Source organism: Bidens hawaiensis, unplaced genomic scaffold, assembly GCF_021521415.1.
Source record: "Bidens hawaiensis isolate Kalapana, Puna unplaced genomic scaffold, B.hawaiensis_p1.1 tig00012385_1, whole genome shotgun sequence".
Classification (NCBI taxonomy): Eukaryota; Viridiplantae; Streptophyta; class Magnoliopsida; order Asterales; family Asteraceae; genus Bidens; species Bidens hawaiensis.
The window spans coordinates 203,942-264,889 of NW_027492011.1; the positions used below are offsets into that span (position 1 = coordinate 203,942).

Consider the following 60,948-nt stretch of genomic DNA (forward strand, 5'->3'; position numbering starts at 1 on the left):
TTCAGGTTTGGTTTCTGTTGGTCCAGGGGCAGTCTTGGTGAGTTTGGTCTTCTCAGATCCCCGCAGGAACAGGGTTCCTGCTCTGACATGGTTGTCGCTGAGCACAGCGGCCAACTCGATGGCGTCAGAGAGGGTAACTGGGTTTCTAGCCCATACAGAATCTTGAATTTCCATGGGGAGACCCCCAAGGAATTTCTCTATGGCTCGGCGGGAAGGGGTAACAAGGTGAGGGACAAGCAGGCTTAGTTCATGGAAGCGCGTCGCGTACTCGCGCGCTTCACCACTGTACTGCTTAAGATTCCAAAATTCCTCCTCCAGGCGCTTAACTTCGTTGGGAGGGCAGAATTCTCGCGTAAGAATTTCCTTGAATTCCTCCCATGTTATGCTAGAAGCAGCCTCTGCGCCACGCGCATGAGCTACTCCATTCCACCATGTAAGCGCTCTGGATTCCAGGACACTGGAAGCATACAGGGTTCGTCTGTCTGAGGGGCATTGGGTGTGGAGGAAAGTGTTTTCTATCTTCTCAAGCCACTGGAGCATTACGGTGGCTCCTTCAAGACCTGTGAACTTTGGAGGGTTACCCGCGTTAAAGGACTTAATGTTGTAACCAGAGGTGTTGGTATTGTTTTGGCTCAAAGCTTGGGCTATTGCGGCGGCCATTTCCTGGGAACGTTGCTGTCTACGCATGCGCGAGGCTTCTCTTCTCTGAAATCGGCGAGATAGCGGAGGCATTCTATAAAAGTTTTAATTTTAGTTAATATCTTGGTTTTAGCACAAAGTGTAACCTCGAAAAGCTTGGTTTCACGGAGTTAGATACTATCAAAAGTTAAAGTAAAATAAATGACCCTAAATGCAGACTTAATAAAGGTAGCAAATTCGAATCAAGAATCGACAATTCATGTATCACCATGACTTTCCGAATTCCCAATTTAAAATATACGAGCAAACGAGTATTGGAGATTGACGATTCATGTATCACCATGACTTTTCAATCTTCAATATAAAATACACAAGAAAATGAGTATTGGAGGTTGACAATTCATGTATCACCATGACTTTTTAAGTCTCCAACCTCAGAACATAATCGTAAATGGAAATTGAAAATCAACTATTCATGTATCACCATGACCTTTCGGATTTTCAAACCCAACAAACGAATATGTAAGAAAAATCAATAAAAATCGAAATTCAACAAAAAATCGGAATATCACGAAATAAAATCATATACTGCGCAAGCGCGAGCATATTCATAAATAACGAGTAATTAACAATAAGCGCGCAAACATGAGATTTCTCTCATGTGCGAGAAGGGACTCTTAGGTATTCTAGGCCGTTACGTCTAACCACCTATCCTAAAGTCAACGAGCTCTGATACCAATCTGTAACACCCCGACCAAAGGCGGATTATACATCGGGGCGCCACATATTGTTTCATTACTCGTGACACTATTGGGTGTCAATATTTAATAAATACATTTATTCGCGCACGCGCAAGGTAAACACAAGATAACATAAATCATCATAAATCAATATATTATAAATCATAATATTCGAACAGCAATAACTTGTCTTGATACATTTTAATCTAGGTCCAAAATAAAGAAAACTTCCTATGTGCCCACAAGCTCCAAAACAGCTACTGCAAACCTGAACATGTGTTAAAATAAACGTCAAACACTTGCGTGTTGGTGAGAAATCAAGTTTAATACAATACATAGATAACAATAAATCTGCGCGCAACATGTGTATGTCTGGTTTTCAACAAGGGTGTAATCCGATCGGGACCAACTCTAAGATTCATAGACTGCCAGTGCTCACAATTGAGCTCACAAACAAGACAAACTGTGCATGTGCAAACAAAAGAGAAAATCATAAACGATAGTTCTCCCGTGTTCATCTAATGGTACCATGAGAACTGCGGAATAGACCGACAAGACGGTTAATGATCCACACATACAAATAAACAGCCAAGTCTACGTCCTCAACACATGGGATACTGCGCGACTAAAGTTCATAAACAAGTTTAAGACTCTAAGTTTGTATGAACAGATGAACATCCCAAAACATTAAAAGCAAAAAGGGATTAGGTACGAGATTACTCACTTGATAAACGATGCGGTGTAAGATAAAGCAAGAACCAACTTTAAACAAGCACAAGTTAACCTATAAATAAGATTATTGTTTTAATGATTGGTTTTAAGTCTTGATTATAAGTTAGCATAATTAATAAGTAAATTATTATATATAATATATTACCGAAAAGCAGGGCAGAAGAGAGGAGAAAACGGAGGCAAGAGAGGAGGCGGCAGGAGGACAATCGGCAGAGAGCAAAGGAAGAGAGATAATAAGTGTTTGTGTGTGTAGTGTTAAGAAAAATAAGATTATTATTTATAGAGAAACCCTAGGGAACACAATCCCTAGAAAAAGGGGAAAAGATCTCAAAAAGTAAAAGATTCCAAAAGCAAAAGATATCAAAAGATATGGCAGCTGCAGGGGGCAAGATAAAGCTGACAGGGAACAGTAAAAAAAAGGCATGGGCGGTTCAGATAAAGGTACTGGTCAAGCATGGCAAAAGCAGATCTCAAAAGATTATGTCAGTCACTTTATCTGCCAACCAATGGGGTTGGTGCGCATGCTGCGCCAAAAGTGGCTTTTCAGACATAAAGCAGATTAGGTCAACAGCTCAAAAGATAAGACAACACAAAAGCAACGGCTAGATTCAACAGAAGAAAAGACTCAAGACATAGCGCGAGAAGGCTGGAGCGCGAAGGCAAAAGTGCGCAAGCGCGAAGGCAGACAGAACCAACCTTAACGCGTCGCGGGAAGAATTACAAATCCTTAGCGCGCTGCGAGAAGAGTTCGTCTCGCGAATCGCTGTACAGGTGGTCTTCACGCAGGATTCCTTGTAAGGGAGTCTGGCGCGTGGAGCTGCGCAGACAACCTTAGGCGGGAAGGAACAAAGGACAAGCAAAGAGTTAGAAGAAAAAGAGGGAAACAAGGCGTAAGGGCGGGACGGCGTCAAGAGGGAAAAGAAGGCGGAAAGAGAGAAGGAGAGGGACGGCGGAAAGAAAGAGAGAGAAAGAGGCGGGAAGGAAAATATATTATTATTATTAAAAGTAAAATATAAGTATAAATAAATATTAAATCATAAAAGAAAGAGATCGGGTCAGAGAAACGGGTACCTGGGTCGGGTCGGATCGGGGCAGATGTCACAACAGGCGGGGTACTTTACCAAGGGAGGCTTTCCTGCGGGAACAGCTGGCCTACTGCGTGTAAGGTCTTCATCTCTCTGAGCATGGTGGGTCCTGCGGAACCAGCTGGTCCTTGCGCAGACGTACCTCTTCAAGGTGTGTCTTGCAGGTCCAACTGGGCTTTGCGGGGACCAACCTCTTCAATACCCGCTTAGAGTACACCAAAGTCACTTCCCGGGTGCTACAAATACCAAAAAAACAGTCTGGGTTTGCAAGAAAATGGCTCAAAAACTGTACAACCCGATTCCAATACTAATAAATGGGTCCAATACCCAAGAAACCCGCCTAGTACGTGAACCGAGTATTAACAATAGGGTCAGTTCGCAGGTATAATCTTTACCATTAACTAGGTCTGGGTCAGTTTTGACGGGTAAGAAGTTGTTTGATCGCCATTACTCTTCAACCGAGTATTTATGTTAGAACATCTTAAGTAAGATAATAAAGGGGTGTTATTGTTTTAAAGTTCATAACATTATAGTCATCGACGAGCATTGGTAGAATTATATCTTCACATTTTAAATTGTATGTTTGTTTGATTTTATTAGTTGTAAGTTATAACAAGTAGAGTTCTTGAGATTGTGTGTATGATTTTGAAGTTTAAGATGATAGTTAATATCTTTTTTTCGAAAATTCAAAAGAAAAAGATGGTTAAAATAATTGAGGTACGGACAGGATCAATCAATTAAAATATAAGGACAAAACACAAATAATTCATATCTTGTCAAATTTATTCTTTATTTTAACTTTTGCATTTGTTATTCAAACTTATCCATTATAATATATATATATTTTTTATAGTACCTTCAAACACTTACACACATCCTGCCTTTGCATAGATTAAAGTATTAAACTATAGCTCGTAGCCTCGTATAATAATTTGACTTTGTTATTATAAATGTTAAACAAATAAATACCCGATACCCAAGTAGGCTTATAAAATAGATTGTGATATAATCGATTGCTTTTTGGGTCGTCTCATACCTTAGGATTTGTGTTTATCCTCAAAGCTTTTAGAGACATTTTATAAACACACAAATGATTTACTTATTATCAATACAACTTAGTCTCTGTTTTTTCTTTTAACAATTTTGGTTTCCTCTCGCCTGAAGCTGTGGAGTTACTTAGCCAAGTTCCACGAATCATGTATAGTAATGTTCTGACTCCAAGATCAGCGAATGTAGTTTTTAAAAGATTAGATTTTGCAATTCAAAAATGGATAGCGGCGCAGCTTGTTAACTGTTTATCTTCTGTTTCAATATAATCACTACCTTGCTTATTTAAGTGAGATCGTATTACTAATAAAATTAATAATAAACTGTAAATAATGGTTGTGAACAACATAGAGTAAATGCAAGGGACGTATAGAACTAGCATGTTACAATTTTGCTTGTATACTATTTTAATTTAAAATCTGAAAAAGTAATGTTTAAAGTTTGAAGTTTTATTAATTACCTTTTGATTTTAATGCTTTTATTATATATTTAGAGCATCTTATATGTAAGGAGGTGACAAATATGTGACGCGCACTCGATTGATATGAACGAGAAAAAATGAGAAATGACCTATGCTCATGGACATAAGCGTCATCCGTGAAGGATTGTAATAGAGGAAGAAGATATGGAGTGGAAAGAGGGTGGGAAATCCATTAGTGTTCGTCCAGACGGGGTAAAAAACTGACGTAAATGAGAGGTTATCTTATCCTTCTTAATTTTTATTATATTATCAAATTATTATCAAAATAAATGAAGGGTGAATTTAACATGTTAAACCATAATCCATTTGTTAGAACATTGTATATGTGAAATTTATATAGACGTTAAAATCAACTGGTAAATCAAAACTTGAAAGGTAAAAATGTTATGAAAAATAATTAGAGGGTTTAAATAAAAAAGAAATAGGTATAACTTTGAGGTGAAACCAATAATAACATTTTAAATATGTAACAAGAACAAAATTTAATATTTTCTTTTTTTTTTATATAGATTTTGAAATATACTGACAGAATTTAAAGCAGATAAAGTGTGTAGACTAGATGATCAGTCCTCATATGGCTTTTTTGACCCCTATGTAAGAAAGAGGTCACATTATTGTTTGCCGCTAGCGTTTTGATACATGTTATTTTTCACATAAACATAAATAAAAATTAATAATCTAATTTTGCGATTAACTCAAAAATATATGTATTTTAATAATCAACTATTATCATAATTGCAAGCTCAAATTTTTTTTATTTTTGTAGAACGACGACTTTCTTGTATTTCTACTACCGTGCTCTTCAAATTTGGAGAGCCCGATGCAATATTCTGGCAAGATTATGTTGTCTTAACCGAATTCATGCTAATATTAGATTTATTTTTTTTTAATTTCGTTTAAACAATCATAGAGAGTTCTAGGCATTTAAAAGTTATTTTATAGATTAGCATGTATTTACTCTTCTTTACAAACACCTGAAAAAAAAATGATAGAAAATTCTAAAGTGTAAAATACAAGCAGTTGCTTAGTTGCTTATACACCAACTATTTATTCTTTGTTAGATCCCGGGTTACGTATATACACATGCCATCAAACTGCAGAAAAATAAACGGACATGAGATACATGAATTTATGTGGTTTGGACTGAGTTGATTTGCGTTCATGGGCTGCAACCACAAATTTATATTGTTGTATGCTCTTTACTCTAGTAAAAAAGATTACAACTACAAGACATGAATATGTAAACTAGTATAGGGTTTGTAGCTTTTTTTGAACGGCCAAATTCAGTAACAGTCCACCTCACTTGAGCTAAGACTGTGTTATCTTAACCGGGCTCACGCTTGGACACGAGTGTTGTTTCCTGGTCCACCTAACCACCAATTCATCAGGTAAACCCGACCCCCACGCTCACAGCGGAGAGCCGGTAAAACCGATCAAGATCAAGAATCAAACCTGGGATCTCCAGGTCTTCTATCATATCCCTGGCCATCTGAGCTAGCCCAGATGGTTGTATAGGGTTTGTAGCTTATTGAATAAGAAAACATAAATATTCATTAATAAAGAGACACATGGTCGGCCTAGTGACTCTCATAGTCATGTCTTCAGTTTTCAGCCTCAACAAACCCAACACATTTTGCCTCTTTATTTGTTACCATGCATTCTTTTACCAAGTTTGGCGTATAGGAATTAGGAACCCCAATATAAACTTCGAAGTAGTAACTTATTATGCACCAAATAATATAGAGGCCTTTTGTAATTGTAATATGGTGTGAGGTTTGTAATTGTAAGGTTTAAGTATACGGATAAGTTAGGTTCTATATAAGTATAAAAAACTCGTTGAAAAAAGAAAAAAAAAAAAAAAATCTTATCCCAATCTAGAGACTCATTATTTGCTCTATGCTTGACCCATAAGTAGTTGATAGTTTTGAACTCTTTAATAATGCGTTTAAAAGAAAGTTTTTTTTTCCTAATTGAAAACCGCCTTATTTTGGCCTTCCAAGAACACCAAAAAGCCGAATGGGAGTTGCTTATTTATTTTACATAAGTCTTTACATATGGTTTGTGTCACATAGAGGTGCACACGGTTCAGTTTGATTCAATTATTAGTCTCAACTAAATTAATCAATCATTTTTCAGTCATTGGTTTTCGGTGGTTAATAACGAAAATCATATTTTGGGCTAAAAATTTTAATTAGAATTACACGAAGTGGTGACATAAAACATGAAAACATGAAATAGAGGTATAAAAGCTAAAAGTATATGAAAAAATATGAATGATACGGAGTTCAACAAGGGTAAAAGAAACCGATAACCAATTTCGGTTAATTTGATTTGATTTCGAAGTTAACCGATGGTAAAAAAACCTGTCGCAATCTAAAGACTAATGATTTGCTCTATTCTTGACAGATAAGTAGTAGCGGATACTTTTTATCTCCTCAATAATGCATTTAAAAGAATGCATTTTCTTATTGAAATACCAATTTATTTCGAGTCCTCCAAGTACACCAAGAAGCTAAATAGGAGTTGCTTATTTATATTACATAAACATTTACACCATATGGTTTGTATCACATAGAGGTTAACAGAGTTCAGTTTGGTTCAATTACTAGTCTCAACTAAATTAACCAATCTGTTTTTGGTCTTTTAAGATATTTTATTAGTTTTCGGTTCGGTTAATAACAACAATCATACTTTGTGCTAAAATTTTATTTTAGAAATACACAAAATGGTGGTATAAAACATGAAAACTTAAACTAGACATATAAAAGCTATAAATATATAAAAATATCAATAATTCGGTTCAGTTAACTCATTTAAGTTAATTTAGTCGATTTTTGATTAACGGTTCAGTTATTACCCACCGTAACGTTATAACCCATTTTAATCCACCGTCTTCAAACTCCCCAACACAAACTCTCACCCATGGTCGATCATTCATGTCTCACACTCTTGAAACACTGCAAAACCCTCAAATCCATCAACCAACTCCACACCCACATCATCAAATCCGGCTTCGAATCCCACCAACTCATCACCGGAAACTTAATCCTCCATTGCACCACCACATTAATCCACAATGCACTACACTATGCACACTCTATTCTCATTAATCTCCCAAACCCAGATGCATTCATGTACAACACACTCATACGCGGATTCACAAGCTCAAATAACCCATATAACTCACTCACCACATTCATCAACATGCAACGTAACAATAATAATAATAATAATATTAATAATATTATAAAACCAGATAGTTTTACTTTTGCTTTTGTGATCAAAGCAGCAGCTAATTTACAGTGTTTTAAAACTGGGATTCAACTCCATTCGCTTGCAATCACACACGGGCTCAATACCCATTTGTTCGTTTCGACTACATTGATCAGTTTATACGCGGAATGTGAAGAAATTGTTTATGCACGTAAGGTGTTCGACGAAATGCCTCAACCGAATGTTGTCGCGTGGAACGCTGTGATCACCGCGTGTTTGAGATGTTTCGATTTAAAGGGTGCGGAGATTTTGTATAGTCGGATGCCGGTTAAGGATATGGTGTCGAAGAATATTATGGTTTCGGGTTATATTAAGGCGGGAGACGTTGGTAGTGCGAAAAAGATGTTTTTCGTTGAAATGTATGTGAAAGACGAGGTTTCGTGGAGCACGATGGTTGCCGGGTTTGCGCATAACGGGTATTTTAACGAGGCGTTTGATTTGTTTGTGAAAATAGAAACACTAACCAGACCCCGGACAGATTACTGGTAACCTGGGGGTTGGAGAGATGTTTCCCACGAGGGGTTAGACCCTTGGAAGATGGTTCTTCTGATAACCTGCAAAACAGACACCGTGAGCTCGTCACTGAGAAGGGGGGGGGGTTCCTCCTTGTGACCACCCTCCGGCGTGAGAATCAGACTAGATTGCTCTTTAAATATAAAAGTATATTAAGAGATTGCTAGAGCAGATATCAGGTATATTATGATGATAATGTCGTAAGATAATAAGATGATCATACCATTTGGGGTATTTATAGCCGAAGGTAGGTTTCCAAGGAGGTATGGCCGGCTGCTACAATGTTCCTGTTCATCAACAGTAGCCTACGCACGTGCCTTGCTGGTAGTTGGTGAGTAGGCAGCGGCTGATAGTGACCAAGCCTGCTGTATACTATTCCCTTTCCACCAACTGCCGGCTACGCACGTGGTATGACAGTAGTTGGTGAGTAGGCAGCGGCTAATAGTGATACAGTACAGGAGCATGCTGCTTGCCATACTGTATCGGTGAGCTGTCGTATCTCTGATCAGATCTTTCGCCCATACCTCGTCAGGTACAGTAAAAGATCCTTCAGTATACGGACTGGCTTGTTTGGGCGGGAGTATTCCCCCTCCCGCCTCTGTGCGGGATTGCTCCCGGCTTGGCTCATTCCTTCAGGTGACACTGAATGATCGAGAGCTAAGTGCCTTGTGCGTGTAGCCATGCTGCGCGGGTGGCCTTCCCTAATGGCTTGTATCCGAGGCTGCGGGGACAGGCGGAGTCCTTCACCATTGGGAGGCATTTCCTGCGGGACCAGCTTGCGTACTGCGCGTAAGGACGTCACGTCTCTGAGCATGGTTGGTTCTGCGGATCCAGTTGGTCTCTGCGCAGACTTCCCTGTTTAAGGTGAGTCTTGCGGGTCCAACTGGGCTCTGCTGGGACCTACCTCTTCAAGTCCCCCCAGTCCAATGTTCTTCTCCTGAGTGTTTAATAAAGTGAGGTGAACTTTTGGACTTGAGGAAAGGGTTTTGAAAAGGGTTTTGTAAGGTTTTCCATGGGGATTCTTTCCGCGGAAGTCCTTGTCACTTGCAGAAATGCCCGAGTTTCCTGCTTGGTCTTTGGGTATGATGCGTGTAGGTCTGTAACCTCCTCGCAAGTCAGGAGCATTGAGTCCCAGTTGTATGGATTTTCCATGAGGTTTTGGTAGTTTTGAACATAGTGATCAATTATGTTAAGACCACCAATTCCATCCTGGAGCTTCAAACAACGTAGTTCTCGACGTTCCCGCTATGCGGGGATGTTATTTCCGTTTCCGCAAGCATTGCCCAGAAGATCCTTCTTGGTTTCAATTCCCAGCGGAGCGCTAGGTATGTGAAGGGTTTTGCCTTAACACTGTACCTGCGCTCGTCTTACGGTTACTTTACTTCCAAGGTATTCCTGGCGTCAATTCCCTGCGGGTGCTAGGTATGTGAAGGGTTTTGCCTTAACACTGTACCCGCAGCCGTCTTATAGTTACTTGGTTGCCGAGGTACTTGGCTTCAATTCCCTGCGGGTGCTAGGTAGTGAAGGGTTTTGCCTTAACACTGTACCCGCATCCATCTTTCGGTTACTTGTTCACCAAGGTTTACTTGGCGTCAATTCCCTGCGGGTGCTAGGTATGTGAAGGGTTTTGCCTTTACACTGTACCCGCATCCGTCTTACGGTTACTTATTTGCCAAGGTTCTTGACTTCAATTCCCTGCGGGTGCTAGGTATGTGAAGGGTTCTGCCTTTACACTGTACCCGCATCCGTCTTACGGTTACTTGTTTGCCAAGGGGTAAGGGGTATTTTCCCGCTTAATTTTTAATATTTTCAAATTTTTGAATTTTGAAATTCGAAGAGTTGGTGAAAAGATAAGAACAGTCCAAACCTCTGAAACGTCGTGCGACGGTTTCTTCTGACTGTGTCAGGACGTGCAGGAAGTTATGGTGACGTGACAGAACATGGTCATTCCAGTCGCTTTTTCAGGCGCGTGGGCGCGATTTTTCGGGCGCGTGGCCGCGAAATTACTGGCATACGTCCTTTCAACAGCTGTTGCCAGCTTGGTTTTTGCCACGTGTCATAGTTTCATTGCACATTCGATTTCTCTCTCCTCCGCATTAATTTCACCGCATTAATTGCGATTACTATATAAAGGGGGAGAGGGTTACTTGCAATTCACACTTTTCACTCTTCTCTTCATCTTTAAGGCGATTTCCGGCGAATACTCCTTTATTCAATCGAGCATTCTCTCGAAATCGTTCTCTTCTCTCTGCAAGATGTCTTCTCGTGATGCTGAAGCTATTGCTGACGACAGGGGTACTGCTGGCGAGTGCCAGTGTGCTCTGCCCGGCGATCAGTACCGGTATGTTGTCAGGAAGTTCATGCTCGATCATCTCGAGCCTGAGTTTCCTGAATCCCACCAGACCGTGTATGATGCCCCCAGAGGCAAGATCGGGGTTTATGCTGCATTTTTTGTCTATGGGAATCTTAGATTCCCGTTGACAAAATTTGTTTACCGTGTCCTTGAGAGGCACGGTGTTCATTTGACCGAGCTGCACCCCATGGCGATCGCCAAGATTCGCCATTTTGAGTGGGTGTGCCGGATTTTGGGCATCGAGCCCCATGTGGACCGCCTGATGACCTTCTATACCTGGAGGTGCATCCAGGGGTGGTACACCTTGACGACCCGTATTAAGGGTCTGAAGATTTGCGACACCGAGCGCAGTCTTCGCGCGTGGAAGCAGGAATTCTTCTACATTTCTGCCCGCGCCATCCCCCTTGCCATGAAGTTTAAAAATGGCCAAGCGATACCGAGCCTTCACGCCCCCAACTACCAGGAGGCGGAATGGTTTTCGAAGATATCCCGGATCCAATCTCCGGTTTACCGGTTTGCGGAGTCCGGGATGGTCATGTTAGGGATGAGCCGGGTGTGGAAGGATGCGTCCCAGGTTCCCATCCTTCTCGAATACGGTTTGAACTCTATTCCCTATGGTATGTCTTGTCTTTCTTTTTGATACAAGTTTGTCTTCTAATTGTTTCTTTTCTTTCAGAGGGAAATAATTTGGAGTCGCTTCTGTTCCCGCGGGAAACCGACGGTCCCGCGCGGATGGGTACTCGTGCTCTGGACGAGGGCGAGTTGCCCATCCTGGAGCAAACGGCGGATCGTTTTGTGGAGGTCTATCCGCTGGGCCACGAGATCCTGAGCCACCGTCGGCCAGGTAAGGCGATATTCTTTCCTCAATCTCTCAATGCTGTACCCGCTGTTGGAATTCTTGACCTGTCTTCTTCTGAGGAATCCTCAGATGCTCCTCCATTGGTGCGGAAGAAGAAAGCTGCTGCCGGCGGGAAAGGGAAGGAGAAGGCCTCCACGGCTGGTCCGGTGGTTCTATCTGACTCGGAGTCAGATAGTGAAGAGGTGGCGGGGAAGCCCGGTGGTGAGAAGACCACTGTTCCGGAGGCTACGACCGTTACCTCCGGAGAACCAACGAAGACGACGGTGACCGGTACCAAGAGGCCGGCTCCATCGGGTTCCTCCCCGCCCGTCCGTACGTTCAGCGTCAAGAAAACCCGTAAGTACAATCATAATGTCTTTGCAGATTTATTACTTCTTAAATTTAACACTTTCTTCTTTGTGCAGGCGTGGATGTTGACGCATTCCGGGGTGAAGCGCAGGGGAGTACCTCCCCGCCAATGACGGTAGGCTCGGTCAGCCTTCCTGAGGCGTCGACCCAGGCGCATGCGCCTGCATCCGCTGGTCCAGTTGCTCGTTCCTTTGAGCCAACTGTTCCGGTCGAGATGACGTCACCGCCGGCCGTGAGTGCGATTTTTACAGCATCCTTCACGGAGCCGGCGGTTACTGCTGCTGCTGAGGAGGCGGCGACCGCGGCGGCGACCACAACGGCGACCACGGCGGCTGCCACCATGCCCGCGCCACCGGCACCTACGGCCGGTCCATCAGGTACGCGCAGGGCTTCCCGCCGATCTTTGCCCCCTTCCCGTCTGCCTGACCTGTTGGATGGATTTCCTTTAGGTTCAGGTGATGGGTTTGGCGGCTATCGGCCTGTCATTGACCCTACAGGTGCGTAGGGTTCCTTTCTTTTTCCCTTATGTTTTTTATCATCTTTTCCTTACTGCCTTTGTTTCTTTTGCAGTGTCGGATTCCAATGAAGTGTATGTTCCGCGATGGAACATACGCCGAGGAACAACCCTTCGTACCCCTGTGGAGTGCGTGGACTGGGCTCGCCACGCTGCTCCTCATGGTGCGTTGGGGGAAGCCATGGCTAGCTACCAGGAGGGTAGGCTACCCAATGAGCTTCGGGTTCTCCAAGCCCGGATGCAGCCGCGCGTCGAGCTGCTTTGTCGTGAAAACGACAAGTTGAAAGCAGCTCGGGCCAAGGACGTATCTGAGGCGCGTGCTCTTCGGGAGGAGAACCAACAGCTGGCGGCAGCTGCCGCCGACAAGGAGAAGGCCTTCAAGGCCCTCGAGGTTGAAGTTCAGGCGCGACTCGAGGCCCGCTCCAAGGCTGCCCAAGCTGTGAATGAACAGCTTCGGCTGGCCAGGGAGACTGCGCGAAACGCAACCGAGAGGGCTGCCAAGGCTGAAGCCGCTGCTGAGCCTTTGCGTGTGGAGAATGAGGAGCTCAAGGCCAAATTAGAGGCTCTCCAACGCGCTCATGATGCCTTGGCAATGGAAGATGCCAAGAAACTCCAGGAAATCTTGGACCAAAGAGGGGTGCTTGACCACACCGAGCGGAAGCTTAAGGGCGTCGAAGAGGCTGCCGCAAAGGAAGTTTTACTTGCCAACCTTAACAAGAGCGAAGCCGAACGCGCCCATAACGAAGCTCAAGCTGCCCTCCAATGGCTTCTTCGAGAAGCGTTGCCTCAGGTATGTTTAGCTTTATCTTCTCGCTTTTCTTTTGTAAGAAAAGGTTCTAATACTTGTATTTTTTCTTTGTAGGTTGTGCGTCGGGTCTTTTCAGAGACCTCTTACGATGATGCTATGACCGCAGCCCTCAACGCTTCTCATGAGGATGGGGAAAAGGCCGGCTTCCTGCTTGGTCTAGGGTTTGTTGAGAAAGGCGTCCCGCCTTCCAACTTCCCTTTGTTCGATGTGGATACCGAAGCCATTTATAACCAAGCATTGAACCAATACGCCGCCTTCCCGCATCCAGTGGTGGAAAAGGTGGACGAAGTAGCTGCTGCTGATGATGGGTTAGCTGTCCTCAAAGCGTTCCTCGAACCACCCCGTTCTTCTGACGGAACGGGTCCAAGTGGAAGCGGCCCTGAAGCTTGATCCTGAAGATCCCTTCCCATTGCTAAGACTTGTATAGTTTTATTCTTTTAGGCGGGTAGTTACCCGGCCATTCTTGTAATATATTCTTGAAATATTAATCTTTTTGCGTATAAGATTGTTATTTCCTTCTTTGGGTTCCTTGCTTTATAAACTTATGACTTGCATACTTAGTTTAAATTAGCAATTTTCCAAGTGTTTAGAATAAGAACCTTTGAACGTGGTTGATAATGGGTTAAAGTTTCGCTTCCTCCTTCGTGATTGTGCGGGTATAACCGTCACTTGCACTTGGTAGGATGGCTAAACTTTAACTTTTATCTGACCTGCGTGTAGGTTTTCCTTTTCGAAATTTCTAAGGCATTAAGATAAGTTAACCTTTGAACGTGGTTGATTATAGGAAGTCTTGCTTCCTCTTTCGTGATTGTGCGGGTAGAACCGTCACTTGCACTTAGTAGGATGGCAAAACTTTACCCTTATCTGACCTGCGTGTAGGTTTTTCTCACCTTTTGAGGATAAGTTAACCTTTGAACGTGGTTGATAACAGGAAGTCTTGCTTCCTCTTTCGTGATTGTGCGGGTAGAACCGTCACTTGCACTTAGTAGGATGGCAAAACTTTACCCATATCTGACCTGCGTGTAGGTTTTCCTCATCCTATGAGGATAAGTTAACCTTTGAACGTGGTTGATAATAGGTGTGAAGTTTTGCTTCCTCTTTCGTGATTGTGCGGGTAGAACCGTCACTTGCACTTAGTAGGATGGCAAAACTTTACCCTTATCTGACCTGCGTGTAGGTTTTCCTTATCCTTTTTAAGAATTTTGTTTTGAACCGTTCGACGCGCAGTTGTCGATAGGTTAGTGTTCGGTTCCCTTTCATGATTCATGCGGATAGACTGGCACTTTCATTTAATAGGATAATTGAACTCTTCCCCTTCAACCGGCCTGCGTGAAGGTTTGTCAAGTTATTGGGTTCGTGCGGGTAGGACCGCCTTCCCACGCAACGACTTCACGTAATGTGAACGCCGTCGCCAGTGTTGCATAGTTTAACCGTTCAACGCGCGGTTGTTGATAGGTTATTATTCAGTTTCCTTTAATGATTCATGCGGATAGACCGGCACTTTCATTTTTTTGGGTGCTGAACTTTTTCCCAAACTGACCTGCGTGAAGGTTTGTCACGTTATTGGGTTCGTGCGGGTAGGACCGCCTTCCCATGCAATGACTTCACGTAATTATGCGGTGAAAACCGGCATATTAGTGTTCAGAAAGGTATGAATGTAAAATCATCAGCTTCGATGTTCTTAAAGAGAATCATTTCCATTAGAAGTGGCTCTTGGCCTTTTCTTTACAAGTTGGAATTGATTTACATGCAGACTGTGTAAATGAGCTCCCTTCCATGTTGGGATGGGAGTGCCATCGAGCCGATACGCACCTGGTTCGGGATCTCGTTCTTTACGCAGCATGTAGTCTCGATTTTGAAGCTGGAATTGATTCGTGTCTTCCCCAGCTGAGGTTCTATACGCACCCGCCTGCTCAGCCTTTATTGTGCCACGAGGTGCGCGAGCGTCCCATCTCTGACAAATGCTTCGACCATGTCCTTTACGTCTATGCATTCTTCAGTGTTGTGGCCTTTTGTCTTGTGGAAGTCACAGTATTTGCTCCGATCAGCATCGTGACGATGTCGGATTATTGGAGGCTTTGGCCATGGGAGCTCTTCAGTGGCGAATATCTCAGTGACGCTTTTGGTGAGTGGCGTCCATCTGGAGTTCCGGTGCGACCGTACATTATCCCTTCCGCCCACTCGATGTTGCAAGCCGGATGAGGTGTCAAAGTTTACCCTTGACTGCCAAATGCCTAGCTTTCGCTTTTTATTTAGTCTGGCGGTGAGGACGTTGTCTTCTCTCGTCTTCTGAGTGTAGAGGTTTGTGCTCTGTGGGAGATCTCTACCCAGTTGCTTCTCTGTTTCCGCATAGCGTTTTGCTGCTGTCATGATGCCATCCCATGTGGATGGCATGCCATCTTTACCCGTTAGGGTGCGGATGAGCTCTGGGTCATGTGCGCCCTGGATGAAGGCAGCGCGAACAAGATCTTCGCTGATATTGCCCAAACTTAGCTTCTTTGAGTTGAAGCGAGTGATGAAGTTTGGCAGAGATTCATCTTCCTCTCGTATGCATTTGAGGATTGTCCATTGCTCCTCGGTATACTTCCGTTGCTGGCTGAAGTGTTGGCTAAACTTCTGTTGGAAGTCTGCCCAGTCGTAGATGTGGTTGACCGGTAGACGATCAAACCAAGCTCTAGCAGCCCCAACAAGCGTCATTTGGAACATGTAGCACCACGTGGGTTCCGTCCAATTGCTGACGGTTGCCCCTGCTATGAACCTGTTCAAATGATCGTCTGGATCAGATAAACCGTCATATGTGCCTATGTTAGGCATTTGTTTGGCACTCTTTGGGGCGATTGCTTCCGAAATGTCCCTTGCAAACTTGGACATTCCTGCATTTGCAACGTTTGGTCTGAACGTTTTGGAGAAGTCTCGTGGACTTCCACCTGTGCTTTTTGGTTTGAAGGCTTGTCCAAAATGCCTTTTCGGTTGGGATTCCGTTTCCTTACGCTTCCCTTTTGCCCTATGGCGAGGGTTCGCGTCGGAGTCGGATTCCTCCGAGTCATCCTCCCAGTACTCGAATTCGTCGGCCTGTTGCACGGAACGCAAGCGTTCGTCCAACTCAGCCTGGAATTCCTGTTGTCGTGCCTCCGCCCATGCCTTAACTTCATCGAGAGTCTGGCGGGGGAGTCTTCGTTTCTCAAACTGGGTATCGGTGGATCCCAGTAGGCGGTCATTTACTGCACTTGCCCCAGCTTTGGTAAGTGGGGTAGTGTTCGTAAAATTTACTTCACTTGCCCCGGCTTCGGTAGCCGGGGTAGTGTTCGTAAAAACTGTGTTGCCGGTATTCCCCCTAGTAGCTGGGGTTGTGGGTACCGGAATTTCTCTAACCATCTTTGTAGAAGTTTGAAAAAACTGGAGAAAATTGTAGTTCTAGCTTTATGCACGGATGGCGCCAATGAAGAAACACTAACCAGACCCCGGACAGATTACTGGTAACCTGGGGGTTGGAGAGATGTTTCCCACGAGGGGTTAGACCCTTGGAAGATGGTTCTTCTGATAACCTGCAAAACAGACACCGTGAGCTCGTCACTGAGAAGGGGGGGGTTCCTCCTTGTGACCACCCTCCGGCGTGAGAATCAGACTAGATTGCTCTTTAAATATAAAAGTATATTAAGAGATTGCTAGAGCAGATATCAGGTATATTATGATGATAATGTCGTAAGATAATAAGATGATCATACCATTTAGGGTATTTATAGCCGAAGGTAGGTTTCCAAGGAGGTATGGCCGGCTGCTACAGTGTTCCTGTTCATCAACAGTAGCCTACGCACGTGCCTTGCTGGTAGTTGGTGAGTAGGCAGCGGCTGATAGTGACCAGGCCTGCTGTATACTATTCCCTTTCCACCAACTGCCGGCTACGCACGTGGTATGACAGTAGTTGGTGAGTAGGCAGCGGCTAATAGTGATACAGTACAGGAGCATGCTGCTCGCCATACTGTATCGGTGAGCTGTCGTATCTCTGATCAGATCTTTCGCCCATACCTCGTCAGGTACAGTAAAAGATCCTTCAGTATACGGACTGGCTTGTTTGGGCGGGAGTATTCCCCCTCCCGCCTCTGTGCGGGATTGCTCCCGGCTTGGCTCATTCCTTCAGGTGACACTGAATGATCGAGAGCTAAGTGCCTTGTGCGTGTAGCCATGCTGCGCGGGTGGCCTTCCCTAATGGCTTGTATCCGAGGCTGCGGGGACAGGCGGAGTCCTTCACCATTGGGAGGCATTTCCTGCGGGACCAGCTTGCGTACTGCGCGTAAGGACGTCACGTCTCTGAGCATGGTTGGTTCTGCAGATCCAGTTGGTCTCTGCGCAGACTTCCCTGTTTAAGGTGAGTCTTGCGGGTCCAACTGGGCTCTGCTGGGACCTACCTCTTCAAAAGGGTGCGGAGATTTTGTATAGTCGGATGCCGGTTAAGGATATGGTGTCGAAGAATATTATGGTTTCGGGTTATATTAAGGCGGGAGACGTTGGTAGTGCGAAAAAGATGTTTTTCGTTGAAATGTATGTGAAAGACGAGGTTTCGTGGAGCACGATGGTTGCCGGGTTTGCGCATAACGGGTATTTTAACGAGGCGTTTGATTTGTTTGTGAAAATAGAGAACTCGGGTTGAGACCGAATGAAGTGAGCTTAACCGGGATTCTTTCAGTTTGTGCGCAAGCCGGCGCGTTTGAGTTTGGGAAAATGTTGCATGGGTATGTTGAGAAATCCGGGTTTGGGACGATAACCACAATAAACAACGCGTTATTGGATACGTACGCGAAGTGTGGGCATGTTGAGATGGCTCGTTTGGTGTTTAACCGAATGCCTGGGAGAAAAACGATAGTTTCGTGGACGACGATGGTGGCGGGATTGGCTATGCAAGGGTACAGCGAAGAAGCGTTAACGATATTTAATCAAATGGAGGAATCGGGTATTAAACCAGACGGGGTTACGTTTATTTCCGTTCTATACGCGTGTAGTCATGCGGGTTTAATCGAAGACGGGTATAAGTACTTTTCAATTATTAAAACGCGTTATAACATCGAACCGACATTCGAACACTACGGTTGTATGGTTGACTTATACGGTCGGGCCGGTGAGCTTGAAAAGGCTTGGGATTTCATAACCCGAATGCCGGTTAAACCGAACGCGATTATTTGGCGGACACTTTTAGGCGCGTGTAGTATTCATGGTAATGTGAACTTAGCCGAGCTTGCGTTAAAAAAGCTAGCCGAACTTGACCCGAACGACTCGGGCGACCATGTTTTGTTATCAAACATATACGCGGTCGCAGGAAAATGGAAAAACGTGGCGATCGTGAGAAAGTCAATGAATAGTCAACGGCTCGTGAAAAGCCCCGGGTGGAGTATGATTGAGGTTGATAAAGTCATGTTGCGGGTGATGAACGAAACGAGGTTGTAAACGAGGCGTATGCATATCTTAAAACGATAATGTTACGGTTAAGAGTTGAAGGCGGGTATGCCCAGGAGGTAGTTGGTAGTGTATTGCATGATATAGAAGATGAGGAGAAAGAAAACGCGGTTGTTACACATAGTGAAAAACTTGCTCTTGCGTTCGGGTTGGGAAAGTGGTTAGGATTGTTAAGAATTTGCGGGTTTGTAAGGACTGTCATACGGTTATGAAACTCGTGTCGAAAATATTTAGGGTCGAGATTGTGTTGAGAGATAGGAGTCGGTTTCACTCGTTTAGTGACGGTTCTTGTTCTTGTAGAGATTATTGGTAAAACTCGGGTTTGACAATATTATTTCATGCATCCCAAGATGTATAGACAGACACGTAAACACGAACACGAACACGACAGGAAATCCGAAAATTAACTTAACCTGAAATTTGTATATACTTATCAAGCATAAAAAGTGTTATAAGAATTGAAAGGATTACTAAATATGGTTTAAAAGTGGCATTTATTATTAAAAATCCCAACTAACATGTGAAAGTTTTGAATTATTAAAATCCAGTGACTCATTCACAATAGAGGAAACGAGAGATCAATAACACCAAAACCAGTTTACCCATCGAATCGAACTCTACTAACTGAATTCATGTCGATTCGTAATCCCAATGCTCGGGTTTTGCCAACCGTTATCAGTGCCAGAGTGGTATTTTTTTAATTATTCTAATAGGCTTTTTTGTTATCAACATATATTTTTGTTTCACGAAATTCTTTTTAGGTTTAGTTCTGGCACCGTAACCACTCTAACCGATGCTAACCCACGACGCAACAAACAGGTTTTACCAATTTAATTTGTTTTAAATACGTTAACTTGCCGATTTATTTTTGTCTGAACAATGTTAATTTCCCGAAATTATAATTCAGAATTAGTCCCGGTACCGTAAGTCCGTAACGCAGTCAACCAACACCAACCATATACGCGTCAACTCGCTGTCTCAACGCTTGTGTTTTACCGACTGAATAAACTTCTTTTTTTTCCAGCACGTACTTCCTTTTTCTTCATAAGCTATACCATCGCCACCGCTAATCATTTTAAATGACCTTTTCTTAGTATCAGTACCGTAAGTTCCATAACAAACCTAACCGATACCAGATTATTATTAAATACATCAACACCACTAAAACCACTTCACTCATCATCAATCACTATGAGTTTATTACTCATTGACACTCAAATCCCACTGTCACACCATTAAATCCGGCAACAATTACACAATATTCACATGTAATCAGCTCATACACTTATACTCTAAACATGGACTTATTAAACATGCACACCAACTGTTCGACGAAATGCCTGACCGAAATGTTTTCACTTGGAACACCATAATATCCGCTTATATTAAATCCAATAACTTAAATCAATTAGAAATCTTGTTTAATGCAACCCCTTATAAAGATTCAGTAACTTATAATACAATGTTATCCGGATATGCAAATACCGAAGGGTACGACACAAACGCGATTCGTTTATTTAAACAAATGCATATTATGAACCGTGAAGCACGAGTAGCACTAGTTGACGAGTTCTCGCTTACCCGAATGTGTAACTTGACGGCAAAGTTAAAGGATTCGTTGTACGGAAAACAGTTGCATTCGTTTATGGTGAAAACCGGGAACGATGTAAGTACGTTTGCGGTAAGTGCGTTGGTCGATGTGTATTCGAAAACCAGGTGTTTTAACGAAGCGTGTGACGTGTTTAACGGGTGCGGGTACGCATCGGTGGACGCTGTTTCGAAAAACACGTTGGTTGCTGCGTGTTGTAGAGAGGGAAAACTAGATATGGGAATGAATATTTTTTTGAGTCGACCCGAGTTAAATGATGCGGTGTCGTGGAATATGGTGATTACGGGGTATACGCAAAACGGGTTTGGTGTAACCGCGGTTTAGTTAGCTCGTTGTATGACGGAAAACGGGTTTGAGTGGAACGAGCACACGTTTACGAGCGTGTTAAACGCGTGTTCGTCGTTAAAGTGTTTGATATTAGGAAAAGAAGCTCATGCAAGAGTATTGAAACATTTGCTAAACTTGGATTCGAATCCGTTTGTTAGTAGTGGGATTGTAGATGTTTACTGCAAATGCGGTAACATGAAATATGCAGAATCCGTATATTCACAAACCGGTATAGATAATATGTTTTCCGCCACGTCGTTGATCATGGCTTATTGTTCACAACAGAATATGTTACACGCGAGACGAGTGTTTGACTCGTTAAAGTCAAAGAATTCAGTTGTGTGGTCTGCAATGTTTTCTGGTTACTTAAACTGCAACTGTTGTGAAAATGTGTTTGAATTATTTCATATTTTTAAACATCAAGAATTAGAAACAAATATTGTTGATGATTCAATCTGGTCCACGTTGCTCGGTGCGTGTGCGATGCAGGCGATTATAGATCCTGGAAAACAAACCCATGGTTATATATTAAAAACCGAGATTATTAATAATGTGAAAGTTATAAGCTCGTTAATCGACATGTATTCGAAATGTGGAAACATAGTATACGCGGAGAGGATATTTAAGCGAGTTAACGTTAAGGATTCGGTTATTTACAATGTCATGATATCGGGTTTTGCTCACCATGGTTATGTAGAACACGCATTTAAAATTATCGATAATATGGTAAAAGACGGTTTTACCCCTGACGGTGTAACTTTTATAGCGGTCTTGTCGGCTTGTCGACACTCGGGATTGGTTAAAACGGGTGAATATTATTTTAAACTAACGACGGAAACGTATAATATAGAGCCGGGAATCGATCATTACGCGTGTATGATTGATCTTTATGGGAGAGCTAATGGGTTAAAACAAGCAATGGAGTTTATGAAAAAGATTCCAATAGAACTTGATGTGGTAATATTGGGTACATTTTTGAGTGCTTGTAAGTTGCACGGAAATGCTGACTTGGCACGAGTGGTTGAGGATGAAATGTTGAGGATTGGTGGGGAGTGTGGGACCCGGTATGTACAGTTGGCGAATGTTTATGCGTCTGAGGGGCGGTGGGGGGATATGGGGAGGATAAGGAAGAAGATGAGAGGGAATGACGTTGGCAAAGTTGCGGGTTGTAGTTGGGTTCATGTCGGGAGTCAAGTTCATAGTTTTACTTCGGGTGACTCGTGTAGGGCCGAAAATGAAGCTTTGTGTGATGCTTTGCGGTTTTTGGTTATGGAAATGAAAGTAAAAGAAGAGATACAATTTTTATTTTAATGTTTTTAAACAAGTCATGTTCGGGCCGACCTGGTGCGTTTGGAATTGACTTGTATAACCATTTTAGTTATATATATATATATATATATATATATATATATATATATATATATATTCTTAAAATATAATTTTTTATGTTATAAATTGATTGGTTGAGTATATTACAAAATTTGAAAGATAAACGAGGACAAAGTTTTATAGTTTAAACATAACTGTTGTATATACATTTTTATTTGTGGTTATAAATTTGTAACCCAAAAAAACGTTACCTTGTCCGATTCGATTCCCGACTCCTCTATTCGATTAAAAATCTTTAACGATTCTTCGTCGTGCCCTTGCATCGCCAATCTCGCCACCATCGTGGTCGAAGAAACTGTCGTTTTTTTCCAGGCATTTGGTTAAAAACCAAATGGGTCATCTCAACATGCCCATATTTCTTGGGTTGGGTTTAATGTACCAAAGAGTGGGGGTGTCACTTTTACCTGAAACTCGAACTAACCCGACCCGAGAAACCCGAACCCGAGAAAACACAACCCGAATCGAAGTAATTTGTGCCGGTTATTGGGCCCGAATTCTAGGTTTCGGGTCAACCCGAATAAACTTTATTTTTAAAACCATATATATTTTTAGGTATTATAGGCCAGTCCAAATTGACTGTTATTATTCTACTTATTATGATTCAATTGTTTATTGTTTATTGATGTTTCAATTTATGACTAAAAACAACTATAATCCAACACCCTAATCATGGCATACTGAAGACGATTATGTCGATTTTGTTTTATGTTGTTGAACTTTGTTAAATTTTATTCTTTTTTAGGATTGTAGAAACGTGAAATGAATCTGACCTGACCCATGACGATGTTTCCACGGACTTCGAGATGAACGAACCACGACTTGCTTGCTTCTGCTCCGACCGCTGCTGTGATCTGCGGTGACTTTTGGGGGTGTGGAGGTGACCGCTAAGAAATCCAGAGGATCTCTTGTTCACAGACACAAAAATATGATGGTGGCTCTTATTGAGCTATTTTTCCCAACCCTTGATAAGGAGGTGGAGACCTCCTTATATAGGGAGCCTCATGGCCACCATCATGGTACCCTAATGGGCCTAGCCCAGTTAGGGTTACCTCCACAAAACCCCCTCAGCCCAATAACAAATGTATTAGCCCATATAATAAAATAAGCCCAAAACATAATAAATTAGGGTTCTTAGTACCATACCCCGACAAGGATGTTTTATCGGTTTCTTTTTGTTTTGTTATTGGTTTATTTACATTACGAGTAAAGAAGAATATGATACAAGTAAATTTAGCTTTTTTTTCCTAGGATGCTCGAAATCCGATTAACCCAACCCGAAAAAATCTGAACCCAAAGAAATAGTGATAGATTTAGATTGGGTTTTAGGTCTAGATTTAAAATTTTGAAACTCGAAGAACCCGACACGAAAAAACACGAAAAACTAACCTGAAGAACATCTTACCACTACCAAAGAGTTGTCACTTTATAAATCCTTTTACTTTTATAATAACTAGTTAGTTACCCGCGCGATGCAGCGGTGTATGCGCAAACGCAACCAGTGTTAGTAGGTTTGTAACTTCTCAACGGTATGTGCGTAACCCGAAGGTGATATGCATTTAACGTGGCTTCGGACGTGTAACCAATGCCAGTAAGCGCGCCACATAATGCCTATACGCGAGCAACCCGATATGTATAAACAATGTCATCCATGTAAATAATGCTTGAACGCCTGATACCGGTGGCGACAAGCAAGAAGCAAAGATGAAATGTACAGTAATTTCAAAACCCAGTCTGTTTTGACGAACCTGTTCCGACACGAAAACGTTTTAACCCGAAGCCCGTTTTGACATGAACCCTTTCGATCTAAACTCATCCCGACATGAACTATATTAACCCTTTTTGTATTAACATGGTCCAACCATAACCCGTTCCAACACCGTTAGTCGAACATGCCCGACTCGTTTTCATTAATAACTAATCACGTAACATGTTGGTTTTTTTAAAATTAATAAACTATAACAATACTATACTCAAATTAAAGAGAACAAAATGCTCGTTTTTATGGTGTGGTATTTTAAAATTATATGCATTGTTACTTGTACTATATACAATAAGAGTGGTATTTTAAGAGGTCCCACACTCATATATTATATACTCTCTCTGTCCCATTATAAGTGTCCAGGTTTGAAAAAACACAAAGTTTAAGGTGGATTGAATGATTACCTTTTATTTTTTCTTACTAAATGACAATAATGTCATTGAAAAATGGGTTTATCAATATTGTTTAATGTTAGAATTGTATATGTTTAAGGGTAAACTTGAAAATTGTCTAATAAATTTTGAAAGTGGACACTTGTAATAAGACAAATAACAAAGGAAATGTGGACACTTGTAATGAAAATGTTCAAAACTATCTAAATCTGACTCCTGGAAATTTTTCGGATATTCAAAGTATCCCACAATTTTAATATTTTTTAATTTTATTTTATATAAAACATAATACAAAACCCTAGATCTGCCATTAACTTATTTACACAAGCCATCTCTTCTCTTCTTCTCTTCTCTTCTCTTCATCCACCATCGTCCGTCAGGCGTCAGCCACCATCGCCCGTCTCCTCCAGCCACCACCACCGTCTGTCTCCTCCAGCCACGACCATCGTCCGTCTTCTCCAGCCACCGTCAGTCCCTTTCAGGTTGGATTTGGAAACTTGATTTGTTGTATAGCCTAAACCAAGCAAACTGGTAGTATATATTGTTCTCATGATAAAATTTTGTTATTAGTAGATTTTGAGATCTATCTAATGTAGTTGTTTTGAGATACATTTTTCTTTCCTTTTTTTGTATATACAGATCCAACAATGAGGTTCGAAAGGATCGGTCAAGCAAAATGGCGTCTTATTCAACGTCATTTGAAGAACTAGATATCATTATCATAACGTTTTTCAAAGCTTTAGAACAAAACAAAATTGAGGTGAGTGAATTCATTTTGTTTCTAGCTTTTGTTTCCTTTTTAATAAATTTAATATATATTTACGACTATAGAGTTAAGTCATTCGATAAATGGGAACATAATGACCTTTCAAAAAAAATCTAGGAAAAAAAAATCATAACTCGAAGTTTAATAAAAAAACAAAAAAAAGTAAAAATACGGAAATGTTTCCACCGTTTTTCTCGTTCTCACAAAAAACACAACAGTAAGTGAAAACAATCGTGTCTTTTTGTTTATCATTGTGTTTTGTGTTTATTTTCATCATTGATTGCGTCTTTTTTTCTTTATATTGTGTTATAATACTCAACATTGTGCTATATTTTGTTTGACATTGTGTTATATTTTGCGATCTATTATATCTTTTTTTAGTTATAATTGCGTCTTTGATATCGCCATTGTGTATTTTCATCAATTCTTTTGTAATTTTTTTAAACGAGAATAATGGCGGAAATATTTTAGTTTTTTCATTTTTTTCGTTTTTTATTTATATTTTGAGTTATGAATTTTTATTTATTTTTTTTAATTTATATTTAAGGGGTTTTTTGTGTAGTCACAAATTCTTCTCAAACTTTTCATTTTTGTCTTTATTTGTATTTTAACTTTACCCTACGACTATATATTTGGGGCATCTTGGACTGTATTGTATGACTCAAATGTTTATGCATTTATATTGCTATAACTTCATTTATTTATTTTTTTGTATTTTTTATAGGAGGATGGATCCCTATTAATAATGTGAATGCGCTTAATAGCCAAACAACATGTGGTTGTTCTCGTTGGTTACGTCAAGGTATAAAGTTTTATCTTATATTTTAGATACTTTGGATATGTTTTTTGCTGAATAATAATAATATTTTTAATATTATAGGGTATATGTCAAATGGAAAAAATATATCCTTCCCGTGAACTGGATTACGATTATCGGATATGGGAGTGAAGACGGAGTCAACTACTGGCTTTGTCGGAACTCATGGGGACTTGACTGGGCGGATGATGGATATTTCAGAATTTTAAGAAACGGAAAAGATAAAAGGGTATTTGGAGGAATCGCCGTGGAACCTACTTACCCCAAACATAACCGGATGTAGCAACAAACATGTACCAAACAAAAGTAGCAAGAAACATGTAACCAAGATTAATCCACACAATTTAACCGCAATAATCATCAGGAAATTGACCCCTACCATAATGGGGTAAATGCCCAACATGTTCCACACAATACAAACCCATAATTGACGGCAACATCATCTACGAGCCTTGTAGGGGTAGTCACGATCGCTGCAGAGACCTTCATTTACGAGAATGAAGTTATAAGCATTTGCAAGTTGGCCGCTCTTCCATCCATTAGCTATTTTATCACAGTCTAAGAGTTGCTGCTCAGATAAAGTAATCATTTCTCCAGTTCCTTTTTGGTGTAGAGACTCCACTGTGAAGACTGCTACAGTCTAAGAGTGCTCAGATAAAGTAATCATTTCTCCAGCTCCTATTTGGTGTAGAGACTCCATTGTGGAGACTGTTACAGTCTAAGAGTTGTTGCTCAGATAAAGTAATCATTTCTCCAGTTCCTATTTGGTGTAGAGACTCAACTGTGGAGACTGCTACAGTCTAAGAGTTGTTGCTCAGATAAAGTAATCATTTCTTCAGTTCCTATTTGGTATAGAGACTCAACTGTGAAGACTGCTTCAAATGCCCAACATGTTCTTTTATTGAATTATGAAAAAAATGTGAGTGATTTATATATAATACAAACTGTAGTATGCGAAAATCTATCTGATGCAATCATTGTTATTATTATTACAAGCCAAGAACAATGACCAAATCTGAATCAAGCCTAAGTAAGACTAAAAAAATAGACCAAAGAGTCATACAAGCCCATGATTAAATAACCAATAAACGGTCCATAAGCTAAGACAGCCCAAACATGAGACACTAACCTATCAATCAGAATCAAATAGTGACGAACACCTAAACCGGTTAACTCTAACTGGTTTGATTTGGTTCGGCCTAACCGAACGGTTCCCCTTCTCCCTACGACAAAAGGAACTGAAACCGGTCCGTTTATTTAATAGAAAAGTGGGTTTAATGATTGATTTTATTGTTGTTATTAAAAAAAACCGGTTATTTTTAAAACCGATAAAACTTGATAAAAGTTCATGCAAGAACCGATATTGGAACCGAGGCCGGACTTTAAAACAAGCAAAACCAAACCAAACCGGTTAAATATTTTATAAATAAGATTGCTTTTTAGTTTTCACAGTAACATTAATAATTTTGATATATCATTACCCTCCAAGAATACATACTCTTCTATTACTCCCTACCAAGAACAAATAATATCTCTTCACTGCACAATCATTGATGGATGGGTTCCTAGAGATATATACATGTAACAAAACAATAGAACTTAATAAAAGTCTATAGTATATATTTTTTATTTTTTTATAGTTTTTTTCTCGTCGGCTAAAGAAAGTGTGATATTGGATCGAGACCGAAAAGACCAAACCAACGAGTGCAAAAGCGGACCGGTTCGAGTCGGGTGTTGTATCTATCTCTAGTCCACGATTCTAACAGATAAATTAACAAATAATATTATATTTTCTTGGATGAATCTACCAAAAACAAACAGTATAATAATAATAATGGATAGAAAACAAATAAATAATCGAAGTATCAATATGATTTTCAAATTTATCTATAATTTTAGTTAACTTACATTTTCACCCCTTAAAATTTTCAAATTTATCTATATTTTTCTTGTATGTTTCAAGCGATTTCGTTTTATCAAAAGAAACACATTATCTACGCCTCAACGCAAGGATTGCCACGTGGTTATGAAACTCGTATTGGAAAATGTCCCCAATATTAATTACCACATAAAGATCTATCTATAGGAATCTTTCTCATAGATACCATTGCTTGTTTTAACTCATTAGCCCATCCATAAAGATCAATCATACACGCGTAATGATCGATTCCCAGTTTTACATTATGTGTTTCCGTCATTAGTTTGAAATAATATTCACCCACACGTTTTAACTAGCCCGGAGTGTCGACAAGCCGACAAGACTGCTATATAAGTTACACCATCAAGGGTAAAACCGTCTTTTACCATATTATCGGTAACTTTAAATGCGTGTTCTACATAACCATGGTGAACAAAACCCGATATCATGACACTGTAGATAACCGAGTCCTTAACGTTAACTCGCTTAAATATTCTCTCCGCGTATACTATGTTGCCCCTTGCCACATTCTGAATACATGTCGACTAACAAGCTTATAACTTTCATGTTACTAATAATCTTTTATTTTTATATATAACCATGGATTTGTTTTCCGGGATCTATAATCGCCTGCATCGCACACGCACCGAGCATCGTGGACCAGATTGAATCATCAACTAAATTTGTTTCTAATTCTTGCTGTTTGAAATGTGAAATAATTCAAACACATTTTCACAACAGTTGCAGTTTAAGTAACCAGAAAACATTGCAGACCAGACTACCGAATTCTTTGACTTTAACGGGCCAAACACCCGTCTCCAGTGTACATATTCTGTTGTGAACAATAACCCATAATCAATGACGCATTTTCGCTACCGGTTTTGAACAAATAATATTGATCGGTCGGGCTTAATACATTATATATATATATATATATATATATATAGGGAAAAGATCCAATACAATAATACCTTAACGTACGATAGGTTCGCGAATCCATTTTTTCACGAAATCGATCCATGAAATCACATCCCAACATCTCGGAATCGTCAATACATATCCAATTAATCATTGGTTCATCGAAAAAAACAGTTTTGGATGGTTAATCGATCAATTTTTCATTTTTTTTTTCACAAAGACCGTTTTTGAGCGTTTTCTGAGCGTTTTAGGTTTTTTCCTTTGAGCGTCTCGCGTACCTACCGTACGTTAAGACATTAGCGTACAGTAACTGCTATATATATATGTGGTGTGTGTTCAAAAAAATTAAATACTATGCGAAAAAGCTGGGGCCGAGGCCCGACCTGGCCCAAGCTAAGATCCGCCAACGCGCGTACGCACACCCGTTAAACGCGTCATAAGCTTCGTTAAAACACCCGGTTTTCAAATACATATCAACCAACACGCTTACTGCAAACGTGCTAATATCATTCCCGGTTTTCACCATGAACGATTGCAATTGTTTCACGTATCGCGAGTTGTTTAACTTTGTGGTCAAGTTACACATTCGGGTGAGCGAAAACTCTTCAACTAGTGCTTCTGGTGAGCAAAAATTCATAATATGCATCTGTTTGAATAAATGAAGTGCTTTTGTTTCATAGGCTCATAGCCTTGCGAACATAAATGGCGCAAATACCCTCACTCATAAAATCGCAGTGTCTTAAGGAGTGGGGTAAAAGCGTCAATTTTTTATGAATATTTAAATCTGGCTAGTCTTGAAAATTCTCTTTAACATCCGAGCTCAAGCTTTGGACATAAAGCTCGAAAATGAGCTTAGCCTGAGTTCTTTATAAGTTAAGAAAGCCGAGCCACGCCTCAAAATATAAAACTAAATTTATATAATCACATAATATGTTGATGACTTCATGGCGGCACAAAACAAATTTCAGAAGAAATATCAAGAAACTTAAATATATCCCGATATATGTATGGTTGAACCAGTACGTAGCGTTCACTTCCGTGCATTAACTGATTAACGATCAAACAAATGTTCAATAAGACAATAACGACTCATGAAACATGCTTCATTTGACGTTTAAAAATCCCTCGACGACAACGTTTTACAACTTTGAATTACCAAAAACAACCTTGGCACCCAAGTACACTGTTCTTGCATCAGCTGCAGTATAAAAAACAAATATTAAATATAGTTTTATTAAAAAAAAAACTTTTTAAAGCATACCTGCAATTTGATCCAACTTATAACTATTAGGCACATTCGCCTCCGCCTCAACCGCGCCTTTAGCAGCCGCAATCCCAACCGCCACACCCTGCATAACATCCAACCCTGCACAAATTGCAGCAACCGCACCACCAACCAAACAATCACCCGCACCCGTCAACCTCACCACCGACTCACATTCCACAGCTGGAAAATGCACCACATACGGGCTCACACTAGCCCGTTTTTCAAGCCGTAACGCACTAAAAAACCGGTCAGAAGGGCAGAGTTGACTTATTGTTTCATATAACATTTTCCCAATATCATGTGACCGGTTGTTTCGTTTCGGCCCGATATGTCGAAAGTCAAACCGTCCTTTCGAGCATAACAATACACCTTTTGACCCGAGTGTTAGAATAACCACTTGAATCCCGGATTCAAGTAAAACCCATATTGCGGGTTTGAGTTGTTGAAATAGTGACGATATTGTCGTGTTATTGTTTTTTTTAACCGGTGGAAATTTTTGTTTGGAAGATAGAGAATTTGCAATGGAGATTAACTCGTCTTCGTTAGGTGAAGTAAACGTTACCTGTAAATAATTTTTCAATATAAAAGATTATATAAACAGAATGAAAGACCAAAATTAAACTGTTTGTAATAAACGGAAAGTAATTAGAGGTGGCAAAACGGGCAGGTTGAGTAACAGGTCAAACCAAAAAAAAAAAACCAAAAATAAGTTTTTTTTTTCGGTTTTTGCATACCTTTCGGTTTTGGTTTTTTCAGTGTACGGTTTGGGTTTAGTTCCGTTATACCTCTCGTGCTTGAAATTATGAGCGAAAATTTTTTTTGGCCCAAAATAGTGAATTTCGGCCAAAATCTTTTAGTTAATTAATATTTACTTGATTATTAATTTATTATACATTTGGGCTAAAATGAATGTTAAAATCTTATGTATTAGTTCATATTCAATATTAAAAATTAAAATCTATAGATTCGGTTCGGTTTTTTTGGTTTCAAACACATGCAAAACCAAAACGAACCAAAAGTTTGGTTTAAAAAAAAACATAAAACGATCAAATCGTCAGTTTTTGTTTAGGTTCTGTTTTTTCGATTTCACGCACACCCCTCATATTTAGTGAGTCAAATACGATAAATACCTTTAATATTTCCATATAATCAAACTAGTTGAATAAAATGATTTATGAGGTTTATCATTTATGTCGCCAAAATGCATTTTAGGCAACTTTTGACCGGTTTGACTTGTTTCCTTCTACGCTAACAATTTTGAAAAATGAGTATTTGAATAAGAAACTCACATAATTCGCAACGGAAGCGATTCTTTTTGACTTTGCTACAGATACCGGCTCGAACCACACTGCGGTACCAACCTCTGCCGCCACTGCAAGTACAAAATTCAAAATAATAATATATTATAAACTTTATTCTTTTTATCATTATTTTTTATCTATTTTAACTGTACATACGTTGACAAGACGTTTTGAGAGCCGGTGGACTTAAGTTTGCATCAACCATCACGATAGGAGCCGAGGCTATATTGGATTTAAATTGTACAATCCATTCCGGTGTAAGAAATCGTTCCTATAAAAAAACAATAAGTAAAATATATATATATATATATGCGATATACATACGGTTTCGAGAATATACTTACAACTGATTCAACACTTGCAACACCAGCAGCCGGTTCTCCTTCGGTATCAAAGATAATAGATACAACTGGAGTCTCAATCTCGTGGCCCATTCGAATGCCTTAAATAAATAAAAATACAACATTATATTTATATAAACATTAAAGCTTCTTTAAAAAAAATTTGAGGTTTAAACGCGTTTACCGTTTATTGATAATCCTGCAGACTTCCAGTATTCCAGCAGCAAATTCCCTGTTGAATATAACAATGTTTTGACAAACAATATTTTGACACTGTTAAATATAAGTATATAACTAAAAAAATTATAATATTATATTATTAATAATAATAATATTAATAACAATAATAATAATAATAATAATATTGCTGACCTGGCATGTCTAATCCTAATGCACTTATCATGTAAGGCTTTGTTCCAAGTTTTGATACACACTCAGCAATGTTCCTTGCTACACCACCTGCTGCATGTTGCACCTGAATACAAAAACTTATATAATAAATTAAGTGCATTAAGGGGTGTTTGTATGTGCAGATGAAGTAATTATAATAATTATTATTATCTATAAGATGTTTGGCAAGAATAAAGGTTTGAACTTGACACTTTTCAGTCAATTTATCACCATATCATAACTAGGAGTGCAAACGAGACAAGCCGTTTGCGAGCTACTCGAGCTCATGTAGATAACAAGCTTGAAACAAGCCGAGCGTTTTCGAGTTCGAGCCGAACCCGAGCCTCAGATAAAGCTCGTTAGTTATCGAGCCCGAGCTCAACCCTTATAAGGGAAGCTCATTTAGGCTCGTCACAGCCGAGCTCGATTCAAGCTTTGGCTCATTTATGGTACTATACGAGCTTGAAGGCGCTCGTTTAAGGTTTTTCTCAAAATATATAAAAAATAATTAGAAACGTGTATAGATTAAATATTAAATAATAAATAATAAAAGAGCTCAAGCTTGAAAGAACAACTCACGAGCCGAGCTCGAACATTAGAAAAAGAACTTGAAATGAAGCGAGTTTGAGCTCTCGTAAGTCAAAACTAGCCGAGCTAGTCGTAATTTATGATATTATGCGTTATGATTCATAACGCATAATATCATGATAACAACTATAACGAGTTCAAAGCTTGAATCTTACGACAAATTAAAGTCTCGAAGTAGAATAATGATTTAGACTAGGCTTGAAAATTTAACCCACCACGGGTTATATGGGTAGTTTTTTTTTTAAAAAACTTTGGGTTGTTTCTCATAAAACGGGTCAGAGTGTGTTGATTGAGACAACCATAACCCCAATTATCACAGCTCCCAAAACCGAAACTAAAATGCGCATAACCGCCATTTAAACAACGGGCGACTGAACGCTCGTTACCGATGCCGAAAACTAGAAACAAAGCTGAAATGTACAGTCATTTCAAAAAAACCATTTTCTAAACCAATCCATTTTGACCCGAAACCTGTTCCAACCCGTCCCGACCCAGACCTAATTAACCTTTTTCAGAATCAACACGTCCGACCCTAACCAAGTTTGACCCAAACCCGAACCAAATTAACCCATTTTTTAAACCAACCCGTTTTCACCCGAACCTGTTCCGACACGAACCCGTCCCTAACCCAAACCAAATTAACCTTTTCTTGAAACCCGTTTCGACCCTAACCCGTTTTGACCCGAACCCGCCCCAACCCGAACAAAATGACCTCTTTTTATCGGCACGACCCTAACCCATTTTGACCCGAAACACATTCCAACCCGACCCCTTTCCACCCGACCCATCCTGACCCAAACCCAAATAACAGTTTTTGGATAGACCCGTTCTGACCCGACCCGAACCCGAACCGTTTCCAAGTCATAATTAATACCTTTCCAGGAGCTGTAGTTCTTGGGTTAGGATGAATAGAAGGAGTGGCATGAATATCCAACACCATACCCCCTATTATCACTGCCTCTGTTTCACCTTCACTTTCTTCATCTTTCCAATTTCCCATCTGTAATTTAATTAACCAACATTAAATAATCAAATTAAAATTAATAAATTGATGAAATTGATTGATGGAATAAGATCAATTTGTTATTAATTTATTATTATTATTATTATACGTGTGATTTATGACGAGATTGATGATCCATGCTTCGTCCTATCAAAGATGACAAAAATGGTAGCTTTTGGTTGTGGGATAGGGCAACGGGTATTCGTTAGCATGTTCGTTCATTTAACTTTATACGAAAATGAACATGTTTGTGTTTGTTTAAATCTGAACGAACATTTCACGAACATAACCGGATAAAGATAAAAAAACATAAATAAACGAACACAAACAAGCATTAATAAATGAACAGAAACGAACGTTCACGAACATAAATGAACGAACAAAACATGTATTATGTTCGTTCTTCTAATCAAACACACAATTTTTTTTTTCATGTCCGTTCATTTATTAAATAAACGAACTTCTCATCGAACAGTTCATAAACAATTTAATGAACGTTCATTTCGTTCACAAGCCTAAGTATTCGGGTTGTTTCGTGGAAGATGGTTTTGTTATATTTTGCAATTATGTACGCGGTTAGTCGCTTTTACTTTTAGTATTTTGTGGGGTAGGTCCATGAGTCCATGGTTTGGTATCAGGGTCGTTTAATTTGTTTTTTGTTGTTTAATTTTTCTTTTTTTATGTAATATTCTGAATAGTTTGTTGTTTGTCGGGGTTTTGTTTTTATGTAAATTAAGCCATTCAAAGGAATTGGAAAAACCATAAATAGTGTAGCTTTTGTTTGTGGTATAGTGTAGTGGGTATTCGGGTCATTTAGTGGAAGATGGTTTTCTTCATTTTTTTAATTATGTAAGCGGTTAGTCGGTTTTTAGTAAAATAGTATAATTGATCAAATTTTAGGTTTTGTGTTCTTAGTTGAAGGTTTATTATTATTTTTTTATCGGAACTGAATTTAACGATGGGAAAACTTAACCGAAAATAAATCCTCAAAACTAGATAACAATTTAATTTTCTAGGTTTCAATGAAAATGAGACTAGATTTGGGTTTAAAATGTAGTTCGGGTTCTTTGATTTTAATCGCATCGAGATTTCTAGAACATAAAACCGATTATCTAACCCGATTAGGTTTTAGACTGTTGGTAAGTTAGTAACAAATAATTTCAATGGTTTAGCTTGAGACTTCAAGGCACGTAAATATTATAACTAGTTTCCCTATGAAATTACACCGATGTCGTTACATACTATTTAGTACTTCGTTTGCTCAACTTGTATAATCAACGATTTCTAACCTACCGTCTTTGTGTATATGTGTAGTATTGTATATAAATGAATAATGTACGAACATTCATGACCATAAATAAATGAAGTTGAAGTTTGTTTATTCAACTAAACTAACATTAACTAAAAAGCAATTGATTGGTGTTCAATTTAGGGTATCCAAGAATCTCGGATAGTATATTTCAATATCCGAATCTGAAATTTCGTTGTGTAATCGATCATTAAACCTTTAGTTAAATTTGTTAAATCTAGCATTGGTATTGAAATTTCGTTGTATCATGTAGTTAAATCTAAATTATTAATCACACACCTTTAGTTACATTTTTTAATCACTTCCTAATTTGTGCTTCTGTTTAGCATCATTTGTCATTAAATGTACATATACATGTTTGTTTCACATTTGGAAAAACTATACTTAAAAGTTAAAAATATAATTTCAATCGAACATGAACTTTAAAACTCGTTCATTTTAACTAAGAGCACCCACAATGTGTATCATGTAAACTCGTCTGGGTATTTTGGCCGTTAAGCATTGTAGGACCAACGTCCGGTTTGATGTACGTTAATATAGTGTTGTGAGAGAAATAAACGTTTTTAAAAATGTTGAGAGATTTGATGTAGCAGCTCGTGTGACAATTTATTACGATTTGATGGTGTGGATGCTTTAAACTAGGGGTGAGCAATAACTAAATCGTTAACCGAAACCGAACCGAAAACCGACGGAACCGAACCGAAGTAACCGAAAACCGAAATTAACCGAACCGCACCGAACTCTTCATTTTTTTTCCATATTTTCCAGCATTTTTTCCTCTATTTCATGTATTATACGTATTAATAATTTAGTACTATCATTTTCATGTATTTTTATCTCCATTCCATGCACTAATATCTCGATTTCATATATTTATACCTTTATTTCATGTAGTTATACCTTCATTTCATGTATTTAAACACTCATTTCATGTATTTTCAGTAAAATTTTAGCTCATGTTTGATATCGGTTATTAACCGAAATTAACCGAACCGAACCGATTACCGATCGGTTCGGTTCGGTTCTTTTAATGCTAATAACCAGACCGAATCACACACACCCGTACTTTAAACTGCTTTAAAGACCCACCGGTTTATAAAACTAGTAAAGGGAAATTTAAATGCATATGCATTTGTTAATATTTAACTTCATTTTTATAAATCATAAGTTATAACATGATACATCCATTTCATTTCAACATATGTCTATAACCAAAACAACAAATCAAAGGCTAACTCATATAAACACCATATATTAAACACATACCAAGATCAATACATTACATGTACCATCAAGAATAACAAACCCAAAATAACATACTAACATCAATCAAACAACCCAAAATCCCAAAACATAATCAACTTGTCACAAACGATCAAACGGTCCATTCGGTTCAAGTTGCTTGCACAACCCTAAATACGTCAAGAAAAGAACCCGATCCTTAGCTCCGGTTCGATGATTCCTAGTATGCTTACAAAAATACTTTAGTTGAGCCAAAGTGCAACACCCAAGCATCTGTCCCAAAAGCAAAAACAACCAATTTATCGATTTCTTATTCGCAGCCATTACCGGCTTAACACAATTCTCTTGTGCACAAAATCGGCAACTCGGTAGAATCGGGTTTAGCCATGAAGGTGGAGCTCTATCATTTAATTTATATTTATTTTCTTTTACGTAGCATGAGATCTCCATGAACTTTGTTTTTACGTCGTGATCGATTTGGTACTGTCGGTTGCAACGCTTGCATTGGACGTCGCCTGAGATGACGGTGATCCCCGATTCGGTTAGGTGTTTAAGGCTATGGATTGTGGCTCGGTGGTTTGTGGCCCATGGGAAAGGTGGTCGGATGATGGGGGATTTGCCTTGTGGGAGGATTTGTCTCGGGTTTCGACGGTTGTGGCGGAGTGGTACCGGTTGTTGGAGGGAGAGCTTGAGGTCGCCTTGATCGGACGCGATGGATAATGGTGTTCTCATGATATTAATCAAAGTATCTATAAGTTTTTGATGAGGAAGAGAAGTAGTAATTAGGGTTGAGTTATATAAGTAGGAGGTGAGAAAAATGAGTAGGTTTTGAATTTCAAATATGGTTGTATTATCTGCTTTAATCTTTTTACAACAAATAATAATAATAAAAATAAAATAACTTAATATTACAAATATTCCGGATTTTTTTCTCTTTATCTATACTATATATAATATAGGAGTAAGGGACCTCTTAAATTTTAAGAGGTACCTCATTTGTTGCATAATCTACAAGTAACAATGCATAAAATTTTAAAAATCTAAGGGTAATATAGTCTTTGCTCATTCAAAAATAATTTACAATAATAGTCCTTCAACTTCAATCAAGTTTTGTTAATTTATTAAATAGTTATACATTTCTCCCTCATTATTAACCAACTACCCCCACGACTTTTTACAGGCTATAACTTTTTCACACGTTAATATTTTTTCTAAAAGGTTACACTATAAAAACGAGCATTTTACTAATTTGGGTATGATATTGTTATAGTTTATTAATTTTAAAAAACTAACACGTTTCGTGATTACCAGTTATTACAGGCAACGGGTCGGGCAAGTTTGACTAATGTTGTCGGAAAAAGTTACGGTTGGAACAGGTTAATACAAAAAGGGTTATTTCAGTTCATGTCGGGATAAGTTTAGATCGAAAGGGTTCATGTCAAAATGTGCTTCGGGTTAAAACGTTTTCGGGTCGGAATATGTTCGTCAAAACGGATTGGGTTAAAAAGCGGTTTATCTGAAATTATTGTATACATCTTTGTTTCTTGCTTGTTGCCACCGGTTACGCGTGTTCAAACATCAGTTACGTGGATGACATTACTTATACATAACGGGTTGCTCGCGTATAGGCATTGTGTGGCGCACTTACACGTTTGATGCCACGTTAAATGCATACCACCTTCGGGTTACACAGATACCGTTGCGAGATTACAAACGTACTATCACCGGTTGCGTTTGCGCATACACCGCTGCATCGCGCGGGCAACTGGCTAGTAACTAACATATTCATCTCTTTCAAAATTTGAATTTTCATATAGATTATTATGTTATCAACATCATCTTGTATAGTTTGAATCTATATATATATTGTCGATTTGAGCATTATTTATAATAACTCTAATAACATTGAAATTAATACCTTCTAACTTATGTCTACTAGATATGCATAATACAATATTTGAAAATGATATTTTTTTTAATCTTTTTAGCGAGATTTACAAAATATGGGTGCAGTTACGGTACGTTAATGCCTTAACGTACGGTAGGTACGCGAGACGCTCAAAGACAAAAAACAAAGCAAAGCCTTAAAAGCTCACAAAAACTTAAACGCTCATCTAAAAACCTAAAAGACTCAGAAAACGCTCAAAAACGGTCTTCGTGAAAAAAAGTGTAAAATTGATCTATTAACTATCCAAAACTGTTTTTTTCGGTGAACCAATGATTGATTGGATATCTACTGACGATTCCGAGATGTTTGGATGTGATTTCATGGTTCGATTCGTGAAAAATGGATTCGCGTACGTATTGTACGTTAATGCATTACTGTATTGAATTTTTTCCCTACAAAATATATAACATTTGAAATTTCTAGATTCAAAGATGATAAAAGGTCCTATGATGAATAATTAAGTGATGTATAATATACAAGTAATTTAGTTTATACTATATGTATTGTAAACAATTTTATTTAAAGAAATTAGAGCAATGAGAATTGATGATAATTTGCATCAGCTTGATTTTATGATTTGGATTTTTAATTTTTGAGAGTATTTATATTCGATAAAAAATAAAACATGACGTCATCTAATTTTTAAAACAGGGTGAATTGGTATAGTTCAATTTATGACTGACCAGATTTTCAGAACATTAAACCTAAATATTAACTAATTAATCCATGCATGCATGTTTGAAATCTTTTGAAATTCCAGTTATGTCCAATGTAATGTCTTGATGACTATGTTCAAAGATAGAGATATGATGTCATAAATATATTTTAATTGAATTGTGTCAATTGAACATTCACAATTATGTATTATTAATCATTTTAATTTGTTAGAATTTTAAGGTTATTTTAAAATTTGTTACATAGATTTGACTGTTAACTACTTAGTTAGCTATAAATATGGAAGTATCAGTATCAAAAAAGTCTTACTGAATTTGTTTTACACTTTTACTACTAATTAGATATTAAAATGTCTCTAAATAAATAATATTACAGTAAAACTTGTGGGTGAGGGTGGCTGAATTTGTTTTCGTCCATTATGTGTTACGCTAAAGAGTTCTACTCTTGTGGCGGCGCAACGACTGTTAAGTGACAACCGATTGTATGATATCCGGGGATAACACTCAAGTCAAATTCTGAATCCAGTGTGAGCCCAGTTAATACAACATAGTCTAGCCAAAGTAAGACTCGAAACTCTCTGATTTATGGAGTGCAGTGACCTAAACACATGAAATTCGTCGTTTATAAAAATTAATGTGTAAACCTGTCACTCTCACCAACTCATGATATTAAGGTTTGGTTTGTTTTTTTCATCTTTTTTTAAAATGGATAATCGAACATAAACCTAAAAATCGGTTTTCCGAAAAACTAAAAAATTAACCATCGATTAATGCTTCGGTTCAGTTTTCTTCAATTTGATTTTTTCGGTAATTCGATTTCGGTTTAGTTAATTCGGTTTTCTGCGCACCCCAAGTTTAGTGGCTCACGCTCACCTTCATGAAAACACTACAAAGGTATAGACACCAATAAAATTCATAATGGGTTGTCTAATTGGGCCGGGCTCATGTCCCATTTAACATATAGTCCTATAGCAATATGGCAATATATTTAAATTGTAACCTTGTTGGTCACCAGAGAGAAATATTTTATAGTTATTTGTTTAATAATCAGTTGTTAGTTATATGTTTTTTCCCCTAGTTGTGCAACAAGTGTACCTGTCTCACATATGTTACATTATAAAGCTGTATTTGTATTGTACAACATAGTACTATGTTACACAAATTATAACCTTAACACTCAAATAATAAAACAAAATATTGTTAATAGGTCATAAATTCACTACCTATAGGTCTACATATCACACACATACAAACATGCTTTCCGATCGAGGTATATAACATACAACACTCGTTATGCATCTACTGTGACGGTATCCACACAATATTATCAGCCGGGAGAAAATGACACACCGGCGAGCTGCCAGGCTGGCCTCCAAGCACACGGAACGCCACGTGGTCACTATCCCAATGGGAAGTGTCCATGTGGCAGACAGCGATAGCGTCCACTATATTTCCATTTTCACCCCCTAAAGAAATCTCAAAAACCCTATTATACCCCTTTTGACCATGACAATAATAAACAGTATAAGGATAAGCCATAGTGTGACAAGCCACCATATCATTAACATCAATCTCAAAAGGCTTATTTAAAAAAGTATACTCTTGCAAAATAGTATTTGACATATTATGAATATTGGTGGTCAACGCCTTTATTTTGACCATACCCAATATGCCACGTGTCAAATCAAGCATTGACTCTAATGAGCTAGCACAAAACCTTGTCTCACCAGGGGTGGCCTCAAGCTCACACTGTTTAAGTGTTTGTTCCATGGCTAAGGCTTGTGGCGAGCCCTCGGTTAACGATATAAGCTCGAGAAGGTACGCGAGTTTTTGGGACGAAAATGGTATTGACTCGGATTTTTCTCGTGTTAACAACCTAGGAGTTGTTGAAGGATCATTTACCGCGAAATAAATTGGCATTTTTTTGCCTGAATATAAATCATTTACATGAAAGAACACATTTAGAGCCGGGTCCAAATCATAAATATCGTTCTTCCCATAAATATTTATGTGGTTTTCGACGTTGTGATCGTTGTTTTGGCCTTTGTCCACGATTTCACGCGCGTTGCAAAGCTGTTACAAATCAAAAGATTAGATTAACATAAAGTTATAAACAAGTTCATATGATCAAATATATGATGGATAATAATAATAATAATAATAATAATAATAATAATAATAATAGTAGAAGGAAAGAGTTAACAAGCATATATACTTGTATGAGCAATAGAGCATAGAAGATGAAGCTACAACTTGAAGAAGAAGAAGAAGCCATGATTGTTTATTATTATTTTGTTTTGTAAAGGAGATGTAGAGATGAAAGTTGAAGAAGTGTGGGAGTTATAAGGGATGGATAAGCATATATACCAATTTCTTTTATAATAATAAAAAGTATTATTATTATTATTATTATTATTATTATTATTATTTTGTTAAAAGAAAAGATTAATATTAATTGTGGAAGTCCAACTTATTCAAACCTGTTATTGAACTTATTTCTAATGTTGAAACGATTATTAAGATTATTTTAAAGTTTGAATTGTTTAAAAAGTCATAATAAAAAAACTATATATGCATGTTAAAACTTGACAATTAATTTAATATATCTATGCATGTTAGAACTTATTTAAATAATTATGTATATATACATAATGAGTGTGTGTGTGTGTGTGTCGGGTTTATGTGAGCATTTTTCGTTTTCTTGAGAACGTGACAACAAGGTAAAGATTGTGTAATATTTTTTGAAGGATGTATATAATTTCTTAAACTGAATTAAGCCCCAAAACTCATTTTCTAAAAGCACCCTCTGATTTCCAAACAAACCTATATTCAAGGCCAACATTTTTTTTTTCATCTTATTATATTATGCCTCTATAAAGTTTCAAACAAACCTATATTCAAGTTAAATCAGTTTTAGTTTTCTCTACCCGAACGAACAAGTTAAATCGATATTAGTTTTCATTATTCGAACGAACAAGTTAAATCAATTTGGGTTTTGCAATTTGAAATTTCGAACGAACACAATTCAAGCGCTTATGTTAAACACTTCTATTTTCAGATTCTAAAATAGATTAGTCGTCTTTATATTCATTTTCGAAAGTGAAATAAGCAACTTGTTAAATTTTTAATCAACTATTTAATTATTTACAACAATTTTATTCATCAAGTACCTCTAGCTACTTGATTATTCTCACTTGTTCTCCAATTGTTTTCATTCGGTTATTCTAAACTCAAGCTAAATATGCAAACCAATTTTGTAAATTGGGAATAATAAGAGAGGAATAGTTAAAACTAAAAAAAACAGATATATAAAAAATAGTTCAATTTTACCTCAAGTAATTGGTGGTTTAAATTATTAATAAGTTGCAAAGTTTTATTTGTATTCGTAAATGAACATTAAACTTATCAACCCGAAAGATGACAAGAGCATAACACAACTTTAAGTGAGTGCATGTTAGTGTTCATGTTTTTAACACGAATAAATATATGAATCGTATTTGGTTTAACTTATCTGACTCATTAACAAGAAACTTTTTAAACTCTCAGCCAACATGATTGACACCCTAGTTATAATGTTTATTAGTAGAATCAAATGTGTGATAAAGATGATGAAGCTTTTTGCATATGTGCTTTTGGTATAAGTAATTTTTAAAAAAAATAAGAAATTTATGTGTAAAATCAAATTAATAGATGAATCTCATGAATCAACATGAAGAAACAAAATACTATATTTAGAACTGAAGCATCTTAAATGAAATGAATAATGTTAATGATTTAAGAAGCTATATGTTATAAAAAATGTGAAAGAATGCAAGGGTTGTGATTGGAAGTTGACTTTTTAAGGAATAAAATATGGTTGATTACCGACCATTGAATTATGTAAAGACACATGCGCACCGTTTTTTGTCACAACTTTCACAAATTTTAATACTACGTACAGATCATATGATAACATGCCACCTTTTCTTTAATAGTCCACAAAGCCCGGCCATCCGAATATATTAGAAATTTTAAACAATATTCACAACTCAGTAACAATGGAAAAGTTAACCTAAATTGATCAAGTTGATTAAGTTAGTTTAATTTCATAATTGAAATATGATTATTATGGTAATAACTTAGTTATCAAGTTCAGATTAGATTATAAATTTATGTTTAGAGGTTTAGATGTGTGATCATTAGAGTTATTGTATTAGGGTTTTTAACAGGTTTGTGTTATTGATATCGATTCAATCCTTGAATTGGTATCGATACTTACTGGCAAAAGGTCCACCCTCTTTTGTGATAGTTGACAGCGTTGGTCCGCCACAGTTCCCACACCACTACCTGAAGGCCTAATGTGGCAAAACTCTTACTTACGTATTACATCTTATCATAAATGAGACTCAAACTCACAACCTCTCATGAGCCATGAATCTACCATCGAACCAATTGTTTGGTAATTGGTATGATAACATGAAACTATTTAATCTCCCTCTCTCTCTCTCTCTCTCTCTCTCTCTCTATATATATATATATGTATATGGACACTAAAGGATTATTCAAAACGGAAATAAGCACAACACGCCATTTATTCGAGTTCCACTATTTTCCCCTTTAGATCACTTTATTTGTTATTTTTTACATGTCTAGTTTTAGTATGAGCAAGTTATGTTATGTTATGTTATATTAACGGAGTATTGTTCTAACTTATAATAATTCTCCTACATAAAATTAGTTTTGTAATTAACATGTTAATTTATATCTATGCATCCTTACGTTTTACACATAATACTCACCCCATCTCTACGATTATTTACACATATTTCTTTAATTATTTTTATAATTCTTTGTTTTTCACCGCTTTCTCCAATTAAATAATAAAGATTTATATAACTTTTTATATAAAGCGTTTTTCATTTAAAAAAATTTTATGTTTCTTTAAAATATTTATAACTTGAACAGTTGAACAGTTTTTTACACTTATAAATTATAAGAAGCATAATATATTTAAGTCATAATGTAATTCAAATGTGTATAACCTAGTGTGTGTATTATGTAGAAGATTAATCCAGACGGTCCAGTAGCCAAAAAAGAAAAAAAATAAATTGATTCATTTTTAAATAATAAACCAAAAATATTTTATTAAGATTAACACTAAAAAATTTACAAAAAAAATTTCTAAGGCAAATATTTATTAAATATTTTTAGACTGATGTTTAAAGCTACATTTATGGCATATGCACAGACCTTAAAATCACTTTTAATTTTTAAGCCAATTGGTTTAGAAATTAATAAAATATAATACCATTTGTCAATTTTTTTCTTATGATTAATGTGTTAAAAAGGTATAAGTTGATATATAAAATGTACAAGTTGGACTAATTTAGGTGGTGAAGACGAATCAAAATAAAATATTTATTTGATACGTTTCCCGTTGCTTCTTTCCATAAATATATTACAAATGACTCCATGTCAACATTATTAAAATATCAAGTTGATTTTATTTTACAATTTATAATTTAACTAGCAATGACAGTTTTTGAAACAACCTGAATCAGACATGGTGTAAAGATTAATTTTTAATCTATTGTGTCGGGTTTAGGTTCACCTAAACTATTTTCAAACTCTCGTCCCGTCTGAATATAAATATATAATAAATAATGTAGCTGACCAGCTATCACGTTAATTTGTTTTTGAGCGTCAATACTTGAGCACAAATGTGTCATGCATAGAGTTACCATAAGAACTGACATACTTACTTACATGTTTGTACGAAAAATTTTTTCAACCAAATTGGTGTATATTAAAGTTGGTTATTAACATGTTTAAAGTAACTTTTTACCCCTTGATCAAGATTTGACGAAGTAACGTTCCCAACATTCAAAAATGCTGACATAGAAACTAGTCTTTTTTATTATATAGAGTAAATTACGGTTTTCGTCCCTGTGGTTTGTTCAAATCTCCGATTTTAGTCCAATAATTTTAAATTTGCGCTTTTCGTCTCTATGGTTTCATTTTGCTTGCAGTTAAACCCGAATTCACTAACACCGTTAAGTCTGGTCGTTAAACCCATCAGGGTGCTGCTCATGTGAAGGGCAGTTTTGTCATTTTTCTCCCCAAATACAACCCAACCCCTCACGTGATGGGGGCTTGTGAATTAGGACTAAGGTTTATTTTAGGAGAACAACGACAAAACCTTACGTGATGGGCACGCTGATGAGTTTAACGACTAGACTTAACGGGGTTAGTAAATTCGAGTTTAATTGCAAGTAAAATGAAACCACATGGACAAAAGTGCAAATTTAAAACTATTGGACTAAAACCGCAGATTTGAGATACCAGATGGACGAAAACCGCAGTTTACTCTATTATATAAAATTATAAGTATTTGTGTTTAAAGCGGTTGAATTTGATGAAATGGTGTTTTATGTCACCAAAAAGCTTTACAATATACATGTATATGTCAATAAATGGTTGTCTACATAAGAGCATTCATATCTCATCCCCTATAATTATGTGTGGGGAGTTTGTAAATTATGGGGTGTGGTTGTGAGTGATTGTGAGTGTAAATTATAGGGCGGAGAGAGAAATGTAGTGATTTTTTTTAAATTTGGGGAACATTGTTTGCCCCTATTTATTTTTTAATATTTGTTGGATTGGTTGTGAGTAGAGGAGAGAGAAAACTGTAATAATAAAGGTATAAAAAATATTATTTAATTGAACATGAGAGAGAAACGTAATGTTTTTTAGTGTAATTATAGAGATGGTGATGAAGAATGAGATGAGAATGCTCTAACTTCCGCATATGTAATTGTTATTTGTATTTTTAAGTATGTTTAGAGACTTTAATATATTACAATTAAGTTAAATTTGTAGTGTAAAATAAGAGAGTATGTATATTATTAATTTTTATTTTTTTATTGTTTTGGCTTTATATATACATGATCATATCATCTGGATGCATGCATGATTAATGAACTAGAATTAGGTCCATATCATTAGTGATTTGACGAATTTGAGCAAGGGGTCAGTGTTGGAAAGCTTTGTGGAAAAACAACAAAAACGTTACTTTATTAACGTTAACCATTTATAAATTAAATAGCTTTTATACCTTGTATTGCATGATTGTTTTACATTATTCATTTATATATTTATATATATTTTTTTGAATTTAATTAGTTTTATTTATCGTAATGAAGCTAATAATATACTTAAGATTTAATGATTAAAGGTTTCACAAATAAATGTAATGTTATAATACGGTTTAAAAGTTATTTGGGTTTGGTGAGACCCATGATCCGCTTAATTTTTTTTACTATAAAATTGTTTCTTAATTATAAATAACTAGTTTTTATCCACCGTATTACGGGGGTTGGTTTATATTGTTTGTTCTAATATTTATTTATTTTTTGAATTTATATTTTTTTTATTGTATCAAAGTTAATAATATACTTATGGTTTGATGATAAATTGTTTCATAAATAAATAAGATGTTATAACCCGGTTTAAAAGCTATATGATTTTGATGAGTCCCAAGACCCATTTATTTTTTCTAATATAAAATTGATTTTTTTTAATTATAAATAATATTTATAAAAGTTAATAATATACGTATGGTTTGATGAGACCCAAGACCCGTTTATTTTTTAGACTATAAAATTGGGTTTTTTTTAATTTAAATCTATAACATATATAAACGAAAACATAAAAATCCTACGTGTCGCGATGTGGTCGTTCCCCCTTTTTTTGGAGTCACCAGATTTTCTTGATTTTTAAATGGAGGCTTCTCATGCATTTGACACAAATTCACGGGTATGGATCTTATCAAACTCATATATTTTCTTAAACGGGTTATAACATCTCATAAGTTAAAACATTAATGTCATCAAATATTTGATATAAGGGTTAGAATAAAACATAATAGTGAAAATAATGTCACTTTGAAAGTCCAAAAATAATCTGACAAAAAGATTCACAAAGAATACTACTTAATGCCACATACAATATTTTTAGTCCTACAGATTAAACGATTTTGGTCCAAAATCCATAATGCAATTCCTCTTTTGTGTCTATGCTTAATCCAAACACTTATTGAAGAAACACCAGTCGAACCCCGACCGATTACTGGTAACCTAGGGGTTGGAGAGCTGTTTCCCACGAGGGGTTAGACCCTTGGAAGATGGTTCTTCTGATAACCTGCAAAACAGACACCGTGAGCTCGTCACTGAGAAGGGGGGGGTTCCTCCTTGTGACCACCCTCCGGCGTGAGAATCAGACTAGATTGCTCTTTAAATATAAAAGTATATTAAGAGATTGCTAGAGCAGATATCAGGTATATATGATGATAATATGATAAGATATGATAAGATGAGATGGTCATACCATTTGTGGTATTTATAGCCGAAGGTAGGTTTCCAAGGGGTTTAGCCGGCCCAACACGCTACCAACTGTAACCTATGCACGTGCCCTGCCTGTGAGTGGTGGATAGGTAGCGGCTGACACAGAGCAGGCGTGTCGTGCACTCTTCCTCTTCTGCCAACAACAGGCTAGGCACGTGGTATGGCAGGAGTTGGTGGGTAGGCGGCGGCTATTGGTCACAGTGCTGTGGCGTGCTGTCTGCCATGCTGCTGTCAGTGAGCTGTCGCATTCTTGGTCAGATCTTTTGTCTGTACCTCGTCAGGTATCACACAAAAGATCCTCCATCATACGGACTGGCTCATTTAGGCGGGAGTTTTCCCCCTCCCGCCTTTGCTCATTCCTTCAGGTGACACTGGGGAGAGTTAAGTGCCTAGTGTGTGTAGCCATGCTGCGCGGGTGGCCTTCACTCATGGCTTGTATCCGAGGCTGCGGGAACAGGCGGAGTCCTTCACCATGGGAGGCATTTCCTGCGGGACCAGCTTGCATACTGCGCGTAAGGACGTCACTTCTCTGAGCATGGTTGGTCCTGCGGATCCAGTTGGTCTCTGCGCAGACGTCCCTGTTTAAGGTGAGTCTTGCGGGTCCAACTGGGCTCTGCTGGGACCTACCTCTTCAAGTCCCCCCAGTCCAATGTTCTTCTCATGCGTGTTTAATAAAGTGAGGTGAACTTTTGGACTTAAAAGGGGTTTTGAAAAGGGTTTTGTAAGGTTTTCCATGGGAAGTCCTTGTCACTTGCAGAAATGCCCGAGTTTCCTGCTTGGTCTTTGGGTATGATGCGGGTAGGTCTGTAACCTCCTCGCAAGTCAGGAGCATTGAGTCCCAGTTGTGTGGATTTTCCATGAGGTTTTGGTAGTTTTGAACATAGTGATCAATTATGTTAAGACTACCAATTCCATCCTGGAGCTTCAAACAACGTAGTTCTCGACGTTCCCGCTATGCGGGGATGTTATTTCCGTTTCCGCAAGCATTGCCCAGAAGATCCTTCTTGGTTTCAATTCCCAGCGGAGCGCTAGGTATGTGAAGGGTTTTGCCTTAACACTGTACCTGCGCTCGTCTTACGGTTACTTTACTTCCAAGGTATTCCTGGCGTCAATTCCCTGCGGGTGCTAGGTATGTGAAGGGTTTTGCCTTTACACTGTACCCGCACCCGTCTTATAGTTACTTGGTTGCCGAGGAATACTTGGCTTCAATTCCCTGCGGGTGCTAGGTATGTGAAGGGTTTCGCCTTAACACTGTACCCGCATCCGTCTTACGGTTACTTGTTTGCCAAGGTTTTCTTGGCTTCAATTCCCTGCGGGTGCTAGGTATGTGAAGGGTTTCGCCTTAACACTGTACCCGCATCCGTCTTACGGTTACTTGTTTGCCAAGGTTTTCTTGGCTTCAATTCCCTGCGGGTGCTAGGTATGTGAAGGGTTTCGCCTTAACACTGTACCCGCATCCGTCTTACGGTTACTTGTTTGCCAAGGTTCTTGGCTTCAATTCCCTGCGGGTGCTAGGTATGTGAAGGGTTTCGCCTTAACACTGTACCCGCATCCGTCTTACGGTTACTTGTTTGCCAAGGTAAGGGGGGATTTTCCCGCTTACTTTTTAATATTTTCGAATTTTGAATTTTGAAATTCGAAGAGTTGGTGAAAAGATAAGAACAGTCCAAACCTCTGAAACGTCGTGCGACAGTTTCTTCTGACTGTGTCAGGACGTGCAGGAAGTTATGGTGACGTGACATTATTTGGTCATTCCAGACGCTTTTTACGGCGCGTGGGCGCGATTTTTCGGGCGCGTGGCCGCGAAATTACTGGCACACGTCCTGTCAACAGCTGTTGCCAGCCTGCTTTTTGCCACGTGTCATAGTTTCATTGCACCTTCGATTTCTCTCTCCTCCGCATTAAATTCACCGTATTAATTGCGATTGGTATATAAAGGGGGGGAGGCCTCTTTGTAATCCACACTTTCACCTTTCTTCTTCTTCTTAGTGATTTCCGGCAAATACTCCCCTTTTCAGGCAAGCATTTTCCCGAAATCACTTTCTTCTTTCTGCAAAATGTCTTCTCATGATGCTGAAGCTGTAGCCGACGATAGGAGTACTGCTGGCGAGTGCCAGTGTGCTCTACCTGTCGATCAGTACCAGTACATCGTCAGGAAGTTCATGCTTGAGTCTCTTGAGCCTGAGTTTCCTGAATCCCACCAGACTGTGTACGATGCCCCCAGTGGCAAGATCGGGGTATATGCTGCATTCTTTATCTATGGGAACCTTAGGTTTCCATTGACAAAGTTTATGTACCGTGTCCTGGAGAGGCACGGTGTGCACCTGACCGAGGTGCATCCGATGGCGATTGCCAAGGTCCGGCACTTTGAGTGGGTGTGCCGGATACTGGGCCTTGAGCCCCTCGTTGACCGTCTGATGACCTTCTACACTTGGAGGTGCATCCAGGGGTGGTACACTCTTACAACCCGTATCAAGGGTTTAAAGATTTGTACCACCGAGCGGAGTCTTCGCTCGTGGAGAAGAGAGTTCTTCTTCATATCCGCTCGCGCCATCCCCATCGCCATGAAGTTCAAGAATGGCCAGGCGCTTCCGAACCTTCCCGCCCTCAACTACGAGGAGGCGGAATGGTTCTCGAAGATATCCCGGGTCCATTCCCCGGTTTTCCGTTTTCCGGAGTCGGCGATGGTGATGCTGGGGATGAGCCGGGTGTGGAAGGCGGCGAATGCGGATAAGGTTCCGATCGTCCTTGAATATGGTTCGAACTCTGTCCCTTATGGTACGTCTTGTTTCATTTTGCTGACTTCGATTTTTTCTAACTTTCTTGTTGATTTCAGAGGGGAACGATCTTCAGTCGCTCCTGAACCCGCGGGAGGAAGATGGTCTCGCGCGGATGGGTACTCGTGCTCTGGACGAGAACGAGTTGCCCATCTTAGAGCAGACCGCGGGTCGGTTCGTGGAGGTTTACCCGCCAGGCCAAGAGATCCTGAGCCACCGACGGCCAGGTAAGCCTATCTTCTACCCTGAACCTCTCAATGCTGTGCCTGCTGCTGGAGTTGACATGTCTTCTTCTGAGGAATCCGCAGAAGGTCCTCCACTGGTGCGGAAGAAAAAGGCTGCCGTCGGGAAAGGCAAGGAGAAGGTGGCCTCTACGGCCGACCCGGTAGTCCTATCTGACTCGGAGTCAGATAGTGCAGAGGTGGCGGGGGAGCCCGGTGGTGAGGAGACCACCGCTCCGGAGGCTGTAGCGACGACGACGGTTACCGGTGTCAAGAGGCCGGCTCCATCGGGTTCGCCCCCGCTCGTCCGTACGTTCAAGCTCAAGAAACCCCGTAAGTGCCCCCATAATTCTTGTCTAGATTTGTTGTTTCAAATAAATTTTTCTAACACTTTTGCTTGTGCAGGTGTGGATGTTGACGCATTCCAGGGTGGAGTTGGAGCAAGTATTCCTCCGCCAATGAGGGAAGGCTCGGTCAGCCTTCCCGAGGCGTCGACCCAGGCGTCTGCGCCTGCTTCCGTTGGTTCCAGCCTTCCTAAGGCTGTTCCAGCTGAGAAGGTGTCTCCGCCGGCCGTGAGTGCAATTTTTACAGCATCTTTCACGGAGCCGGCGGTTACTGTTGCTGAGGAGGCGACGCCAACAATGGCTACCACAGCGGCTGCCACTATACCTGCGCCACCGGCACCGACGGCCGGACCATCAGGTACGCGCCGGGCTTCCCGCCGATCTATGCCACCTTCCCGTCTGCCTGACCTGTTGGATGGATTTCCTTTAGGTTCAGGTGATGGGTTTGGCGGCTATCGGCCTGTTATTGACCCTACAGGTACGTAGGGTTCTTTTTCCTTTGTATATTTTTGTCATCTTTTCCTAACTGCCTTTGTTTCTTTTGCAGTATCGGATTCCAATGAAGTGTATGTTCCAAGATGGAACATACGCCGAGGAACAACCCTTCGCACCCCTGTGGAGTGCGTGGATTGGGCTCGCCACGCTGCTCCTCATGGTGCGTTGGGGGAAGCCATGGCTAGCTACCAGGAGGGTAGGCTAACCAATGAGCTTCGGGTTCTCCAGGCCCGGACGCAGCCCCGCGTCGAGCTGCTTTGTCGTGAAAACGACAAGTTAAAAGCAGCTCGCGCCAAAGATGTATCTGAAGCGCGGGCTCTTCGGGAGGAGAACCGGCAGTTGGCCGCTGCCGCAGCCGAGAAGGAGAAGGCATTCAAGGCCCTCGAGGTTGAAGTCCAGGCGCGACTCGAGGCCCGCTCCAAGGCTGCCCAAGCTGTGAATGAACAGCTTCGGCTGGCCAAGGAGACTGCGCGAAACTCAACTGAGAGGGCTGCCAAGGCTGAAGCTGTTGCTGAGCCGCTTCGCGAAGAGAATGAGCAGCTTAAATGCAAATTAAAGGCTCTTCAGCATGCTCATGACGCCTTGGCAATGGAAGATGCCAAGAAGCTGCAGGAGATCCTTGACCAGAGGGGGGTGCTTGACCGCACTGAAAGGAAACTCAAAAGCGTCGAAGAGGCTGCCGCCAAGGAAGTTCAACTTGCCAACCTTGATAAGAGCGGAGCCGAACGTGCTTACAAAGAAAGTCAAGCTACCCTCCAATGGCTGCTTCGAGAAGCGTTGCCTCAGGTATCTTTAACTTTTTCTTTACGCTTTCTGCTCGTAATTAGAAAATGTTCTAACTTGTATTCTCTTGTAGGTTGTGCGTCGGGTCCTTTCGGAGACCTCTTATGACGATGCGATGAGCACAGCCCTCAACGCTTCTCATGAGGATGGGGAGAAGACTGGCTTCCTGCTTGGTCTAGGGTTTGCTGAGAGAGGCTTTCCGCCCTCCAACTTCCCTTTATTCAATGTTAATACTGAAGCTGCTTATGACCAAGCTGTGAACCAGTACGCTGCCTTCCCGCATCCAGTGGTGGAGAAGGTGAACGAAGCTGCTGCTGCTGATGATGGGCTAAACATCCTTAAGGCTTTCCTTGGGCAGCCGCGCTCTGACGGTGCTGGTCCAAGCGGAGGTGGCCTTGAAGCCTGATCCTGAAGATCCCTTCCCACTGCTAGGATAGACTTAGCTTTGTATAGATTTCTTTTAGGCGGGTAGTTACCCGGCCACTGTTGTAATATATCATTGAAATATACGATTGTTATTCCTTTCATTGGATTCTTTGCTTTATAAACTTATGACTTGCATACTTAGTTTAAAATAGCAATTTTCCAAGTGTTTAGAATAAGAACCTTCGAACGTGGTTGATAGTGGGTTAAAGTTTCGCTTCCTCCTTCGTGATTGTGCGGGTAGAACCGTCACTTGCACTTGGTAGGATGGCTAAACTTTAACTTTTATCTAACCTGCGTGTAGGTTTTTCTTACTTTTTGAGGATAAGTTAACCTTTGAACGTGGTTGATAATAGGTGTGAAGTTTTGCTTCCTCTTTCGTGATAGCGCGGGTAGAACCGTCACTTGCACTTGGTAGGATGGCAAAACTTTTACCCATCCCTGACCTGCGTGTAGGTTTTTCTTACCTTTTTAAGAATTTTGTTTTGAACCGTTCGACGCGCGGCTGTCGATAGGTTAGTGTTCATCTTCCTTTCATGATTCGTGCGGATAGACCGGCACTTTCATTTAATGGAATAATTGAACTCCTTCAACTGACCTGCGTGAAGGTTTGCCACGTTATTGGGTTCGTGCGGGTAAGACCGCCTTCCCATGCAACGACTTCACGTAATGTGAATGCCGTCACCAGTGTTGGATAGTTTTAACCGTTCGACGCGCGGTTGTTGATAGGTTAGTGTTCATCTTCCTTTCATGATTCGTGCGGATAGACCGGCACTTTCATTTAATGGAATAATTGAACTCCTTCAACTGACCTGCGTGAAGGTTTGCCTGTTGAGGATAAGTTAACCTTTGAACGTGGCTGATAATAGGTGTGAAGTTTTGCTTCCTCTTTCGTGATTGTGCGGGTAGACCCGTCACTTGCACTTAGTAGGATGGCATAACTTTACCCATATCTGACCTGCGTATAGGTTTACCTTTTCCTCTTAAGAATTTTGAACTGTCCCACGCGCGGTTGTTGATAGGTTGGTGCAGTTCCCTCGAATGATTCATGCGGATAGGCCAGCACTTTCATATGGTAACTTTTTTCTCCTTCAACTGACCTGCGTGAAGGTTTATCATGCTTTTTGGGTTCATGCGGGTAGGACCGCCTTCCCATGCAATGACGTTTTTTGTAATTATGCGGTGAAAACCGGCATATTAGTGTGTACAAAAGTATAAATGTAAATCATCAGCTTCGACGTTTGAAAGAGAATCATTTCCATTAGAAGTGGCTCTTGGCCTTTTCTGTACAAATTGGAATTGATTACATGCAAACTGTGTAATTGAACTCCCTTCCATGTTGGGACAGGAGTGCCATCGAGCCGACACGCACCTGTTTCGGGATCTCGTTCTTTATGCAGCATGTAGTCTCCATATTGAAGCTGATTTTTTATTCATGTTTACCCCAGCCATGGTTCCACACGCACCTGCCTGCTTAGCTTTTATTTCGCCACGAGGTGTGCGAGCGTCCCATCTCTGACGAATGTTTCGACCATGTCTTTTACGTCTATGCATTCTTCAGTGTTGTGGCCTTTTGTTCTGTGATAGTCACAGTACTTGCTCCGATCAGCATCGTGACGATGTCGGATTACTGGAGGCTTTGGCCATGGGAGCTCTTCAGTAGCAAATATGTCAGTGACGCTTTTGGTAAGTGGCGTCCATCTGGAGTTCCGGTGCAGCTTTACATTATCCCTTTCACCCAATCGATGCTGTAAGCCGGATGAGGTGTCAAAGTTTACCCTTGACTGCCAAATGCCTTGCTTCCGTTTTTTGTTCAATCGGGCGGTGAGGATGTTGTCCTCTCTCGTCCTCTGGGTGTAAAGGTTTGTGCTCTGCGGAAGGTCTCTACCCAGTTGCTTCTCCGTTTCCGCATAGCGTTTAGCTGCTGTCATGATGCCATCCCATGTGGATGGCATTCCATCTTTACCCGTTAGGGTGCGGATAAGCTCTGGGTCCTGCGCGCCCTGGATGAAGGCTGCGCGAACAAGATCCTCGCTGATATTGCCCAAACTTAACTTCTTTGAGTTGAAGCGAGTGATGAAGTTTGGTAGAGATTCATCTTCTTCCCGTATGCATTTGAGGATTGTCCATTGCTCCTCGGTATACTTTCGCTGCTGGCTGAAGTGTTGGCTAAACTTCTGCTGGAAGTCTGCCCAGTCGTAAATGTGGTTAACCGGTAAACGATCAAACCAAACCCTAGCAGCCCCCACCAGCGTCATTTGAAACATGTAACACCACGTGGGTTCCGTCCAGTTGCTGACGGTTGCCCCTGCTATGAACCTGTTCAAATGGTCGTCTGGGTCGGACATACCATCATAAGTGCCTATGTTGGGCATTTGTTTGGCACTTTTTGGGGCAATTGCTTCCGCAATGTCCCTTGCAAATTTGGACGTTCCCGCATTTGCAACGTTCGGTCTGTACGTTTTGGAGAAGTCTCGTGGACTTCCACCTGTGCTTTTTGGTTTGAAGGCTTGTCCAAAATGCCTTCTCGGTTGGGAGTCCGTTTCCTTACGCTTCCCTTTTGCCCTATGGCGAGGGTTCGCGTCGGAGTCGGATTCCTCCGAGTCATTGTCCACGTATTCTTCGAATTCGTCGGCTTGTTGGACGGAACGCAAGCGTTCGTCCAACTCAGCTTGGAATTCCTTTTGTCGTGCCTCCGCCCATGCCTTAACTTCATCGAGAGTTTGGCGGGGGAGTCTTGTTCGTTTTTTAAACTGGGTATCGGTGAATCCCAGTGGGCGATTATTTACTGCACTTGCCCCAGCTTGGGTAACTGGGGTAGTGTTCGTAAAATTTACTTCACTTGCCCCGGCTTGGGTAACCGGGGTAGTGTTTGTAAAAACTGTGTTGCCGGTATTCCCTCCAGTAGCTGGGGTTGTGGTTACCGGAGTTTCTTTAACCATCTTTCTAGAAGTTTGAAAAAACTGGAGAAAAATGAAGTTCTAGCTTTATGCACGGATGGCGCCAATGAAGAAACACCAGTCGAACCCCGACCGATTACTGGTAACCTAGGGGTTGGAGAGCTGTTTCCCACGAGGGGTTAGACCCTTGGAAGATGGTTCTTCTGATAACCTGCAAAACAGACACCGTGAGCTCGTCACTGAGAAGGGGGGGGTTCCTCCTTGTGACCACCCTCCGGCGTGAGAATCAGACTAGATTGCTCTTTAAATATAAAAGTATATTCATAGATTGCTAGAGCAGATATCAGGTATATATGTTGATAATATGATAAGATATGATGGTCATACCATTTGGGGTATTTATAGCCGAAGGTAGGTTTCCAAGGGGTTTAGCCGGCCAAGCTTAATCCAAACACTTATAAAATAGAATATTTAATAACAACGCCTCTCGTCGCTTTAGCTTGCTGTGATTATTACATGTTTTTCTTTGTTATGTTTATTTAAAAAAGAATTCATTTTTTGATTAAGTTGCTGAAATTGTAGAAAGATTCGAAGGCTATGAAACCTAAAATGTCCAAAGACCTTAAAAACACTAGCTATGATATTACCGAAGGTTCTTGCAGATTACACGGCGGAGTTGCCGACATTCAGCGTCTTCATTATCCTACTTTTACACTTTTTTATTTCTTTTTTTCCCAATCACATCAATTATCTGAATGAATACTTTTTAATGAATTTTTGTAGGTGGTTCAGAAAAAAGAAAACCCAATAACGTTTTTAACCATATATATTGGCCCATCTAAACCGAATAAATATTTTTGGCAATCAAAACAAATTAAAGTTTAAAGTTAAAAAATTAGAACTAATTAAGTGATTAGTGCATTCCTATTTTGATGAATTGGTAAGGTGATTATTTTGTGAAATAGGAGATCATAGGTTCAAACATAAGAATGTGAGAAAACCTTATAGGAGGTCATGGGTAATGCAAAAATTTAGTCATTACAAGTTATTAAAAGGATTATAGGTGCAATTTATTGTTGATGTTTACTTTTAGTCTTACCCAAGTAACTGGGTTAAATAGGTCAACGTTTGAACCCATTGTGTTTAATCGAACACAACCTTTCTACCAAAATCGATTCATGATTTAAAGGGCTTTAATTTAGTTGAGTTCTTAATATGATGCATTTGCTAAATCTATCTGGATGTTTTGTAGGAAATAAGGTGGGTAAACTATATATGGGTTTGGTAAGATCCATACCCATGAATTCGGGTCAAATGCATGAGAAACCTCCATTTAAAAATCAAGCAAATCTGGTGACTCCAAAAAAAGGGGGAGCGACCACATCGCGACACCTAGGATTTTTGGATCTTCGTTTAGATATATTATAGATATCATTTTTATAAAACAGTTGGATATTAATTTTTAGTGTATCCATATTTTAGAAGATTTTCATATCAAATAATTGGTGAAATTAATTTTTAATTTAAAGAGATATTATAACCCGTTTAAGGGCTATCTAATTTTGATGAAACTCATATCCGTGAATTTGGGTCAAATGCATGAGAAACCTTCATTACAAATATATCAATTTGGTGGCTTGAGAGAATGTAGAGAGCAACCAGAGAGCTTTTAAAAGTTTTGTTTATATATATTTAAGATTAAAATATAAAGGTGGGTTTAAATTATAATCGCAAATCTTTTTATTTTAGAAATACAGAGATAATAGATGAGAGAATCAAAAAATTACAACAAATGTAACATAACTAAAAAAAATAATCAAGTGTAATTTTATTGATAACTCTCTAAATAAAAAAAACTAAAAATAATAATTATAAATGATATTGATCGGATTTAATTAGTTTTATTTGTTTTCTTCTAAAATCACCCGTAGTGGTGTATAAGTGGAAGGAGAAGGGAGAGAGAAGTCAGCAGAACACCACCACAACCCCCCCCCCCCCCCCCCCCCGGTTCCTTGGCTGAATGTGTGGGTCCTCATCAGTTTTATTTAATTTTTATTTACATAACCATTAAAATTGTGACACACCTCCCTCCAATCTCTCCCACACCGCTAAACTCTAAAAACACAATCCATCTTCTTACTTATTGTGAGCCACGTGACACATTTATCCCCTCATTCTTTCACTACCACTACTGAAGGTCTAGGACAATGATATAAATGTGGTGTATTAGTGTGTTTTGATGAATTATATATTTATATGTTGTTATCAAAAAGGAAACTACAAAGAATTTACTTGGTGGATAATAAAGTATTAACCAATGAATTTACTTGTTTTGGTAAACCATCAACAATTATATATTTATATGTTGTTATCAAAAAGGAAACTACAAAGAATTTACTTGGTGGATAATAAAGTATTAACCAATGAATTTACTTGTTTTGGTAAACCATCAACATGACTAATTGTATACTTTTCTCTTAAAATACTATCAAATATCAATCACATTATATTATGAGAAGTAGTTACCAAGTAAGTTCACACAATCAACTTATGAGAAGTAGGAAATTACCATTTCCTTATATTTTTTTTGCATTAAGCACAACTCATGTAGTTTGACCAAATTTACTAAATGGGTATTTTCTAATCGATTTTTTTTTTAATTTAGGTTGCTACAAAAAGACTTCATCCTAGGTTCTTATCAAAATTTTCACCGCTCGATGGTTATTTTCTCTCTCCCAGTCTGGTGAAAATTCATTATTTTTTACAGTTATTTTTGTAATTTTTACATTTTTGAGTCTGGAGTAAGGAAAATTCAGGATGATTTTGGTTACCCTTAGTTAACTCCTTTCATAATTTTTCTTTTGGAATTAGTATAATTGACACCCCCCCCCCCACACACACATACCCCAACTCAATATTTAATTTTATTTTTAAATAAAATTGAGTTTTATTGTCTTTGTGATCACTTCACATGTAAAAAAAAAAATATCCCCGTTATAACCAAAAGATAATCCCTTCATTATATTCAATAATAACATTCAAGAATAAAGTATACAAGCATGTGCGCGCCTAGCCTCGAGTTTGATCATAACGTGTCACACAATTTGGTAGTAACATGTCTTTGTCTTTGTTTATGAATCTACAAGTGAAATGAAATATGATCAAGATCACACGTGACAGTAGTATATACGCATGCATGCATGTACGCATGCAAAATAAAATGTGTATGATATATTAAACTAGTCTTTAATCCATTTTTAACACTAGTCATATTAAAGAACAAGGCACTATATCCCCTAACAAAACCATTCCATTACTCTTCACGTAAGACTGTTTACAAGACATGTTTTATTCATTCTGTGGACGAAAACATTCCTCGTGGATGCAGATGAATCCTCGAAACTTTCATGATGATCACACAACAGTGGAAGACACCTTTAGGGGAGTAAATGAGAAATTTGTGCACACAAAAACAAAATTCCACAACATCCACAATCATGTATACAATTAAAGAAGGATTAATTAACACTATTTTAACCTAATATAGTTCAATTCACACTTCTTTTTTGAGTGTTTTTTTACCAATTAAAGTGATTTTCCAAAACTTTGGGCTTTCAACACCATATTTTCCAAAAGTTGGTAGGAAAAATGTTAAACAATGAAATAAAATAAAGACTGCCGTTTCAAACTTGTGAAAGAGACCCAATGGAGTCAACTTCTTTAGTGGAAGAGTCAACTTTTACAGTTCATTTCAATCATCATATCAATCTAAAGTTTCAAATATTGTAATGATTTAGAGATAAAAATGGATGATGTTTTGTTACGTGTCGAAATAGGCGTGGTTGTTTTTAACTGTTTATAAAAGTATATACTAAGTTTACACCCAAGTATCTTAGACCATGTGTAGTGGATAAAGTCTTTTTGTGGGCGTTGTGCGACGCGTAATGTCACGTCAATATTGAGTTTTTTTTTTTGCTAAACTGGGTGTAGTGGTTAGAGCCCCTTCAAATCATTACCCTATTATTATTTTTATTACTATATTTTATTATCAAAATAAACAAAAAAACAAACCCACCAATCACATTCCACCATTTCCCCCTTTTGGCGCTGTGCGGGGAGCCCCCCCCCCCCCCCAAAGCGCCCCGGGGGCGGAGTTCCCGGGCACTTCTCGGGTGAGAAGCGCCCCACTATGTAGGGTCTTATAATATGGTCGTGAATTCATAATTATTAGTGAAAAATAAAGTTATTGGGTTAATGGGTTGTGTTCGTTTTGGTTAGTAAAGATTTGTGTTGTGTTCGTGTTTATGTGCCAGAGAAAATTTGTGTGTTCATGTCGTGTTTGGATTCGTGTAATACTGTCTTTGGATTTAAGTTGCCCAACCCACAAGCACGACCAATTTAACACTGTTAGTTCTACCACAAGAATAAGTATTTGCTGCGATCAAATCCGCAACTAATTCATAGCAAATATTCATTTTCTACGCACTTGGTCCTTAGTTATAAGTGTTGTAACTAATTTTGTTCGCTATGGGTTCTTGCTAAAGAATCAAAGTTTTCGACAATTTTAGTAACGAAAAGGGACATCACTATTTTAGTTAGAGATTTTGCTATGGAAATGTTTGCTACGGATTTTGAGCTACGAATCTTTGCTACGAACATTTTAGCTATAAAGTTTGCTATGGATTTCATCTACATATTTTGCTACAATCTACTATGAAAATTTGCTATATATGGTTTTGTTATGAAACTTAGCTGTTGATTTTGTAACACTTTTGCTTTGAATTTAGCTACAAAATTTGACACATTTTTGCTATGGATTTTGTAAGGTTTTGTGGCAATTTTTAAATCCTAAGGGTATGTAAAGCTAAAAAATGTGACTTAGGCATTTTGTGGCAATCTTTAAAAGCAAAATAGGGATTTTGATTAGACTACCCATAAAGCAATAAGGCTAAGGGGTGTGAGGGGCTTTAATGGGGGCTCCAGTGGGGGCTCCAGCCAATAATATTATGACGTGTGGCAGAGAGAGAAACTGGATAAGGGGGGTGTTGGAGCCCCCGTTGGAGCCCCTGGCCCTGGTGTGGAGGGGCTCCAGCGAATTTTTTTTTTATTTTTTTACATACTCGTTCAACTCTCTCTCTCTCTACTTTTATTATTATTATTCACACTCTCTCTCTAGAATTTAACACCCACTAGCTGTCTTTCGTTGTCTTCTTCTCTTCTACATCTTCTTCTAACACCACACACACAGAGTAATTATAATTACACCTCTTACACCTCACTCTATCTTCTTCTTCTTTTTGATGATTCAATGGATACCAATGGACGACTTATTGCAGGCTCTCATAACCGTAACGAGTTTGTTTTAATCAATGCTGATGAAGTCGGACGAGTAAGTCAACTAAACTAAACCCTAATTTTATTATTATTAATTAAATTATTGCAGGCTCCAACGGCTCTTTAACGGCTCTTTTCTCTCTCTTCTCCCGCGACCAGCCTCACGCCTGCCTGGATTTCCGCGCTAGCGCCCCGCTCGCGCCCCGGTGGTGTGGTGTTAGCGCCCCGGGGCGCGAGCGGAGGGGCTCTAGCGCCCAGGTTAGCGCCCCACACCCCTCAGCCTAAAGATGAGCAATATATACCAATATCATGAAACATGAAACATGAAACATGGCTTTCAACATGTCATAAGTTGCCTACAACCATTGATAATTTGAAAACCCCCTAACAACCAAAATAAGTTGATTATATTCCCAATAGATATTATAAAAAAAGCAAGATTTGATAGGAAAGAAAGTGGAATAATGTCACAAAGCATTTGTAGTGGGGTGT

At 39.1% G+C, this 60,948-nt stretch overlaps 2 protein-coding genes and 2 pseudogenes across 2 annotated transcripts; 2 read left to right on the forward strand and 2 right to left on the reverse strand.

Moving 5' to 3' along the window:
* The first annotated feature begins 7,646 nt into the window (after positions 1 to 7,646).
* LOC143540896 (pentatricopeptide repeat-containing protein At1g74630 pseudogene) lies at positions 7,647 to 18,831 on the forward strand (annotated as a pseudogene).
* Positions 18,832 to 18,860: 29 nt separating this feature from the next.
* On the forward strand, positions 18,861 to 22,106 carry LOC143540897 (putative pentatricopeptide repeat-containing protein At3g18840 pseudogene; annotated as a pseudogene).
* A 7,591-nt stretch (positions 22,107 to 29,697) lies between these two features.
* Positions 29,698 to 33,773, reverse strand: LOC143540877 (pseudouridine kinase-like). The gene is made up of 9 exons (XM_077033839.1): positions 33,735 to 33,773; positions 33,497 to 33,622; positions 32,017 to 32,119; positions 31,829 to 31,876; positions 31,648 to 31,745; positions 31,460 to 31,574; positions 31,292 to 31,374; positions 29,997 to 30,564; positions 29,698 to 29,933 (listed from the first exon to the last, which is right to left on the reverse strand). The coding sequence occupies exons 1-9, from the start codon at positions 33,762 to 33,764 to the stop codon at positions 29,875 to 29,877; spliced, it is 1,230 nt and encodes a 409-aa protein (XP_076889954.1). The 5' UTR covers positions 33,765 to 33,773; the 3' UTR covers positions 29,698 to 29,874.
* A 6,252-nt stretch (positions 33,774 to 40,025) lies between these two features.
* LOC143540878 (BURP domain-containing protein BNM2A-like) lies at positions 40,026 to 41,121 on the reverse strand. Its single transcript, XM_077033841.1, has 2 exons — positions 41,014 to 41,121; positions 40,026 to 40,871 (listed from the first exon to the last, which is right to left on the reverse strand). Exons 1-2 carry the CDS (start codon positions 41,071 to 41,073, stop codon positions 40,098 to 40,100), a joined length of 834 nt encoding a protein of 277 aa, XP_076889956.1. The 5' UTR covers positions 41,074 to 41,121; the 3' UTR covers positions 40,026 to 40,097.
* Positions 41,122 to 60,948: the final 19,827 nt, after the last annotated feature.

Bases quoted from the DNA above. Each gene is read 5' to 3' on its own strand.
- LOC143540878 (XM_077033841.1), bottom strand. From the start codon at position 41,073: ATGGCTTCTTCTTCTTCTTCAAGTTGTAGCTTCATCTTCTATGCTCTA. The intron at 40,872-41,013 runs GTATATATGCTT...GATTTGTAACAG, and splicing joins ATGCTCTATTGCTCATACAA to CTTTGCAACGCGCGTGAAAT.
- LOC143540877 (XM_077033839.1), bottom strand. From the start codon at position 33,764: ATGGATCATCAATCTCGTCATAAATCACAC. The intron at 31,877-32,016 runs GTCAGCAATATT...TATATTCAACAG, and splicing joins ATTAGGATTAGACATGCCAG to GGAATTTGCTGCTGGAATAC. The intron at 31,746-31,828 runs GTAAACGCGTTT...TATTTATTTAAG, and splicing joins TGCAGGATTATCAATAAACG to GCATTCGAATGGGCCACGAG.